Source organism: Mus musculus, chromosome 15, assembly GCF_000001635.26.
Source record: "Mus musculus strain C57BL/6J chromosome 15, GRCm38.p6 C57BL/6J".
In the NCBI taxonomy this organism is placed as follows: Eukaryota; Metazoa; Chordata; class Mammalia; order Rodentia; family Muridae; genus Mus; species Mus musculus.
In genome coordinates, this window is record NC_000081.6 from 19722607 (window position 1) to 19794695 (window position 72089).

The following is a 72089-nucleotide window of genomic DNA, read 5'->3' on the forward strand; positions in this document are numbered from 1 at the left end:
AGGAAGCTTAGTGTCTTAAACACAATGAAAATAATGTATTTTATTTCATTCTGGGGTTAAATGTAATGCTTTTTAGCACAGAATCCATAATGAGCACAGTTTGGAAAACAAGCGCAGGGTGTCTTTAGACTATTTTAGTCTTATTAATTATAGGGCTATGTTTGAAGGAATGGCATGGACTCTCCTGTAAGGTACAACAGAATTGTGGAAGAAATGTGCTTTGGGTATCCTTATTGATCTAGTGTGCAGATTCAAATTGGTCTTTAGAAATAAAAATAAATAAATAAAAAACTGTTAGGATGATGTTTTAGTATTGATCATGTTTTTATTAACAAAAAACAACTCAGAACAACTCAGATTTCTAAAATTCCACTTAAATGTATGTCTTTGCTAGGTATATAAAGCATGAGATTATATATATATATATATATATATATATATATATATATATATATATATATACATAAATACATTAGATAAGTATATACATATAATGAAAGACTTTACAGTAGTACATAAAATAATCAGAATTTGAGATGTGTACATTGGTCTTTGAGATCTAAACTCTACGGACAATAGAATGGAGCAATAGAATTTTGTTTCATTTAAACATGGTAAAAGAATACCTAAGGAATATATTTGAGTAAATAACAACTCAAGATAGAAAATCATATCTTTGTTCAGAATCAAAATTATTTCTTCAGGGCAGAGGAAATTTCAGATATACTGGTAATCCTATTAAGCACAGTAGCCAGGACCATGAGATTAAGATTCAGAGAGAGAGAGAGAGAGAGAACAAGAGAGAAAGTCTTATTTTATTTCTGGTATAGTAATAGTAAATCTGGTCTTAAATCATATTACAATCTTAATTCAAATATACATTTTAATTCCCAGTCATATAGACGAGAAAATACACACCTCTTCATTCAAAATGAATAATAAAAATTACAAGCATTTATCTTTCAACACAGAGTTCATTTTGGGGATAAGTCTGTCAAATTAAATAACAAGTGGTAACTTAATATTTCTGAGAAGCAGAAAATTTATGAAAAGCTCTTACTGAGTCATATTTTCATTTTATTTACTTATTTATTTTATTAATTCACTTATTTAATTTATATCCTGATGGCAGCTTCCCACCTGTCCTCCTCACCCAGCCCCTCCTCCTCACCTCACCATTCCCATCTTCCCTCCCTACCCTTTCTCCTCAGAGAAGGAGAGGTCTCCTGTGGATATTAACTCTCCTAGGCATATCAAGAATCATATTTAGACATGAAATGTCATAAAATTCGACTACAGTTATAATTCCTTGTATATTGTATATATTAAATATTGAGGTGTATATTGGAAAACTTATGTGTGGGGAGCTCTTTTTAATCATTCGAAAGAAGTAACCACAAATGCATTAGAATTCAAGGCCAACTAAACTTCAGAAAGTTGAGATTAGTTACAAATAACTCCCCTGCATGTCTCAATCAAATAATAAACTGTGGGAAAGACTCCTGTGTCATAAGTGTCATCTTCTGCAATCAAGAAAGAAAAATTCTCTGATTTAATCTATACCTCTACTGAGGCACTGCTTACCTAAATACAGCTATTATTTAATCATTTTTAGCTCTGTGAAATTGCTGTACATATTTTATTAATTTTCTAAAATTTGTATTCAATTCCAGTTTATTCACTAGTTTTTTATTATTATTAATTTATTGAGTGCTTACATCTTCCTGGGTGTTCTAATTACAGCAAACAAACATGAATCGCATTGGAAGTTCTAGACAGCATTTTTGAAGTTTCTGATAAGATTAGCTTAGACAGCTATTGCAATGCTGTCTTTTCAGGTTGTTATTTTATTCCTGAATTCTAGTATCTCATAATCATTTTGTGTTTTATATAGTAATAAATCACCCTAAAACCAAAATAAGTTAACTCAACAAACAAATTTTCTTATCAGTCTAAGTATTTAATTAATGTTGGAGGAAAAGTTCATCCAATAAAGAATCAGTACTCATCCAATAAAGCATCTGAAATAACAGATTGTTCATCTCTCTTGTATTTCTGTTAGGTGGGAAGAAATCATTACAGCCTGTGCAGAGTATTGAAGTAAGCAAAGAGTAGCCATTAGCACTACATAATAACTCTGCTTATGTTTCACCTAGTAATAGACCAAGTGCTCCTTATAAAGTACAAAGTAGTGAAAAACATAAATGTTGGAAGCAAAGGTGCAGAATATACTATGATAGAATATAATGCCTTCTATATCCAGGTCTTTGACTGTATTAATTAAAAATGATATTTTTATGAGAGAAAAATTATATGCATAAAGATATGTTGATTTCATCACTAAAATTGAACTAAAAATCTGATCAAGATCTGCTATTTGTTTCAAAGTATTGATTTTTACTAAATGCAGAGAATGATGTATGTGATACTGTATATGAAATACTGATATAAATTTAAAGAAATATTGAATAATCAGTTAAAGAAAGTGGGTAGAAAGAAATTAGGGAAACAACACCCTTTACAATAGTCACAAATGATATAAAATACATTGGTGTGACTCTAACCAAGCAAGTGAAAGACCTATATGACAAGAACTTCAAGTCTCTGATGAAAGAAATCAAAGAATATCTCAGAAGATGGAAAGTTCTCCCATGCTCATGGATTGGCAGAATTAATATAGTAAAAATGGCTATCTTTCTGAAAGCAATCTACAGATACAATGCAATTCCCATCAACATTCCAACTCAATTCTTCATAGAGTTAGAAAGAGCAATTTGCAAATTCTTTTGGAATTACAAAAAAACCCAGAATAGCAAAAACGATTCCCCAAAATTAAAGAATTTCTGAGGGAATCACAATCCCTGACCTCAAGCTGTAATACAGAGGAATTGAGACAAAAACTGCTTGGTATTGTCACAGAGACAGGCAGGTTAGATCAATTGAATCGAATCAAAGACCTTAAAAGGAACCCACACACATATGGTCACACTATCTTTGACAAAAGAGATAAAATCATCTAGTGGAAGAAAGACAGCATTTTCAAGGAACAGTTTTGGTTCATCTGGCAATCAGCATGGAGAAGAATGCAAATCGATCCATTCTTATTTTCTTGTATTATTATTTCAAGTCCAAGTGGACCAATGACCTTTACGTAAAACCATATACATTGAATCTAATAGAACAGAAAGTGAGGATGAGCCTCAAACACATGGTCACAGAGAAACTTTTCCTGAACAGACATCAAGGGCTTACGCTCTAAGATCAACAATAGATGAATGGGACCTCATAAAATTGCAAATCTTCTGTAAGGCAAAGGACACTATCAATAGGACAAAATGAGAACCAACAGATTGGGAAAAGATCTTTACCAATCCTACAGAGGGACAATATCCAATAAATACAAAGAACGCAAGAAGTTAGACTCCAGAGAAATATATAACCCTATTTGAAAATGACATACAGAGCTAAACAAAGAATTCTTGACTGGGGTCACAAGTCCCTTCTGGTCCACACTAGCACCTGGGTACCTTGGGCCTGGAGTCTGAAAACACCCGCAAGGTACTCAAAGGACCTTGCAAGGGATCTTAAGACCTCTGGTGAGTGGATCAGAACTTCTGCCAGGAGGCAGGTTCGAACACCAGATATCTGGGCACCTTCCCTGCAAGAGGAGAGCTTGCCTGCAGAGAGTACTCTGAACACTGAAACTCAGGAGAGAGTTAGTCTCCCAGGTCTGCTGATAGAGGCTAACATAATCACCTGAGGAACAAGCTCTAACCAGAGACAACTACAACAACTAACTCCAGAGATTACCAGATGGTGATAGGCAAACGTAAGAATCTTACTAACAGAAACCAAAACCACTCACCTTCATCAGAACGCAGCACTCCCCCCTCGCCCAGTCCTGGGCACCCCAACACACCAGAAAAGAAACAGCCAGATTTAAAAGCATATCTCATGATGATGGTAGAGGACATCAACAAGAACTTTAATAACTCACTTAAATAAATACAAAAAAACACTGCTAAACAGGTAGAAGACCTTAAAAAGGAAGCACAAAAATCCCTTAAAGAATTGCAGAAAAACATGACCAAACAGGGGATGGAATTGAATAAAATCATCCAAGACCTAAGAAGGGAAGTAGACACAATAAAGAAAACCCAAAGCGAGGCAACGCTGGAGATAGAAAACCTAGGAAAAAATCTGGAATCATTGATGCCAGCATCAGCAACAGAATACAAGAGATGGAAGAGAGAATCTCAGGAACAGAAGATTCCATAGAGAACATTGGACAACAATCAGAGAAATTACAAAACACAAAAAGATCCTAACTCAAAACATCCAGGAAATCCAGGACACAATGAGAAGACCAAACCTAGGAATAATAGGAATAGATGAGAATGAAGATTTTCAACTTAAGGGCCAGCAAATATCTTCAACAAAATTATAGAAGAAAACTTTCCAAACCTAAAGAAAGAGATGCCCATGAACATACAAGAAGTCTACAGAACTCCAAATAGACTGGACCAGAAAAGAAATTCCTCCCGACACATAATAATCAGAACAACAAATGCACTAAATAAAGATGGAATACTAAAAGCAGTAAGGGAAAAAGGTCAAGTAACATATACAGGAAGGCCTATCAGAATTACACCAGACTTTTCAACAGAGACTATAAAAGCCAGAAGAGCCTGGACAGATGTTATACAGACACTAAGAGAACACAAATTCCAGCCCAGGCTACTATACCCAGCCAAACTCTCAATTACCATAGATGGAGAAACCAAAGTATTCCACAACAAAACCAAATTCACCCATTATCTCTCCACGAATCCAGCCCTTCAAAGGATAATAACAGAAAAAAATAATACAAGGATGGAAACCATGCCTTAGAAAAAGAAAGAAAGCAATCCCTCAACAAACCCAAAGGAAGACAGCCACAAGAACAGAATGCCAACTCAAACAACAAAAATAATAGGAAGCAACAATTAGTTTCCTTAATATCTCTTAATATCAATGGACTCAATTCCTCGATAAAAAGACATAGACTAACAGATTAGATACACAAACAGGACCCAACATTCTGCTGCTTACCGGAAACCCATCTCAGGGAAAAATACAGACACTACCACAGAGTGAAAGGCTGGAAAACAATTTTCTAAGCAAATGGTCTGAAGAAATAAGCTGGAGTAGCTGTTCTAATATCGAATAAAATCAACTTCCAACCTAAAGTATCAAAAAAGACGAGGAGGGACACTTCATACTCATCAAAGGTAAAATCCTCCAAAAGGAACGCTCAATTCTGAATATCTATGCTCCAAATGCAAGGGCAGCCACATTCATTAGAGAAACTTTAGTAAAGCTCAAAGCACACATTGCATCTCAAACAATAATAGTAGGAGACTTCAACACACCAATTTCATCAATGCACAGATCATGGAAACAGAAACTAAACAGGGACACAGTGAAACTAAGAGAAGTTATGAAACAAATGGATCTAACAGACATCTACAGAATATTTTATCCTAAAACAAAAGGATATAACTTCTTCTCAGCACCTCATGGTACTTTCTCCAAAATTGACCATATAATTGGTCACAAAACAGGCCTCAACAGATACAGAAATATTGAAATTGTCACATGCATCCTATCAGACAACCATGGCCTAAGGCTGATCTTCAAAAACAACATAAATAATGGAAAGCCAAAATTCACGTGGAAAATGAGCAACACTCTTCTCAATGATACCCTGGTCAAGGAAAGAATAAAGAAAGAAATTAAAGACTTCTTAGAGTTTAATGATAATGAAGCCACAACATACCCAGACTTATGGGACACAATAAAGGCATGTCTAAGAGGGAAACTCATAGCTCTGAATGCCTCCAAAAAGAAACTAGAGAGAGCACACAGTAGCATCTTGACAACACACCTAAAATCTCAAGAAAAAAAGGAAGCAAATTCACCCAAGAGGAGTAGACAGCTGGAAATAATCAAACTCAGGGGCAAAATGAACCAAGTGAAAACAAAAACTATTTAAAGAATCAACCAAAGGAGGAGCTGATTCTTTGAGAAAATCATCAAGACAGATAAACCCTTAGCCAAACACATGACAGGGCACAGGGACAGCATCCTAATTAACAAAATCAGAAATGAAAGGGGAGACATAACAACAGATCCTGAAGAAATCCAAAACACCATCAGATCCTCCTACAAAAGGCTATACTCAACAAAACTGGAAAACTTTGATGAAATGGACAAATTTCGAGACAGATACCAGGGACAAAAGTTAATTCAGGATCAAGTTAACGATCTAAACAGTCCCATATACCCTAAAGAAATAGAAGCAGACTTTAATAGTCTCCCAACCAAAAAAAAGCCCAATACAAGATGGGTTTAATTCAGAGTTCTATCAGACCTTCAAAGAAGATCTAATTCCAGTTCTGCACAAACTATTCCACAAAATAGAAGTAGAAGGTACTCTACCCAACTCATTCTGTGAAGCCACAATTACTCTGATACCTAAACCACAGAAAGATCCAAAAAAGATAGAGAACTTCAGACCAATTTCCCTTATGAATGTAGATGCAAAAATACTCAATGAAATTCTCGATACCTGAATCCAAGAACACATCAAAGCAATCATCCATCCTGACCAAGTATGTTTTACTCCAGGGATGCAGTGATGGTTTAATATACGGAAATCCATCAACGTAATCCAGTTTATAAACAAACTCAAAGACAAAAAAGACATGATCATCTCCTTAAATGCAGAAAATTCATTTGACAAAATCCAACACATATTCATGATAAAAGTCTTGGAAAGATCAGGAATTCAAGGCACATACTTAAACATGATAAAAGCAATCTACAGCAAACCAGTAGCCAACATCAAAGTAAATGGTGAGAAGCTGGAAGCAATCCCACTAAAATCAGGGACTAGACAAGGCTGCCCACTTTCTCCCTACCTATTCAACATTGTACTTGAAGTCCTAGCCAGAGCAGTTCAACAACAACAAAAAAAAAAGGAGATCAAGGGGAAACAAATTGGAAAATATGAAGTCAAAATATCTCTTTTTGCGGTTGATATGATAGTATATATAAGTGACCCTAAAAATTCCACCAGAGAACTCCTAAACCTGATAAACAGCTTCAATCAAGTAGCTGGATATAAAATTAACTCAAACAAGTCAATGGCCTTTCTGTACACAAAGAATAAACAGGCTGAGAAAGAAATTATGGAAACAACAACCTTCTCAATAGTCACAAATAATATAAAATACCTTGGCATGACTCTTACTAAGGAAGTGAAAGATCTGTACAATAAGAACTTCATGTCTCTGAAGAAAGAAATTAAAGAAGATCTCAGAAGATGGAAAGATCTCCCATGCTCATGGATTGGCAGGATCAACATTGTAAAAATGGCTATCTTGACAAAAACAATCTACAAATTCAATGCAATCCCCATCAAAATTCCAACTCAATTCTTCAACGAATTAGAAAGAGCAATCTGCAAATTCATCTGAATAACAAAAAAGGATAGCAAAATCTCTTCTCAAGGATAAAAGAACCTCTGGTGGAATCACCATGCCTGACCTAAAGATTTACTACAGAGCAGTTGTGATAAAAACTGCATGGTACTGATATAGCGACAGACAAGTAGACCAATAGAATAGAATTGAAGACCCAGAAATGAACCCACACACCTATGGTCATTTGATCTTTGACAAGGGAGCTAAAACCATCCAGTGGAAAAAGACAGCATTTTCAATAAATGATGCTGGCACAACTGGGGGTTATCATGTAGAAGAATGCGAATTGATCCATACTTATCTCCTTGTACTAAGGTCAAATCTAAGTGGATCAAGGAACTCCACATAAAACCAGAGACACTGAAAGTTATAGAGGAGGAAGTGGGGAAAAGCCTGGAAGATATGGACACAGGGGAAAAAATTCCTGAATAGAACATCAATGGCTTGTGCTGTAAGATCAAAAATTGACAAATGGGACCTCATGAAACTCCAGTTTCTGTACACCATCAATTAGACAAAAAGGCCACCAACAGATTGGGAAAGGATCTTTACCTATCCTAAATCCAATAGGGGACTAATATCCAATATATATAAGGAACTCAAGAAGGTGGACTCCAGAAAATCGAATAACCCCATTAAAATGGGGCTCAGAGCTAAACAAAGAATTCTCACCTGAGGAATATCTAATGGCTGAGAAACACCTGAAAAAATGTTCAGCATCCTTAATTATCAGGGAAATGCAAATCAAAACAACCCTGAGATTCCATCTCACACCAGTCAGAATGGCTAAGATCAAAAATTCAGGTGACAGCAGATCCTGGCGAGGATGTGGAGAAAGAGGAACACTCCTCCATTGTTGGTGGGATTGCAAGCTTGTACAACCACTCTGGAAATCAGTCTAGCGGTTCCTCAGAAATTTGGACATAATACTACCGGAAGGTCCCTCAATACATTTCCTGGGCATATATCCAGAAGATGTTCCAACTAGTAAGAAAGACACATGCTCTACTATGTTCATAGCAACCTTATTTATAATAACCAGAAGCTGGAAAGTACCCAGATGCCCCTCAACAGAGGAATGGATACAGAAAATGTGGTACATTTACAAAATGGACTACTGCTTAGCTATTAAAAAGAATGAACTTATGAAATTCCTAGACAAATGGTTGGACTTGGAGGGCATTATCCTGAGTAAGGTAACCCAATCACAAAGGAAATCAAATTATATGTACTCACTGATAAGTGGATATTAGCCCAGAAAATTAGAATACCCAAGATATAAGTTACAATTTGCAAAACACCTGAAACTCAATAAGAATGAAGACCAAAGTTTGGACACTTTGCCCCTTCTTAGAATTGGGAAGAAAATACCCATGGAAGGAGTTACAGAGACAAATTTGGAGCTGAGACAAAAGGATGGACCATCTAGAGACTGTCATACCCGGGAATCCATCCCATAATCAGCCTCCAAATGCTGACACCATTGAATATATTAGCAAGATTTTGGGGAAAGACCCTGATTTAGCTGTCTCTTGTGAGACTGTGACGGGGCCTAGCAAACACATAAGTGGATGCTCACAGTCAGCTATTGGATGGATCACAGGGCCCCCAATGGAGGAGCCATAGAAAGTACCCAAGGAGCTAAAGGGATCTGCAACCCTATAGGTGGAACAACATTATGAACTAACCAGTACCCCGGAGCTCTTGACTCTAGCTGCATGTGTATCAAAAGATGGCCTAGTCGGCCATCATTGGAAAGTGAGGCCCATCGGATATGCAAACTTTATATGCCCCAGTACAGGGGTACGCCAGGGTCAAAAAGTGTGAGTGGGTGGGTAGGGGAGTGGGGGGGGGAATGGTATGGGGGACTTTTGGGATAGCATTGGAAATGTAAATGAGGAAAATACCTAATTACAAAATATATAAATATAAAAAAGAATTCTCAGCTGAGGAATACTGAAGGCCTGAGAAGCACCTAAACAAATGTTCAACAACCTTAGTCATCAGCAAAGTATATATCAAAACAAACCTGAGATTCTACCTCATACCAGTCAAAATGGCTAAGATCAAAAGCTCAGGTGAGAGTAGATGTTGCCAAGGATGTGGAGAAAGAGGAACTCTCCACCATTGTTGGTGGGATTGAAAACTGTTACAACCACTCTGGAAATCAGTCCAGTGGTTCCTCAGAAAATTGGACATAGAAGTACCTAAGGACCCAGCTATACCATTCCTGGGCATATAACCAGAAGATGGTCCAACATGAAATAAGAACACATGCTCCACTATGTTTATAGCAACCTTACTTATAATACCAGGAACCTGGAAAGAACCCAGATGTCCTTCAATACAGGAATGGATACAGAAAATGTTGTACATTTATACAATGGAGTAGTATTCAGCTATTAAAAACAATGAATTCATGAAATTCTTAGGCAAATGGATGTAACTAGAAAATATCAACCTGCTTAATGTAACCGAGTCACAAAAATCACATATGGTATGCACTCAGTAATAAGTAGATATTAGCCTAAAACCTTGGGAAACTTAAGATACAATTCATAGACCACATGAAGCTCAAGAAGAAGGAAGACCAAAGTGTGGATGCTTTAGTCCTTCTTAGAAGGGGGAACAAAATACTTATGAGAGGAAATCAGAGACACAGTGTGGAAGAGCAACTGAAGGAAAGGCCATCCAGGGACTGCCCCACCTGAGGATCCATCCCCTAACAGTTACCAAACCCAGTAATTACTGTGGATGCCAAGAAGTGCTTCCTGACAGAAGGCTGATATATCTGTCTCCTGAGAGACTCTGCCAGTGCCTGACAAATAAAGAGGCCAACCATTGGACTGAGCATGGGGCTCCCGATGGAGCAGTTAGAAAAAGGACTGAGGAACTGAGGGAGTTTGAAACCCTATAGGAAGAACAACTATAGCAACCAACCAGACCCCTCACTGCTCCCAGGGAGCAACCCACCATCCCAAAAGTACACATAGACGGACCCATGGCTCTAGCTTCATATGTAGCAGAGGATAGCCTTATAGGGCATCAGTGGGAGGAGAGGCCTTTGGTTTTGTGAAGACTTGATGCCCCAGTATAGGGCATCCAGCCAGGGCAGAGAGAAGGGTGTTGGTGGGTACATGGGGGGGCACCCTTATAGAAGCAGGGGGTTGTTGTATAGGGAACTTCTAGAGGGGAAACTAGGAAAGGGGATAACATTGGAAATGTAAATAAAGAAAATATCCAATAAAAGAAAAGAAAAAAAAAGAAGAATTGGCTCATTGATAAAAGAAATGTATTGTTCTTTCAGAGTATTAGAATTTGGTTTTCAGCACTCACCAGCTTATGGCTGCCCGAAACTGCAGTTTCAGGTTATCTATTAATATATTCCAACTTCTAGGTAATCTGCACTCATATGCACATGCATACAGGCAGACACACACTAGTGTACATAATTAAAATTAACAAAATAATAATTTAAAAATGTGTTCAACTTTTCACCTAGTGGTTCCAGGTCAGAATTACCATGGTTCACGGTCTCCTGCTCTTTTGATATTTAGTTGATGTAATGTTTCAAGAATGCATTACATCTACTTTCAGCCACACAGCATAAGCATTGCAATTTATAATTTTGATATAACTTCTGTCCATTGACTCAATATTATAGTTAGCCCCTAAGATTCAAATTGTCTATAAAATTCTCTGGGCTTTTAAGGAAAAGTTAGGAACCTGATCATGCTCTTGAACTTTAAGATCAGGTTGCTCAGGAGAGCTGCAGGGCTCAATCCATTTCCTTCCATTTTGAGGCTGGAAGTACTCATAGGAGAATAGTGAGTGAAGGCTCTCAGCTGGAAATTGAGACAAGAGATTATTTCATCCTCTGTATAACCAAAGTTATGCACACTTGAAGTCATTAGGGATGCACTTTAGAGATTGGTGATATCCTGTCTGGAAAAAAAGAAAACATGAACAAATAAGATAGGCTGACAGCTCTCAATCATGCTCCTATCAGTTGAATTCATATTAAACTGTAGATCCAAATAAAGCAATCAATGTCACATGGAAAGCTTAAAAAGAAACATACAGGTGGCGCATGCCTTTAATCCCAGCACTTGGGAGGCAGAGGCAGGTGGATTTCTGAGTTCGAAGCCATCATGGTCTACAAAGTGAGTTCCAGAACAGCCAGGATTATACAGAGAAACCCTGTCTCAAAAAATAAATTAATTAATTAATTAATTTAAAAAAATTTAAAACATTAAAAAAAGAGAATGGCAAGAATCCTTCCCAAATTTAAGGCAAGACACTGTACATCTGTATCTTACTAATGTCATGCATATATTATGATGCATCACACTGCTTACTTTTTAGATTTAGATGTGATACCAACATGCATTTTTTGGTATAGAAAAATATATATTGTTTTATTTCAATCTTTATTGCAGATTTATTTATTAGATTAAAATATTTCAACTAACACTCTCCTAACTTATTTTTCAAAGATACAAACAGCAGTGCAGAAAATTATCTTGACATGTTACTTGTAAATTATTTTATATACTTTATGGCTATTTGAAGTTTGTCATATAAAATTTTTGCTTTGTGTGCACCATAAGTATGAAGATGATTGATAAAAGTTTTTGCTTGCCATCAGAATTTATCATTCAGTAACTCAATCACCATTCAACGTCTAGTTATTTTAAGTCTTATCAGTCCCAAACTGTGTAAGACAATTATATTAGAATTGTTCTTCCCATTTCTAAGAAATGAGAATGTATCCAAATTAATCTACTTCAACCCCTTTGCCAATACATTTGTTTTTGTTTTTAATTTGTTTTTGTTTGTATTTTTATACCCACAAGAAATGCTATACTTTCATGACTAAGGACTATATTTGATCTTCACTATTGGGAATGTCTTAGATATTTAGCATAACATAACTTTAATAAAAGCGATTGCTTTCACAGTGTAGAATAATGAGTCCAGACACTTTCTTATTTTGAGGTCACATTTGCTTGTGTTATCACATATCTTGTGTGGGAGGATGCAGACTCTAGAGCCTAACAGAAAATAAGCTGGCAGCTCAGAAATTCTTCCCACCTTTCCCTAATATATTATTTTCTTTCTTATATTCAAGCCAGTTGTCCTTTTCAAATGACTCAGAACATGACAAAGTCTAGAAAAGCCAGATGGAGAATATAACAGAATTATTTTGAAGGCATACATGATGTAGAAATTAAACCTCCAAACGGGTGGGACGCACAACTGAAGCCTCTATGTCCAATTACCCAGCAACAACCCAAAAGCACTTCCCAGAATACCACCTTGACCCATTCCCATGTATGCTTTACTGTTCTATTAAACAAGAAAGTGATTCACAGTGTTTTAATTGTCCCCGGCTGACTTTGCAGTGAACAGTTTATCCAGGTGGAATTTCTGCTTATAACTCAGTAACTCAGAAGTGCATTTTTTGGATTCTAAAATGCTCAGGCTACTACTTGTGGTATCAACATACCTGATATTCATTTTAGACATTTCCTGCCCAGATTTCCCATAGAGTTCTTCAGAGTAAGCAGTGTCCTCAGAAATCACTGTGGGTTCTCTCATTTCACTGGATGTTTGGCTAATAGGCAACAAACACTCACTGAGTATTTAAATCCATATTTTCAGAAAAATGTTTTGTCTATCAAACTGAACTATACATGAGTCATATAATTAGCAAGATGTATTAACTTATCAAAGTAACACTAAAATAAAGGAAGGTAAAACAGGTATAGGAAAGGGAATTTATGAAGAAGTGATAAAAATGATCCAGCTCAGGAGAATAAATCTTGACATAGGCTCTGAAACTGCTGTCTTCCTCACATAGGAAAGGATGGATAACCCTGGGAGACCAATTCCACTTCCTGCTCAGATAGTTCATCATTTATACCAAGTAGGAGAAATAACGCAATCACCTCCAAGCAGTGCTAGAAGTGCCTCACAGAAACCTGCATGGTAAATTAGCACTGATTATTATTCATGTTTTTGTCTCTGACTTTAATATTTTTATAATTTTAGAACAGGAATTATAAGGCCCATTTCTCATGGCTGTTGAAGATGTAATGATTCATATTTTAATGCTTTGCAATGTAGAAAAGGAAATAATGTACTCAGGCTAGGCAACTGGCATTGTTACTATGGAAACTATTCAAACAAACATTTTAAGAGATGACACTAATTTAATAATTCATTATTACTATTTCCACTTATAAAATATTGAAATGCATATTATATGTAGAAATTTTTTCATAAATTACAGAACTACCAAAAAAGGAAGGATGAAAGTCTTAAATATTTTGAGGCTAATGAACCCCTATAGTATTCCAGAATCAATTTATCTGTGGTATTATATATATATTTAAATGATATTTTTTAATTTTCAAATCAAATACACTCAATTGAACACAGGTAATTTTTATTAATGAATATAAGACCACTATCATCTCATAATATAAATATCCAAGAAAAACAATTAAATTTTTTCAAAAAATATTAGTTTAGAATGAAATAATTAAATATCATTTTAATTAACACACACACACACTTCAGGATTATTGTTTAAAATTCATTTCTTTATTTTATTACACTCCATATTTTATTCCTTCCCTCTACCTTCCACCCTCTGACTGCTTCACATCCCATACTTCATCCCCATCCCCTGTCTCCAAATGGATGTCCCCAAGCCCCACCCAATCTGACCTCTAAAGTAACTAGGGCCTCCAGTCTCTTGAGGGTTAGGTGCATAATCTCTGAATGAACACAGACCTGGAAGTCCTCTGCTGTATGTGTGTTGGGGGCCTCATATTAGCTGGTGTATGGTGCCTGTTTGGTGGTCAAGTGTTTAAGATATCTCAGGTTTCCAGATTAATTGAGACTGCTGGTCCTCCTACAGGGTCGCCCTTCTCCTCAGCTTCTTTCAGCCTTCCCTAATTCAACAACTGCTCTCTGTACATTGGTTGGGTGCAAATATCTGCAACTGACTTTGTCAACTGCTTGTTGGGTCTTCCAGAGTACAGTCATGCTAGGTCCCTTTTTGTGAGCACTCCATAGCCTCAGTTATAATATCAGGTCTTGGGACCTACCTTTGAGCTGGATCCCACTTTGGTCCTGTCACTGGACCTTCTTTTTCTCAGGCTCTTCTCCACTTCCATCTCTGTAATTCTTTCGGAAAGAAACAATTATGGGTCAGAGTTGTGACTGTGGGATGGCAACCTCATCCCTCACTGCATGCTCTGTCTTTCTTCTGGAGGTGGGCTTTAAAAGTTCCCTCTCCCCACTGTATGGCATTTCATCAAAGGTCCCTCCTTTTGAGTCCTGGGAGTCTCTCAACTCCCATGTCTCTTGTGCATTCTGGAGGGTTCCCCAACCTCCTATTTCCCGAGGTTGCCTATTTCCATTCTTTCTGCTGGGTCTCAGGGCTTCACTCCTTTTCCCTCACCCAATACCTGATTAGGTTGCCCTATCCCACCACTATCTTTCCCCCCCCACCAGTTCACTTTTCCTCCCAAGTCCCTCCCTCCCTGTCTCCCCACTTGTGATTGTTTTCTTCTCCCTCCCAAGTGGGAAAGGCATCATATCTTGGGCAATTCAGCTTTTTTGAATTTTTTGAGTTCTGCAGACGGTATCTTGGGTATGCTCTAATATCCACTTATTAGTGAGTACATACCATGTATGTCCTTTTGAGTCTGAGTTACCTCATTCAGGATGAAATTTTCTAGTCCCATTCATTTGCCTGCAAAACTCAGGATTTCATTGTACTTATATAGCTGAGTAGTATTCCATTGTGTAAATGAACCACATTTTCTGTATCCATTCTTCTGTCATGGAACATCTAGATTGTTTCAAGCTTCTGGCTATCACAAATAAGGCTACTATGTACATAGTGGAACATGTGCTCTGTGGCATGGAGAGGCATCTTTTGCCTAGATTGCCAAGAGTGGTATACATGGGTCTTCAGGTATATCTATTTCCAATTTTCTGAGGAACCTCCAGATTGATTTCCAGAATGGTTGTACCAGTTTCAATCACACCTGCAATGGAGGAGGGTTCCTCTTTCTCCATATCCTTGTTAACATGTGCTGTCACCTGAGGTTTTGATCTTAACTTGAGTTTTTCTGATCACTAAGAACTTTGAACATTTCTTTAGGTGCTTCTCAGCCATTCAATATTCCTCAATTTTAAAATCTCAGTTTAGATGTATCCCCCATTTTTTGATTGGGTTGTTTGTTTGTTTTTTTGTTTGTTTGTTTGTTTTGTTTTTTTTTCATTTTTTATTAGGTATTTAGCTCATTTACATTTCCAATGCTATATCAAAAGTCCCCCATACCCACCCACCCCCACTCCCTTACCCACCCACTCCCCCTTTATGGCCCTGGCGTTCCCCTGTACTGGGGCATATAAAGTTTGCTTGTCCAATGGGCCTCTCTTTCCAGTGATGGCCGACTAGGCCATCTTTTGATACATATGCAGCTAGAGTTAAGAACTCCGGGGTACTGGTTAGTTCATAATGTTGTTCCACCTATAGGGTTGCAGATCCCTTTAGCTCCTTGGGTAGTTTCTCTAGCTCCTCCATTGGGAGCCCTGTGATCCATCCATTAGCTGACTGTGAGCATCCACTTCTGTGTTTGCTAGGCCCCTGCATAGTCTCACTAGAGACAGCTACATCTGGGTCCTTTCGATAAAATCTTGCTAGTGTATGCAATGGTGTCAGCATTTGGATGCTGATTATGGGGTGGATCCCTGGGTATGGCAGTCTCTACATGGTCCATACTTTCATCTCAGCTCCAAACTTTGTTTCTGTAACTCCTTCCAAGGGTGTTTTGTTCCCACTTCTAAGGAGGGGCATAGTGTCCACACTTCAGTCTTCATTTTTCTTGAGTTTCGTGTGTTTAGGAAATTGTATCTTATATCTTGGGTATCCTAGGTTTTGGGCTAATATCCACTTATCAGTGAGTACATACTGTGTGAGTTCCTTTGTGATTGGGTTACCTCACTCAGGATGATGCCCTCCAGGTCCATCCATTTGGCTAGGAATTTCATAAATTCATTCTTTTTAATAGCTGAGTAGTACTCCATTGTGTACATGTACCACATTTTCTGTATCCATTCCTCTGTTGAGTGGCATCTGGGTTCTTTCCAGCTTCTGGCTATTATAAATAAGGCTGCTATGAACATAGTGGAGCATGTGTCCTTCTTACCAGTTGGGGCATCTTCTGGATATATGCCCAGGAGAGGTATTGCCGGATCCTCCAGTAGTAATATGACCAATTTTCTGAGGAACCACCAGACTGATTTCCAGAGTGGTTGTACAAGCCTGCAATCCCACCAGCAATGGAAGAGTGTTCTTCTTTCTCCACATCCATGCCAGCATCTGCTGTCACCTAAATTTTTGATCTTAGCCATTCTGAATGGTGTGAGGTGGAATCTTAGTGTTATTTTGATTTGCATTTCCCTGATGATTAAGGATGTTGAACATTTTTTCAGGGGCTTCTCTGCCATTCAGTATTCCTCAGGTGAGAATTCTTTGTTCAGTTCTGAGCCCCATTTTTTAAGGGGGTTATTTGATTTTCTGAAGTCCACCTTCTTGAGTTCTTTATATATGTTGGATATTAGTCCCCTATCTGATTTAGGATAGGTAAAGATCCTTTCCCAATCTATTGGTGGTCCTTTTGTCTTATTGGCGGTGTCTTTTGCCTTGCAGAAACTTTGGAGTTTCATTAGGTCCCATTTGTCAATTCTCGATCTTACAGCACAAGCCATTGCTGTTCTGTTCAGGAATTTTTCCCCTTTGCCCATATCTTCAAGGCTTTTCCCCACTTTCTCCTCTATAAGTTTCAGTGTCTCTGGTTTTATGTGAAGTTCCTTGATCCACTTAGATTTGACCTTAGTACAAGGAGATAAGTATGGATCGATTCGCATTCTTCTACATGATAACAACCACTTGTGCCAGCACCATTTGTTGAAAATGCTGTCTTTCTTCCACTGGATGGTTTTAGCTCCCTTGTCGAAGATCAAGTGACCATAGGTGTGTGGGTTCATTTCTGGGTCTTCAATTCTATTCCATTGGTCTACGTGTCTGTCTCTATACCAGTACCATGCAGTTTTTATCACAATTGCTCTGTAGTAAAGCTTTAGGTCAGGCATAGTGATTCCACCAGAGGTTCTTTTATCCTTGAGAAGACTTTTTGCTATCCTAGGTTTTTTGTTATTCCAGATGAATTTGCAAATTGCTCTTTCTAATTCGTTGAAGAATTGAGTTGGAATTTTGATGGGGATTGCATTGAATCTGTAGATTGCTTTTGGCAAGATAGCCATTTTTACAATGTTGATCCTGCCAATCCATGAGCATGGGAGATCTTTCCATCTTCTGAGATCTTCTTTAATTTCTTTCTTCAGAGACTTGAAGTTTTTATCATACAGATCTTTCACTTCCTTAGTTAGAGTCACGCCAAGATATTTTATATTATTTGTGACTATTGAGAAGGGTGTTGTTTCCCTAATTTCTTTCTCAGCCTGTTTATTCTTTGTGTAGAGAAAGGCCATTGACTTGTTTGAGTTAATTTTATATCCAGCTACTTCACCGAAGCTGTTTATCAGGTTTAGGAGTTCTCTGGTGGAATTTTTAGGGTCACTTATATATACTATCATATCATCTGCAAAAAGTGATATTTTGACTTCCTCTTTTCCAATTTGTATCCCCTTGATCTCTTTTTGTTGTCGAATTGCTCTGGCTAATACTTCAAGTACTATGTTGAAAAGGTAGGGAGAAAGTGGGCAGTCTTGTCTAGTCCCTGATTTTAGTGGGATTGCTTCCAGCTTCTCTCCATTTACTTTGATGTTGGCTACTGGTTTGCTTTAGATTGCTTTTATCATGTTTAGGTATGGGCCTTGAATTCCTGATCTTTCCAGAACTTTTATCATGAATGGGTGTTGGATCTTGTCAAATGCTTTTTCTGCATCTAACGAGATGATCATGTGGTTTTTGTCTTTGAGTTTGTTTATATAATGGATTACATTGATGGATTTTCGTATATTAAACCATCCCTGCATCCCTGGAATAAAACCTACTTGGTCAGGATGAATGATTGCTTTAATGTGTTCTTGGATTCGGTTAGCGAGAATTTTATTGAGGATTTTTGCTCGATATTCATAAGAGAAATTGGTCTGAAGTTCTCTATCTTTGTTGGATCTTTCTGTGGTTTAGGTATCAGAGTAATAGTGGCTTCATAAAATGAGTTGGGTAGAGTACCTTCTACTTCTATCTTGTGAAAAAGTTTGTGCAGAACTGGAATTAGATCTTCTTTGAAGGTCTGATAGAACTCTGCACTAATCCCATCTGGTCCTGGGCTTTTTTTTGGCTGGAAGACTATTAATAACTGCTTCTATTTCTTTAGGGGATATGGGACTGTTTAGAAGGTCAACTTGATCCTGATTCAACTTTGGTACCTGGTATCTGTCCAGAAATTTGTCCATTTCGTCCAGGTTTTTCAGTTTTGTTGAGTATAGCCTTTTGTAGAAGGATCTGATGGTGTTTTGGATTTCTTCAGGATCTGTTGTTATGTCTCCCTTTTCAGTTCTGATTTTGTTAATTAGGATTTTGTCCCTGTGCCCTCTAGTGAGTCTAGATAAGGGTTTATCTATCTTGTTGATTTTCTCAAAGAACCAACTCCTCGTTTGGTTAATTCTTTGAATAGTTCTTCTTGTTTTCACTTGGTTGATTTCACCCCTGAGTTTGATTATTTCCTGCTGTCTACTCCTCTTGGGTGAATTTGCTTCCTTTTTTTCTAGAGCTTTTAGATGTGTTGTCAAGCTGCTAGTATGTGCTCTCTCCCGTTTCTTCTTGGATGCACTCAGAGCTATGAGTTTCCCTTTTAGAAATGCTTTCATTGTGTCCCAAAGGTTTGGGTACGTTGTGGCTTCATTTTCATTAAATTCTAAAAAGTCTTTAATTTCTTTCTTAATTCCTTCCTTGACCAAGGTATCACTGAGAAGAGTGTTGTTCAGTTTCCACGTGAATGTTGGCTTTCTGTTATTTATTTTGTTATTGAAGATTAGCCTTAGTGCATGGTGATCTGATAAGATACATGGGACAATTTCAATATTTTTGTATATGTTGAGGCCTGTTTTGTGACCTATTATGTAGTCAATTTTGGAGAAGGTACCATGAGGTGCTGAGAAGAAGGTATATCCTTTTGTTTTAGGATAAAATGTTCTGTAGATATCTGTCAGATCCATTTGTTTCATCACTTCTGTTAGTTTCACTGTTTCCCTGTTTAGTTTCTATTTCCATGATCTGTCCATTGGTGAAAGTGGTGTGTTGAAGTCTCCCACTATTATTGTGTGAGGTGCAATGTGTGCTTTGAGCTTTACTAAAGTTTCTTTAATGAATGTGGCTGCCCCTGTATTTGGAGCATAGATATTCAGAATTGAGAGTTCCTCTTGGAGGATTTTACCTTTGATGAGAATGAAGTGCCCCTCCTTGTCTTTTTTGATGACTTTGGGTTGGAAGTCAATCTTATCAGATATTAGGATGGCTACTCCATCTTGTTTCTTCATACCATTTACTTGGAAAATTGTTTTCCAGCCTTTCATTCTGAGGTAGTGTCTATCTTTTTCTCTGAGATGTGTTTCCTGTAAGCAGCAAAATGTTGGGTCTTGTTTGTGTAGCCAATTTGTTTGTCTATGTCTTTTTATTGGGGAGTTGAGACCATTGATGTAAAGAGATATTAAGGAAAAGTAATTGTTGCTTCCTGTTATTTTTGTTGTTAAAGTTGGTATTCTGTTCTTGTGGCTGTCTTCTTTTAGGTTTGTTGAGGGATTACCTTCTTGTTTTTTCTGGGGCGTTGTTCCCGTTCTTGTATTGGTTTTTTTTCTGTTATTATCCTTTGAAGGGCTGGATTCGTGGAGAGATAATGTGTGAATTTGGTTTTGTCGTGGAATACTTTGGTTTCTCCATCTATGGTAATTGAGAGTTTGGCTGGGTATAGTAGCCTGGGCTGGAATTTGTGTTCTCTTAGTGTCTGTATAACATCTGTCCAGGCTCTTCTGGCTTTCATAGTCTCTGGTGAAAAATCTGGTGTAATTCTGATAGGCTTGCCTTTATATGTTACTTGACCTTTTTCCCTTACTGCTTTTAGTATTCTATCTTTATTTAGTGCATTTGATGTTCTGATTATTATGTGTCGGGAGGAATTTCTTTTCTGGTCCAGTCTATTTGGAGTTCGGTAGGCTTCTTGTATGTTCATAGGCATCTCTTTCTTTAGATTTGGGAAGTTTTCTTCAATAATTTTGTTGAAAATGTTTGCTGGTCCTTTGAGTTGAAAATCTTCATTCTCATCCACTCCTATTATCCGTAGGTTTGGTCTTCTCATTGTGTCCTGGATTTCCTGGATATTTTGAGTTAGGATCTTTTTGCATTTTCCATTTTCTTTGATTGTTGTGCCGATGTTCTCTATGGAATCTTCTGCACCTGAGATTCTCTCTTCCATCTCTTGTATTCTGTTGCTGATGCTCAAATCTATGGTTCCATATTTCTTTCCTAGGGTTTCTATCTCCAGTGTTGCCCCACTTTGAGTTTTCTTTATTGTGTCTACTTCCCTTTTATGGTCTAGTATGGTTTTGTTCATTTCCATCACCTGTTTGTATGTTTTCCTCTTTTTCTGAAAGGACATCTACCTGTTTGATTGTGTTTTCCTGTTTTTCTTTAAGGACTTGTAACTCTTTAGCAGTGTTCTCCTGTATTTCTTTAAGTGAGTTATTAAAGTCCTTCTTGATGTCCTCTACCATCATCATGAGATATGCTTTTAAATCTAGGTCTAGGTTCTCAGGTGTGTTGGGGTGCCCTGGACTAGGCGAAGTGGGAGTGCTGGGTTCTGATGATGGTGAGTGGTCTTGGTTCCTGTTAGTAAGATTCCTAAGTTTACCTTTCGCCATCTGGTAATCTCTGGAGTTAGTAGTTATAGTTGACTCTGTTTAGAGATTGTTCTTCTGGTGATTCTGTTACCGTCTATCAGCAGACCTGGGAGACAGATTCTCTCCTCTGAGTTTCAGTGGTTAGAGCACTCTCTGCTGGCAAGCTCTCTTACAGGGAAGGTGCGCAGATATCTTGTGTTTGGACCTCCTCCTGGCCGAAGAAGAAGGCCCAAAACAGGGCCTCTCTCAGAAGCTCTGTTGCTTTGGCAGTTCCCAGAAGCTGTCAGCCTCTGTGGTGCAGACTCTCACCTGGGCAGACTAAATTCTTAAGTTTCGCGGAGTCCTGGAACCAAGATGGCGACCGCTGCTACTGAGGATGAGGCAGTCTCCCGAGCCAGCCGGACACCTGTCCTCTGGTCCAGACGGTGGCCGGCTGTCTGCAGTCTGCAAAGGGTACTGCCTCAGCGGCTCTGAGCTTCCACCTGTTCCAGAAGCTGTCTGGTTCTCTGGCGCACCCTCTCACCTGTTCAGACTAATTTCCGGGTTGATTGTTTTTTGTTGTTGTTGTTGGTTTTTTTTTTTATTAGCTTCTTGAGTTCTTTATATATTTTGTATATTAGCCCTCTATCTGATGTGTGGTTAGTGGAGATTTTTCCCAATCTGTAGGTTGCTGATTAGTCTTATTGACTATGTCCTTTGCCTTACATAAACTTTCCAGTTTCATGAAGTCCCATTTTTACATTTTTGATCTTAGGGAAACAACTCCCTTCAAATACCCACAAATAATATAAAATATCTTGGGATTGCTGTAAGTAAACAAGTGAAAGACCTGTATGACAATAACTTTAAGTCTCTCAAGAAAGAAATCGAGGATCTCAGAAAATGGAGAGATCTCCCATGCTCATGGATTGGTAGAATTAACAGAGTAAAAATGGAAATCTTACCAAAGGCAGTCTATAGAATCAATCACAACACAATTCTTCACAGACTTAGAAAGAACAATTCTTAAATTCACCTGGAAAGGCAAAAAACCCAGACTAGGGAAAAAGAATCTTTTTTTTTAATTACATATTTTCCTCAATTACATTTCCAATGCTATCCAAAAGTCCCCCATACGCTACCCCCCACTTCCCTACCCACTCATTCCCATTTTTTTGGCCCTGGTGTTCCCCTGTACTGGGGCATATACAGTTTGCATGTCCAATGGGCCTCTCTTTCCAGTGATGGCCGACTAGGCCATCTTTTGATACATATGCAGCTAGATTCAAGAGCTCCGTCAAATCTAAGTGGATCAAGCAACTTCACATAAAACCAGAGACACTGAAACTTATAGAGGAGAAAGTGTGGAAAAGCCTTGAAGATATGGGCACAGGGGAAAAATTCCTGAATAGAACAGCAATGGCTTGTGCTGTAAGATCGAGAAATGACAAATGGGATCTCATGAAACTCCAAAGCTTCTGCAAGACAAAAGACACCGTCAATAAGACAAAAAGACCACCAACAGATTGGGAAAGGATCTTTACCTATCCTAAATCAGATAGGGGACTAATATCCAACATATATAAAGAACTCAAGAAGGTGGACTTCAGAAAATCAAATAACCCCATTAAAAAATGGGGCTCAGAACTGAACAAAGAATTCTCACCTGAGGAATACTGAATGGCAGAGAAGCACCTGAAAAAATGTTCAACATCCTTAATCATCAGGGAAATGCAAATCAAAATAACACTGAGATTCCACCTCACACCAGTCAGAATGGCTAAGATCAAAAATTCAGGTGACAGCAGATTTTGGCGAGGATGTGGAGAAAGAGGAACACTCCTCCATTGTTGGTGGGATTGAAGGCTTGTACAACCACTCTGGAAATCAGTCTGGCGGTTCCTCAGAAAATTGGACATAGTACTACCGGAGGATCCAGCAATACCTCTCCTGGGCATATATCCAGAAGATGTCCCACCCGGACATCTATGTTCTTATCAGCCTTATTTATAATAGCCAGAAGCTGGAAATAACCCAGATGCCCCTCAACAGAGGAATGGATACAGAAAATGTGGTACATTTACACAAAACCTAGGATACCCAAGATATAAGATACAATTTGCTAAACACATGAAACTCAAGAAGAATGAAGACTGAAGTGTGGACACTGTGCCCCTCCTTAGAAGTGGGAACAAAACACCCATGGAAGGAGTTACAGAGACAAAGTTTGGAGCTGAGATGAAAGTATGGACCATGTAGAGACTGCCATATCCAGGGATCCTCCCCATAATCAGCTTCCAAATGCTGACACCATTGCATACACTAGCAAGATTTTATCGAAAGGACCCAGATGTAGCTGTCTCTTGTGAGAGTATGCCGGGGCCTAGCAAAAACAGAAGTGGATGCTCACAGTCAGCTATTGGATGGATCACAGGGCTCCCAATGGAGGAGCTAGAGAAGGTACCCAAGGAGCTAAAGGGATCTACAACCCTATAGGGGAAAAAAGACTCTTAACAATGAAAGAAAATCTGGGGGAATCATCATGCCTGACCTCAAGCTTTACTACAGAACAAGAGTGATAAAAACTGTGTAGTAGTGGTACAGAGACAGACATGTTAATCAATGGAATAGAACTGAAGACTCAGAATTAAATCACATCCTTACAGACACTTGATCTTTGACCAAAAATCCAGAAATATACAATGGGGAAAAAAGAAAGCACCTTCAATAAATAGTTCTGGTCTAACTGGTTGTCTGTGTGTAGAAAAATGAAAATAGGCCCATATTTGTCACCTTGCACAAAGCTCATGTCCAAGTGGATCAAGGACCTCAACATAAAGCCAGATACACTGAATCTAATAGAAAAGAAAGTGGGGAAGAGCCTTGAATTCATTGGCACAGGGGGAATTTCTTAAACAGACGGCCAGTGGCTCAGGCTCTAAGATCAACAATTGATAAAAGTACCTCATGAAACTCTAACACCTCAGGATCATTACCCTGTGCAGGAAATATCACCTCTCTCTTTCTTTGTACAAAGACACAAATTTTTGATAAAGAAGAAAAGCATTCACATTTGAATTATTACTGCCTCAGCAGAACCAAATCTGTCTTTAGGTTCAATCCTATCGCAGAAATATTTCATTTCTACTTTTGGAAAAGACAGAAAACAATTCAATGATATTATCAATTTTAATAAAATATACTTTTTAAATAAATTTAGAATGAGAGGTCTCAACTAGCCCAGTCCCCAAGGAGCTTCCATAAGGTGATCCCCCAACCAGGAACATACAGGGGTTGCTCCAAGGCCCCTGGTACACTTGTCACAGAGGTCTGCCTGGTCAGGGCTCAGGGAGAGAAGATGCACTGAATGCTTGCGGAAGGAGAAACTGTGAAAGGATGCTGGGGTTGGGAGGGGGGTGAGGGAGAACAACTTGGATAAAAATAAACAAAATAATTAAATTTAAAAAATAGATATAGAAGTGTTGCTAATAAATGGTAATCAAGCAATTCTTCTCACCAGACCCATGCCTTTAAAAATGATTTTCAATGGTGTTAGGTCAACTTGTTACTATGAGGAATGAATAGTCTGTAATGAAGGAGAAATACCACAAATCTATTTATTTAAGTAAGAAAAGTACTAGCTGAGTTGTAGATACTGGCTTTTTTGCATTTTTTCTATTGTATTTTTATAGGAATATTTTAGAATCTGATACTGTCTATGATTTTTCTGGCATTAGGATTCCTCTATCCTACAATATGAGCTTAAAATTAGGTTGTCATGCTGTAAAGGTTCTAATTTTTAAAAGGGTTCTAATTTTTAAAAATTATATCACTGCTTGTTGATATAATTTTTACTTATATGTCTGCATGTAAAAATTTAGTTCCTATTTAATCCTATGTGCATGGTAATTTTTTAGAATAAAATGCTTCTGCTTACTTTAGTCACTTGGCTTTCCCTCAGGTAGTAGCATGTGTGTGGGAGGATTCTTGGTATGTAGAAGGAATACAATCAGCCATTTTGCCTTCCCCAGCCTCCTAATCACTAGGGAGGGGCCAATGCAAAGGGAGGAGGGATATCAAGATGGGGAAAATACTAACTTTAAGTTGTTCTGATGGTGCAGAGTTTTGTTGAATTCTTTTGAAATTACTTTATATTATTGAAGTTTTCAAAAACAAATAACAATAGTGTGTCAGTAATGTCAGAGGCTCGGGTCCTGAGATTTGTGTACTTTTAGACTACATTATATTTATTCTAATTACATTAATTTGCTTGTTTATTCATTTACTAACACATCTGTTGCTATTGACTAGGACACACTGAGAGACCTGCCAGATTCTGAGAACCCAAAGGTGAAAAAACAAAGTTTTTTCCTGTCTTTGGGATTTGATATTCACTTCAAATTAATCTTCTAATGAAAAGCTATCCTATCAAATTGTACATCATTTACTAGAGACAAGGACAAGGCTTGTGAAATAACAATAACACAAAATCCATGTTTGACTTTACTTAGCCAAAGTATGGGTGTTATAATGAAGGCATAAGCATGGAGAAGTTTAGTAAAACTTCATATAGTGTTAACTGAACTTAATATCAGAGACTAAGTCATAGATGTAGACAATGCTTCATCTCCTGAAGATTATGTCAGACTGTGTGGCCTCTGCCTGTGTGATCCATTTATTGAGCATTGTCCTTAGAACTGGTTAGACTGGCATCATTATGATATTGTGGTGGAAACAGTCAAAATTAATTGTGCAGGAAACCACTCTTTCCTCTTCCATGTATATTATATAACCCCTCTCTTTCCCACATTGCTTTGTGATATTTTTCTACAAATATCTCCATTCAGTCACTTCACTTTGCTTTAATTAGATTTGATCAAAGAGAAGCCCTGGGAGGAAAAGCCTGGAGGGTAAATAGAAATTAATATCAAGGTCTTCATTGCTACAACCCTAGACATAGACATTTCTGTAACATATGGTGTTTTAGTTGAAAGCTACCTGCTCCTTTGAGAGGCACGACAACTACAATTGCCTGAGCCGCCCAACCTCAGGTTCATTTTAACAGTCAAAGTCCCTTTTTGACTCTCTCTTTTCGCCTGCTCTCACTTATTTGCCAGCAACTCTGTTGGAGCTTAGAAGACCAGCTGAAATAACTAGCCTCATGGGACTGAACAAGTAACAGATTCTTGGACTGCCCATTCACAGTTGACCATTGTTGGGTTCGTTGGACTACAGAGGAGGAATGGAACTGGAAGAAGATTCACTCCAGAAACAAAATAGCTTCCCTTTCCTGTTGTAGCTGTTTCCTCTGGGACTATAAACTTTCTGCTTTCAGGTTCTGAAGCACTGCAGATCATGAACACCAAATTGGAATGGGAAAAAAGACTTTGTGTGTCATTGCACCCAAGTTGGCAGCAAGCTGCTGTGCGGTCAAGAAGCCCACATTATCTGGAAGTGGAACACACACAGTCATGGGAACCAGTCCACAACTGTTCCTGACTCAAATTCAGGATCACTTCACAACCACCAGCCTGTGGACAGCAGCAGTGGTCAGGAAAATGTATCTGAATTAACTCTGAGACCTGGAAACTCTCCTATTACATGAATGAACATCTGGAGCCCTGAGCCCTCTCCCCTGGCCCAATGGAACTGCCAATGCCATGAAGAACCTGGTGATGGCTGCAGAGATGTGTTGCTACAGCTTTGATGTACTCTTCTGTCACCTGTATTGTTTTCCACAGCCATGACTTCCTAGATTTACCAATGACCCCTATCCTCTCCTTGTGACATGGAAAACAGGGAGAGACAAGCTACTTCTTGGCTGCACTGGGACCTTCTCAGATATGAATCTTCATTCAGGACTCAGGGAATACTCATTAACCAGCGCACTTAAGGACAGCCGATTCTCCCCTGCTCCACCTGCCCCCAATCTGGTGAAGCTGCTCAAACTTTTCTGTTCTGTCTCCCTCCTTACTAACTTTGAAGACATCAGTGATTACCTGGACTAGGAAGTAGAGGCCCATGGGATTCGGATTGAATTCATCAATGAAAAAGGCACTAAACACACAGCCACATACTTACCTGAGGTTGCTAAGGTACAAGAAGTCTGGTTTTAAAAAGAATACTTGAAACACAGTCATTGTTGGTTGTGAACCTGAAATAGAGAAAAATATCCAGAGTGAGATCAGATCCAGACAATAGACTCCTTGCTCAGGAAAAGTGGTTTTAGGGCTCCAGTTACCAGTGAACTCAGACAATCAATCAAACTCACTAGGTATTGAAGTGAGAAGGTAACACCCAGTTATGCTGAGTATATTGCTTCTGGACAGCACTGCTTCCAGAATGTCACTTTCCATGACCCACCTTTCTACAATCATTACTCCTGAGACATGGCTACCTGACCAGTCTGACTCCTCTGTGGCCACCAATGGCTATGACATCATTGAAGCAGATGTGTCTTCTTCCTGTTCTGGTTACTTCTATTACTGCACCATTTTATGATGCTAGCTTTCATTGCCAAGTCTGCCTCCTGCTGACTGGAGGGTGGGAGTGGGGGATACATTGAATGCAACAGAACATGAGGTGCTCAAGACTTATATCAGCCTTTCCTCAATCTGGGGTTCTGTTGGATCAGGGCTCCCCTATAACCAGTGAGAATGGCTATGTGGGTTCAGAAGACCATTGTTTGGTGATGTCCCACATGTCTTGACCACACACTGAAAACTGGAATTAATGGTGATCCATGAAGGGTTCTTCTCCAATCCCCTACAACCCACCACATCAGTTAGGTATACTTCCTGGCAGTCTGGGCAATGGAGACCAACATGAATCATTGTTAGGTTGTTTTAAATTCTTTTTTTTTAAACTTCCAGTTTATTGTGTACCAAGAGTTGATCTACAACCTCCATGCTTCATAAGTGAACACCATGTTAGGGTTGAACGTGAGTACCATGAGCCCTTGTGAGTCCTGGACAAGATTCTCGTACCAAGATTATAAGTCCTGTGGAAGACATTATTTTTAAGCAAAGTTCAAAGAGAACTCATGAGGCAGATGTGACCTCCATTTGGGTGAACAGATGTTTTGATTTCTTCCTTAGGATCAATGTGGTGATGGTGTGGCTTTCAAAAATGGGCAAATATTCAAGTCATAAGAACATCTGAGTTTCTTGTACCGTTAATGGAGGGAGGGAAGTAGGGCTACTTCCAATGTGCTATTCTAGGCATCACCTCAAAGTTCCTGGGGAGTTTGTTTGTTTGTTCGTTTGTTTGTTTAAAATGGACAGAGAGTTTGTACCAAGAGTGATCATGGACTTGGAAAGGATAAGGGAAGTGCTGATGACATTGAAATGCACAGGATATATTACCCATACTGCCAGGTTGGGGTCCCTCACATACCTAGGATGAAGGGGTCTCATGCTGCTGAGGGCAATGAAGGGTATGTTATTGACATGTAACAACAGGTGCGCTCAGGTGCCACGGATTGATGTAGGGTACTCAGCTCTGGACCAAGGCACCCACTTCCAATTTGTAAAACAGTATTGATACATAGGGCTATACTCATTACTGTTCAAATGTTCTATGTTAAGAGTTGTTTAATATGTAAAGATTTAAAGCAAAATGAAAAAAAATTGGTGCTAAACTTCAGCACTGAGCACTCTCAGTGAGACTGGTCAAGCAAGCATCTACAATGCCATGTTCCTCAGGTCTGTTTTTCCTGTAGTAAGGTTGCCCTATCTTGTCTCCCACAATGTATAGTATGTATTTTATTTTATTAAGGGTGGGCTAGAATACTTGCCACTTAAGAAAATGAACAGAAAGACCCTAAAAGATGGGGGCATCAGTAAACAAGAATCCAGCTGGCAAAGCCTGGCAGCACACTGAAATGGTATCAGTAGTTTCAGAGTGAAGAGGCCTTATCCCTGTACATTCCTTCATGTTCCCATAGCAGTCCAGAAGTACAAATGCTCAAGTTCCTCTTGCCTTGTCAAGAAGCCTTGGAAATCATGCAAGGAAAATTATTTGACCCAAAAGAAATGGGCTCTATTGGTGTCAGTCCTGACTGTGAGCATAGTCATTCACAAGTTGAAGTACATATACAGTCGGTCACCTAATGGGAACATGTGGCAGATAGCTCCCAGGAAGAAGCAATTGTGGATTGTCCACATGGGGGTCTGTGGAAGGACTTTGGAACTTTGGGCTTGAAGATCCATTTGTTGTTAGGAGTTCTGTAAGATGATGTGTAGGAGCTTGGAAGATAATGTTGTGAACAGTGCAGACGATGGAGGTCTGGCTTATGAAATTTTAGAGCGAAAATTAAAAACACTTTTCAGTGCCATTGCTATTTTAATTGGGAAGATTCTGTGATTCTGGTTAGCTGGGGCTGAAGAACCAGCTGTGATTAACTAGATACTAGAACTACTACTAAAGTGAAACTTTTGCATTACTGGGACTATTGATGCTGGTTAGCTGGAGCTAAGAAATTAGTGGTAATTAAGAAGAGACCAGCATCTTTGAGGTGATATCTTCTGGGAAGTGTTTTCTGAAAGCACAAAGAGGCTGTGTTTCATAGATAGACAAGGCTGTATTCCTGCTGCAGTGGGACTTGGTAATGTGTAAGGGTCACCCAGGTGGTACTGGTTTTGAAAGCATGAAGGGGTCACTGAGGCTCAGCACTGTGAGAGGCCATGGAAGGCCATTGGTGAAGGTGCAGCCTCAGTTGCAATTAATGGCCCAGGACTGAAGGGGTCATGCAGTGTTTTGGAGATGCCAGTACCATGAGATGACCACCGACAGCAGCAGCAGTGGAGTACAGGCATCTGGAGCCTAGAAGACGACGCGTGTGCTACAAAGGGCATGGCTGAAGAAGTGACCCAAGCCCTTGGAGGAGCCCAGAAGATTGTGAGTTGGATCCCAGACATTGGATGGTTAAAGACTGATTTTTGCTTTTGATTGTGACTGTGCCCTGATATTTTCCCTCTTGAAAGAAGAAACTATTTTAGTGAAGCCCACAGTTAAGAGACTTTTAATTGTAAAAAGACTTTGGATTTTAAAGAGATGGATATTTTAAAGAGATTGAAATTTTAAGAATATGTAAAGACTATGGGATGCTTAAAGTTATTTAGACCTTGGGGATGAATAAGAATGTAAGGGTTGAGGCTTACTAGTGATGTGTTTGTGTGTCAAGTTGACAAGGGGTCAATTGTACTGGCTGGTTTTATGTGTCAACTTGACACAGCTAGAGTTATCATAGAGAAAGGAGCTTCAGTTGAGGAAATGCCTCCATGAGGTCCAACTGTAAGGCATTTTCTCAATTAGTGATCAAGGGGGAAAGGCCTCTTGTGGGTGGGACCATCTCTGGGATGGTAGTCTTGGTTCTATAAGAGAGCAGGCTGAGCAAGCCAGGAGAAGCAAGCCAGCAAGGAACATCCCTTCATGCCCTCTGCATCAGCTCCTGCTTTATGACCTGCTTGAGTTCCAGTCCTGACTTCCTTTAGTGATGAACAGCAATGTGGAAGTGTAACCTGAATAAACCCTTTCCTCCCCAACTTGCTTCTAGGTCATGATGTTTTGTCCAGGAATTGAAACCCTGACTAAGACAGGGGCTTTACATAGGGAGGTAATGTTCTGACTTAGAACTGAGCTGCCTTCTACACTTTGACTAAAGCAGTGATAACGGTGGCCAGTATGGGGTCAGTTAGTGGTGGTAGTGGAGAGGGATTGTTTCCTGCTCTCGGTTTCCTTTAGCGATAGGCTGTGAGGTCTCCACTGCTCTGGGAGAACCAGCCAAAGTGCTGGCTTGCTTTGGAATTTATTTCATCCTTAGATGTGAGTACCTTTTGGTCTAGAAAGTTGGCTTGTCTCGTCATACCCACAGCTAGGACATATACTCTGTAGTTATGAATTGTCCTTATTTTCCTGAGCTAAAAGCAAATGTCTTTGACCATTAGAGTTTTTCAGTGTTGGGTTGTTTCCACTGTGAGGTTCTTAAAAAGTTTTTGCTTCATAATGTTAAAATAACTAATGTTAGAAACCCTTTACACAAGAAGAAGGGTTTGTAGTTGAGCCATTACATATATTTTACTGGTTATAATAAGTCATCTACACAAAAGTCTTGGGTGTTAATTTTAACATTTTGAGCAAAATCTGTTTTCCATGCGATGTTAACATCTACAGTTTCACTAATGGTGCTACTTTTCACAAAACTATGTTCTTTGTGTGTTTATTTTTTTGTTTTCCCAAAGAGATTGTACAGTCTTCAGTCCACAGTCTTCAGACCAATTATTTGTATTACACTTGGTTGCCTCTTGGCTATATAACCTCTGAGTACAAGCCATCAGAATCCTAAATTAAGTATTTTAGAGTATAAATCATAATGGATAAAAACTGTCTTCTGCCTCTTTGTGACCAGGTGACTTGAGTTATTGGAAACAGATTTTCAGTTATTTTGTTTCTTGATCCTCATAAGAGTTCTGTCTGCCTCTGCCTCACAAGTGTTTGGAATAAAGGGGCAGGAAATAAACCAATTCCAGTGAGATTATTTGTTAAAAAGATCCCTAAGAGCTAGGTGTGATAGAGTCATCCTTCAATCCCAACCCAGGAGGGCTACACAGTGTGAGACTCTGTTTCTTCAAAAGCAAAACAACAAAAGCTATAGATGAGATGGCCCAATTGCCACCAAATGACCTGAATTTTAGTTTTGGGACATAGTACAGTTGAAGGAGAGAACCAAGCTGTCCCCTGCCTCCTCTATACATGTGTAACACATACACTCACACAAAAGAAATGGTATGGTAAAACGTTAAAGATCCCTATCATTTGGGATTAGAGGAGCTTAAATATGTGGTATAAAGTTGCACTTTATTCTCTCGGTGAGATTAATGGTGCTAAATCTTGGTGAGAGCAGGGGTGATTAGATACTATTAAAACTCCTTCCCAAACTAGGCCTGGTAGCTCATGCCTGTAACCCCATGATTTGGGTGACAGGAAGACGAATAAGAGTTCAAAGTCAGGATGAAATGCAGAATGAAATCTTATGCCCATCCCCCACGTAAAAAAACTTGATTAGTGGCACATGCCTATAATCTCAGGCAGAATGATTGCTGGGAATTTGGCTACAGAGTAAAACAATAACAAATAATCATGTAGACTGGAGAAATGGCTCAATGGGTAAGAGCATTTGGTCTTCCTGTGGATCTGTATTTGGTTTTTAGCACCCATATAACCATCTGTAATTCCAGTTTCAGGAGATCTGACACACTCTTGTAGTTTTCTTAGAGATTACATACAAACAATATATTGATATACATGCAGGATAACGTCAGGACAGGTGTCCCATGCCTGTAATCCCACCACTTAGAAGAGGCAGAGACAGGAAGAACTTTGAAAGCTCAAGGCCAGCCTGGTTTGCAAATTTGTAGGAGTGCCAGCTAGGGCTACAGAGTGAGACCATATCACAAAAACAAGTTTCCACTCCAGAGTCCTGGCATGTTAAATGGAATTCAAACTCTTATGATTGTGTAGTAAGGGTTCTTAACTATGGAGCCATGTCTTTAGCACTAGCCTGTTGGAAGTTCTCTAGGCAAGGTCCAGTATATGGATGGCTCTCTAGCCGTCTGGATTGTCATAGTGTTGTGTATAAAGTGGGGTTATGGGAAAATGGCAAAACCATTTTGAACAGTAGCTCTCAATCTTCCTAATCGGTGACCCTTTAATACCTCATGCTGTGATGACTCCAACCATAAAATTATTTTCAGTGCTACTTCATAACTAATTTTGCAGTTATGGGTCTGTAGTGGCTGTTCCTGATTGTCAACTTGCCTACATCTGGAGTAAACTACAATCCAGAATCAGCAGGCTCACCTGTGATCCAGATCTTGCGGCTGGAAGGCACAAGTTTCTGACCTGGATCTTGACATGGAGATCTTGAGGCATGGTAGCCATGAAAAGCTTAGGCAAAGTAATACAGGAGATGCCTTTAATCCCAGATGACTGAGCCATGGAGACCTCTGAGTTCAAGGTCTGCCAGCGACAAAGCAAGTCCCAGATCCAGTTGTGGTGGTACACACCTTTAATCTGGGCCACACCTTCTGCTGGAGACCTACATAAGGACACTGGAAGAAGGAAGATTTGCTCTCTTCTTCACCTGCTTGCCTTGTGGGACTAAGCAACTGCTAGATCCTTGGACTTCCATTCACAGCTGCTGCAGACCATGGTTGGAGAGCTGGACAACAGACCATTCACTTGGCCCCACCTCTGAGCTGGATTGGTTCTTTTCCTTGGAGGAGCCCACCCTTCTCCAGCAGAGTGGGTGTGGCTGTGGCGGCAAATCCTAAAGCAGTGGGTGAAGGTGGAAGTTGTCCTCTGGCTGGTGACATAGAAGAAGATGCTTCACAGCTCATCTTTCCCAAAGAGTTTGAAATAACTGAAGCACTCCTAAACTCTGAAGTTCACAGGCTTCTGGAGCATCGAAAGCAGCAGAATGAGAACTAGGAAGACAAGCGGAAGCTTCCAGAGGTATTCATGAAAACCCTGAACTATACAGTCCGTTTCAGGCGATTCAAAAACAAGAGACCATTGCCAGTGTCCGTAGCTTGCTTCTCCAGAAAAAGCTACATAAGTTTGAGTTAGCCTGCTTACCCAGTCTTTGCTGGGAGTCTGCTGAAGAGTCCAAAGCTCTGATTCCAAGCCTGAAAGGGCGTTTTGAAGGTGAGGAACTACAGCAGATTCTCAATGATATCCAGACGAAGCACAGCTTCCAGTACTAATCGCCAGACATCACTGGTGAGTTAGACTAATTTTAAAACATTCCTTGACTACCTCGTACCATAGTTTTTTTTGGACAATATGCTTTTTTTGTTCCTGACATTTCAATTTTTAATGTCAATATATTTTGTAGTTTTTGAAGCTAAAATAATATATAAAAATCTTTTATAGGGAAAAAAGTCCCCTTTTGAGAGAACAAATTGACAGATTTTCTGATAGCAAATAGAGTTGTTGTTTTTCTTCAGAATTGGAATGATTTGATCAAAACGGTTAAATACTACAATTTTCAGGAATGAAAACAGAAATCATTTCACAGGGATTAGGTCAATAATACATCTAATAGCAATGCCCTCTTTCCTTTTTCCAACAAGATTTTTATTCTCCACTAGAACTCAATGAAATTGATATCTTACACTACAGTGTCTGATTGGCAGCAATTCGCCACGAATTCCCACTATCTTGGTAGTCAGGGTCAGGCAAACACAGGTCCTTTTATTTCTATATTAAGTATTAATACTCAATAATGCATGTGTATCTATTTTTGTCTGTCTTTCTGCCTATCCATCCATCTGTTTATCTTTTTATGATCTATCTATACATTTTCTCTCTCATATATATATATATATATATATATATCGATATTTATACCTATATGTACCTCTATGTCTACCTGTATCTCTATATCATCTGCCAATTGTCATATATATGCATATCATCTATCTCAATATCTATCTATTTGATATTGGCAACTAATATCTATATTTATATAATCATCTATATCTATATTTGTCTATAAAAGATGAAAATGTCTTTGAGAGCTTTCAAAGTTTGTAAAAGGAGTTTTGAAATACTAAACTACATAAATTCTAGGAAAGTACATGAGAGTATCTGAATTGATAAAACTATGAGCCAAGCAATGGTCTGCTGGAGAAACTGTTGACAATGTAAGGTCAGGCTTATAATTCAATTTTAGTAGCTCTTAGAGGTGAGTCTAGGTGGAGAGGTAAAATGTGAGACTATAGGAGAGAAGAAAGAACTGGATTTCTTCCTGTCTCAATAGCTTTATCTTGATTTGATATCTACAGTTGATATGGCCAACTCAGATCTGTCATTTTTCCATTCTACATCATACCTAGTTGAACCTGCTATTCATTCATTCACAGAGATTGTGTCCTGTTCTTGAAAAGTTAAGACATATAATAATGCCAGCAACTTGATAATGGAGTATATAGCATAAAAAGTAACTAAGGAAAAGAATGAGCTCAAAGATGAAACTCTGCATGCTCAGATGTACATAAACAATTTAAAAGCTTCTACGAGTTTTCTCATTGACAACCTTCTTTCTAGCCTTCACAAGGGTGAAATTGCCAAGAACCAAATTAAAGATTTGATCATACAGCTAGGTGACTATGGTGCATATGAAATCCCACATTGAATATTGTTAGCTGTTAAAATGTTTCTACCCATGATTTATGGGAATTAGACCTGTAATAAGAAACTAACACTGGCCTTTCCTGAAGGACATGGGAAGCTAGACAATGTTGGTACCCTTCATTCCAATTTTCATTAATAAATTTTGCCTAAAACTTAAACTTACACTCAGGAAATAGATGCCCCTTAAAGATGAGGTAGAGAATATAACCAATGAGGAACTGTTCAGCTCCATCAACAAAATCTTTTTAAAAATGTATTATGGTTGAACAAGTGTCTTTGTGGGATATTGAAGCATCTTTTGGATATATGCCCAGAGGTGGTAGAGCTGGGCATATATTCAAAAGATGCTTCAAAGCAGTTATTTAAGTTTGCACTCCCATAAGCAATGAAAAAATGAATATAAGCCATAAAATACAGGTACCATTCTACAGCCCATGGAACCAAAGAAGCCATACAAGAAAGAAGACCAAGATTGGAAGCTTGGATGCCACTTAGAAGGGGGAATAAAATAGTCATAGTCGGCAGATGGAGAGAGATAATTGGGAGGGAAGGGGGATGGAGAATAGAATGGGGGATTTAGGATCAGGTATGAGGAAGGACAGGAGAGATGTCCAGATGGCGATGGAAATAAATGGAAATTGGCTACTGATGGTGGTGAGGAGGTGGGGATATATCTCTAGGAGGAGACAGAGACCTGGGATAAGGGAGGCACGTAAGAATCAATGGGGTGACCTGAATTATGATTCTGGATATGGAACCTAAAGAGACCACTTTCTATAGTCAGGGAGGAACCACAGAGGAGTGATAGAGATCCTAACCCACCCACAAAACCAAAAAAATTATCCGGTCTACAAAAAATACAGGCATTGGGTCTGGAGCAGAGACTGGGGGAATGGTCAAACAATAACTGGCCCAATTTGAGACCAATACCATGGGCAACCACCAATCTCTGACACTATTAATTATACTCTATTATGATTGCAGACAGGAGTATGTTGTCCCATGAGAGGCCCCACTCACCAGCTAAGACAAATATAGACAACCCCAGCCAGACAATGGATAGAACTTGGGGACTCTTATGGAAGAAAAAAGGAAGGATTGTGGACCCCAAATATGATAGAAATTCCACAGGAAGATCAACAGAGTCAGCCAACCTGGACACTTGGAGCTTTCAGCACGTGAAACACCAACCATAGACACATACACAAACATGCACAGCTAAACCTAGGCCTCCCTGCACATATGTAGTAGATGTGCAGCTTGGTCTTCATGTAGATCCTGAATAACTGGAGCAGGGGGCTATACCAAAAGCTTTTGCCTGTATGGGGGTTATATTCTTCTAGCTGGGCTGTCTTGTCTGGCCTCAGTAGGAGAGGAAGCACCTACCCTGGCAGAGACTTGAAGTGCCAGTGTGGGTGAATACATTGGGTGGGTGGGGGAACCTGCTTTGAGAAGGGGAGGGGAAAGGAGGCAGGACTAGGAGAAGTAGTACCTGGGAGAGTGGCAATGAGTGAGATGTAAAGTAAATAAGTAAAAATATAAAATTAAATTTTAAAATGCGTTATAATTTATGTGATTAAAATTCTCGAATATCTAGCAATGAATATTCAGTGTGTGGGTTAATCGTGGAGGACCATGAACTTGATGATAAGGCTGAGTTTACTGCAATGAGTCGAACAAGCACAAGTTCTTGAATTAATATTGTTTCTCACACAGATAAAATTGGTGTCACTAGTTTATGCCGTTATTTGTATGTTCAAGAAAGGGCTGCTGTGAATAAGGTGGAAATGCAGTTCTTTCTTTGTCTCTATTCTAGTAAAGTAATTCAAAGATACAGAACAAGTTTAATGACAAGGGTAGATTTTTGTCTTATAAAACCTAGTATGTCTTAATGATAGAGACTAGCAAATGTGTATTCCACTAATACTATAAGAAACATTTTCATGAGGGAAGTACAATCATACTCTCTGTCATTGTACTTCCCTGTGTTTCAGGTAATATTTTGGAATCCACTGCTGCTTAATTGGATACCTTAAATGCAATGGGTATAATTGGACCCTGGAGAGACAATGCTCTAGCAGCCCCACTGAATTTACAAAGGGAAGGTGTCGTTACTTAATGGGCAGAATAGACAAAACAATGTTTATAATGATCTGACTTGTATAGACCTTTGCCACTGGTTAATGAATCATTGTATTCCCCGACACAAAACAAATAGGAAGTCCACTAAGTTCCTGCTAGATTTGTTTAAGTGGGGAAAAAAAAAAGAAAAGAAATTAGCAAATCTGACTTTCAATCATAGAGACAGAAAACTCTGGTCTTTTAATCAGTTTTTGAATGATTCATTTTATACATCCTTAGCCTGACAAACAAAGGGGAAGGCCAAGTCCCAGTGAAGAAGGATTTAACTATTTTGTTTTAATTATTATTTTATCCTTCCCAAATGTCATCTCCAGTCACATCCAAGACTATTGGAATAAAGTATATAATAAGATCTTTCAGCACCTCATAGAGACTAGCTGCATACCTCATCAATTCTCAGAGATCACAATCAACATTTTGGCCCTCCAGGAAAGAAAATCCTTGTAAGGGTCAGGGGACCATGAAGTTTTAGTCAAAAACTTCTCACTAAGGTGCTTCCACTCAGTCTCAGACTCATATTGTGTTTATTTCCCTTTTGTGAGCATTTATTTAGTTAGATTGATGTAATTAGCAGTTCACAGAATCCTCACTTTGTTACACTGACCTGTGGAATGGAGGTTATTTTTGTTGGAAGTCCAAATAGAATCCATTAGAGCTGCTACTATTGAGAACATTAGGGAACCAAAAATACTATTACATACATACATGGAAAGATTTCAGAAATTACTGCCACAGCCTAGGACTTGAAAGATGTAAGAGTTGCGCTTCATTTAACTCTCTATTTGCACATGTGTGTGCAGGAAACAGATGGATCCTAGAGAACACTAGTAGCTGTGCCAGATGTGACTTCTTCACTTGAGCTGATTAACCTGTCTCCTGATATCTGGTTCCTAGTTTTTTCTCACAAATGCTTTTTCCCCTTATACTTTCCACACAAGGACTCTGAAGCCATATAGTTTCAGTTGGATTAGCCAGTAGTATAGATTAACTAACATATATTATTTCTCCAGCCTTGGGTACAACTCAATTTGCAAAGACCTTGATCACCATCAGTTCTACAAGGTATTATTTTGCTCAATTATATTGAACACAGGGTTATTGGACAAAGTGAGTAAGAGACTCTAACCCACTCCAAACTTGGCAAACTATCTGTGTCTTGGGAGGTTAAGTAAATTGAATGAAGTAACCTGTACTTTAATAAATTATCGGCAACATAATATACATGATCTATATTGATATTCTTTTATATTGAAAATACTTTTTTACAACAAATGACTAGTCTTTTTTTTTCTTCATTTTTTATTAGATATATTCTCATTTACATTTCAAATGCTATCCCGAAAGTCCCCTATATCCATAAAAATCTATACACTGTTTGCTTTCTTTTCTTAAAAAATAAGCAAGCATATAAAGAAAAAGAAAACAAATAAACTACATATAATTAAAAAGAAAATTAGGACTAAAATTTAATAGAATTTTTAAAAGCAAAAGAAAAAAACTACATATAGACACAGAGATATACACATTCACAAATATTCAAACACATACAAATGGACACATACACACAGAGACACAGAGACAGAGAGAAAGATACTGAATAAAAACTTATAATCAGAAACCTTAATGTGAATGCAAAAGACCAAGATAGTAAACGTAAAGAAAAATGCACGTAAAGAATTCTGAAACAAGAAAGAATCCTTCCAAAGATACCATTGCAATGGTTTCAGCATTTGGAGGCTGATTATGGGATGGATCCTCGGGTATGGCAGTCTTTACATGGTCTATCCTTTCATCTCAGCTCCAAACTTTGTCTCTGTAACTCCTTCCATGGGTGTTTTGTTCCCAATTCTAAGAGGGGCAAAGTGTCCACACTTTTGTCTTCATTCTTCTTGAGTTTCATGTGTTTTGCACATTGTATCGTGTATCTTGGGTATTCTAAGTTTCTGGGCTAATATCCACTTATCAGTGAGTATATATCATGTGAGTTCTTTTGTGATTGGGTTACCTCACTCAGGATGATGCCCTCCAGGTTCATCCATTTTCCTAGGAATTTCATAAATTCATTCTTTTTAATACTTGAGTAGTACCCCATTGTGTAAATGTACCACATTTTCTGTATCCATTCTTCTGTGGAGGGATATCTGGTTTCTGTCCAGCTTCTGGCTATTATAAATAAGGCTGCTATGAACATAATGAAGCATGTGTCCTTCTTACCGGTTGGAAGATCTTCTGGATATATGCCCAGGAGAGGTATTGCTGGATCCTCCGGTAGTATTATGTCCAATTTTCTGAGGAACCGCCAGACTCATTTCCAGAGTGGTTGTATAAGCTTGCAATCCCACCAACAATGGAGGTTTGTTCCTATTTCTTCACATCCTTGCCAGCATCTGCTGTCACATGTGGTTTTTATCTTAGCCATTCTGACTGGTGTGAGATAAAATCTCAGGGTTTTTTTGATATGCATTTCCCTGATGATTAAAGATGAAAGGATGGACCATCTAGAGACTTCCAAACCCAGGGATCCATCCCATAATCAGCCTCCAAATGCTGACACCATTGCATATACCAGCAGGATTTTGCTGAAAGGACCATGATATAGCTGTCTCTTGTGAGGCTATTCTGGGGCCTGGCAAACACAGAAGTGGATGCTCACAGTCAGCTATTGGATGGAACACAGGGCCCCCAGTGGAGGAGCTAGAGAAAGTACCCAAGGAGCTAAAGGGGTCTGCAACCCTAAGGGTAAAACAATAGGAACTAACCAGTACCCCTGGAGCTCGTGTCTCTAGCTGCATATGTATCAGAAGATCATTGGGAAGAGAGGCCCCTTGGTCTTGCAAACTTTATATGCCTCAGGACAGTGGAATGACAGGTCCAAGAAGTGGGAGTGGGGGAGTAAGGAAGTGTGGGGGGAGGGTCTGGGGGACTTTTTGGATAGCATTTGAAATGTAAATGAAGAAAATACTTAATTAAAAAAATAAATTAAAAAAAAAGATACGATTGGGTTCATTTTACATTGGTCACCTTCTACAGGCCATTGAATCGTCCCTTAAGTGGGGTTTGTATACTTAGTGAAATTCTGTAGGAAAAATAAATTTTCCTCTACAAGTAGTAATCACTTGGAGAAAGCTTTTTGATTAGGGCTGAGAACTTGTGTCCACTTTTCCTATCAGAGTTAGATCTGATATGTCATTGACCTATGCAGGCTGTGCACAGGCTGATGCAGTCTATGGGAGTTCATATGTCTACTAGCTCTTTTGTTTGTAGAGGACTGTACTGGCTGGTTTTGTGTGTCAACTTGACACAGGCTAGAGTTATCACAGAGAAAGGAGTTTCAGTTGGGGAAGTGCCTCCATGAGACTCAGGGCAGAAAATGTGGGGCATTTTCTCAATTAGTGATCAAGCAGGGAGGGCCCCTTGTAGATGGTAACACTTCTGTGCTGGTAGTCTTGGGTTCTATAAGAGAGCAGGCTGAGCAAGCAAGGGGAAGCAAGCCAGTAAAGAACATCCCTCCATGGCTCTGCATCAGCTCCTGCTTCCTGACCTGCTTGAGTTCCAGTCCTGACTTCCTTTGGTGATGAACAGCGAACTGGAAGTGAAAGCTGAATAAACCCTTTCCTCCCCAACTTGCTTCTTGGTCATGATGTTTGTGCAGGACTAGAAAGCATGACTAATACAAGGGCCTTGTTTCTTTGGTGTCTTCTATCTCCATTGTATCTTACAGTATTTCTTCCTTCTCTTCCACAGAGGTTTCTAAATACCTAGGGAGGGATTTGATGGAAATGTGTCATTTCAAACTGTTTAAGAACTCTTTCTTTCTGAACTTTTTCTAGTTGTGGTGAACTGTGCAGGTGAAAACTTTTCTAATAATAGCTGAGCAAGTTACTGATATTTAATATAGAAGATTATCATCAGGAATCATTTTATTGCTACATCCCTTTAACACTAAAGTAGCAATTATCTTTGCCTCAGGTCCATGGTTAATCTAGTGTCAAGCCTTTAGCCAGTGGGTTCCATCTCCCAGGTGTAGGTCCTTAATCCAATCAGAAAATAGTTTGTTATACTGGTCTGGCAGGTACAAAGTCACATTAGAGTGAGGATTATAGAAAAGAAGACTCAAAGAAAAAAGTTAGAAATCTGGAGGGCTCTGCAGTCAATACTCATGGCATCCCAGAGTTTAATTCTCTTAGGTTTTATATACTTAACAACATCGTGGGAAACAAAGTCACAAGCCAGCAGAAAAAATGACTGGCATAGTCCAATATCTCTATCCATCTGGAGACCTTTCTATTCCCCCCTGTTCCTTCCTCTAAGATTAACAGAACACCCAACCCCTTGCCTTGAGCTTCAAGTATATCCCGTCTTATCACAAATGAGTAAACTCTGGCCTGACTTGACTCTGCCTGACAGGCAAGCTTTCACAGAAGCAGGCAAAATGACTCCCAACAGTTAGTTACCTCACAAATCTAGTTCTACTGCTGCATCAACATACCTTTCAGATTACCATTGTAGATTGAAGGGTTGGTATTGAATTTTCTGAATCAGGTATCACTCTTTCATGGTATGAGAACTTTACTTTAATAGGCATATCTAGTTGCAGCTTTTTATCTCCGTTTTTTTTTTTTTGTAAATCTTTTCATATTTCTTAGGGGTGTGTGTGTGTGTGTGTAATTTAGGAAGCTTCAACTGAAGTAGGTTTCCATATGACCTCTCAATGAATCATAGTTCTAGCTTTCCCTCATGTATTTCCCCCTTACCATCCTCTTCTCTCTTTTTCCTTACTTAATACAAGTGTTCTGCCATACCCATTGTGCTAGCTTATGTATGTTTGTTCCAGGGAGTGTCACTATTAGATGGTATAGCTCTGTTGGAGTAGGTGTATTACTGTGGATGTGGGCTTTCAGACCATCCTACTAGCTGCCAGGAAGTCAGTATTCTGCTAGAAGTCTTGAGATGCAGATGCAGAACTCTCAGCTCAGCCTGTATCGTGCCTCCCTTGATGGTACTGGACTGAATCTCTGAACCTGTAAGCCAGCCCCAATTAAGTGTTGCCATTATAAGAGTTGACTTAGTCATGATGTCTGTTCACAGCAGGAAAACCCTAACCAAGTCACACATCAATAACACTTTATCCTATTTCTTCTTCCGAACCTCTGTGGTTGTACAGACTACTGTAACCTGCTTACCAGAAACTTAATCGCTACCATCAACACATAAGAAAATATATGCCAGAATTTATTATTTTTGTCTGGATTACCTCAGTTCTGTTGATTTTTTTTTCTAACTCCAACCTTTTACCTGCAAATTTCATTATTTCATTGTCTTAAGCAGTAATTAATATCCCATTATGTAAATGTACCAATTTTCTTTGTCCATTCATGTTTTGATGGTTTTCAAAGCTGTTTCTAATTCCTGGCTATGATGATTACAGCATCTATGAACAGGAATGAGCAAGTTCTCCCGAGTAAGATGTGTCCGTGGAGTATATGCCCAAGAGTGATAGAGCTGGATGTTGTGATGAATGTATTCTCAGTGTCACGAAGAACTGCCTCATTGATTTCTATAGTGACTGTACAAGTTTGCAATCCCACTTACAATAGGTAAGTGTTTTCTTTACTTCATATACTCGCCAGAATGAGCTATTTGTTTTACTAATCTTAGCCATTTTGGTGGATGTAAAATGAAGTTTTAAAGTAGTTTTATTTTGCATTTTCTTGGAAACTAAGGATGTTGGACGTTGTCTAAAGTGTTTCTCAACCACTTTTGTTAACTCTTTTGGTAATTGTCTGGTTAAATCTATATTCCATAATTAAGTTGAATTATTTGTTTCTTTGGTGTTAAGTGATTTGAAATCTTTATATATTTTAGGTATTTGCCCTCTATCTAAGGAAAAACGAATCCTCTCATCAGCAACAAAGATTCACAAAACGAATTGGGGCAGTTAGGTTTTAGAGACAGTGCAACCTGGGGTGACTACCACTATTCATACACTGGTCAGCTCACCAAGTTAATGGTTTTAAATCAGACCTCGGATAGATGAGGTATGGGCAACAGATACAGGATTCTAAGGAAGTATCCTACATAGCAACTTAGGTAATATTGTCCACTCTACTAAAGTGGTACTGAAATACCCAGTGGCAAGAAGAGATGCTCTTTGGGGCTTTAGCAGACGCATATGGCAATCATAACTAAAGTCATGGGTAATTCCGAATTATGACTCAGCATCATTTAAAGACAATTATTGTCCCTTTGGAACAGTGTTTGTTTGTGCATGTGTGTGTGTGTGTGTGTGTGTGTGCATGCCATGAACTGTATGCAGTTAGAGGACACTTCCTAGGAGTGTCTCTTTCCATTTTATTAGGTCTATATGTGAAATTCAGCTTGTCACTCTGGGAAGCAAGTGCCATAAGTCATGCCTCAGACCTTGAAATGAATTTTAAATAATAATATTCATAAAATTGAGGTTATTAATTCCATTTTCATTTGATTTTATTTTCATTAAATAGCAAGAATTATTTACCATATTTTATGTATACAGTTGAAATTTGTGAAAGCTAAATTTTGAAAAATAGTTTACTTGGATATAGATTATAATTATAATTTAAAGCAGTTTCCATTATGTCAACTCCTTCTTTGTGATTGATTTTCTGAAAACACAATAAGAATTACATTGACTTTCATCTGTTCACAAACACATGGTATATAAAATGTAGGATATAACCATACATTTAAAAAAACTATCATATAATGATTATCTTGTACTTATTTCTTAGCTTAGTCATACTGTCTTTTCTAAGATAGGATGGTAGCATTAGCCAGCCATTGGTGGGACTGTGCTTTGAGCTGTTTCTCCTGGTAATTAGTAAGGTGATCGAATATCCACTAAGTAAAGTTAGGGGATTTAAAAAGACCACAAGGGAGAGTATGTGCATTAAACAAGCATAGTCTTTCCATAATCACTACATTTTAAACCTAATTAAACTCACTAGAATCCAATTAAGTGACGGGAAGCAGTAAGGCAATAAAATGATTTGAGAATGAGCCTGATACTTGTAATCCAAAAATCTTTAAAAATAAGCCCCATGTTTAAAGTTTTAGGAAAAGGTAAATGGACTATTTGTAAAGTCCAAGATGAATTTCAAATTGTATGATGAATTCTATCTCCTAGATGAGTGAATTTGGTTTAAAAAAGAACACAGGTTTATCGACATAGCTCAGTAGTAAACTCTATGGTTATTCTGGAATCCCAAGGACTGGTGTCGATCATAAGTGCAACAAAAAGTATATCAGTATAAGCACAACATAATTGGCACTGATATTAGGTTAAACATTAGACTAGCATTGCTTTATCCAACATATTTTATTATAGTCTTAACTTCATTTCTTTGAATTTAAAAATACAACATACTGATGTAATAACATATATTTTCCAATTATATTAAAGTATGCAAAAAATAAATAAAAGCACACAAAATGCTTAAATACACAGAGTTTCCATGTGATAGTATGTGTATTTATATATGTATATGTGTGTATGTGTGTGTAAAATATCAAATATCATTCTAGTTATTAATCAAATTAATATGCATACATCAAATATAAAATGCAAGGATAATCATAGTGACAAATCTCATTTCAACACTTTTGATGCTGACACAGGAAAAATGAAAAGCTAGCCTGGATTGTCTATGGAGACTTTTTCTTCATAAAATAATTATATATTTCCTAAAGTTTTATTATGAGAAATTCTGTTAAAGTCATTTAAAAATAACATATCCTCCTTTGTTCTAGGCTTATAGATGGCTAAATAAGAGGGTATCAAATTGTTAAGGAAATTTTTCCTGTATGTCAGGGGCATGCAGAGAGTACTCGATTTTTATTTATTTTTTTAATTTGTGTCAAATTTGAGCTTTTAGACCATCTTTGACCACAGGTGACCAATAAGGGAAAGTTAATCTGTGATTCAAGGTAAACTATGTGAGCTTCAAAAAATATACCCTGAAGACTTTAATAAGGTCACTGACTGTATCTTTGAGATAGACTAAATGGTATCTAAAACTGACAATTTCCAAAAGAAGTATCCAGATCAATTGATATCTCACTGTCAACCAGTAGAAAGCATCCTACTCCATTCTTTTTAAGAATAAAGATGGCTGGAAAAAAGTCCTGAGATTATAAAATGTATAGGCATCTAAAAAAGAAGGATCAGATCCAAGCAACGGAAAGAGCAGTAAACAGAGTTTGCTTGTTGAAACCAGTAAAGGAGTCACAGAGATTGGTATTATTTCATTTTTACATATATATACATACACACACACACATATATATATATATATATATATATATATATATATATAATATGCACTTATATTCAATATATAATGCATATGATGTATACAATGTATAAAAATGTGATATTCTTAATATATTGTAGTATTTATAAAGTACTCAAATTTATTTTTAGTCCACTGCTCCATTTGTCTCTGTCTATATGCACATGTCTCTTTATCTCTATATAAATACATATACATTTGTCTCTATCCCTCTGATCCATACATATTACATTGGCCTGGCTTGGTATATATGCTTGCTATATTAATACATGCATGGAAAGGGGAATACAGATTATTCATTTTAATCATTTGCATACTTCTATGTGCAGGTAAAACAATTTTGTATCTAAAAGGCATATTGTTTCTTACTGCCAAGTCCATCTCTGCTACAGCATAGGGAATAATCAGTTCTGCATGGAAGATGCAGAAAAGTACTACTGAAGTGACATCTGAGCTGGATCTTGAAGCTAAGCATATCTTCGTTCAACTCAATATGTATTGCTGGCTTATTAAATGCAAGGTATTCTGCCAAGGTGCTACGAAGCATAGAGAAGTGAATAAAAGATAGTTTCTCCAATTCAAGGATTTACAATCTAATGAAGGAGTCTGACATATACACAGAAGCCCCTGTGGAAGTTCTCCAGACATCATTAAGTTTGATCCTGAGACATTCTGAGATGTCTGGCATTCTTAAAAGGATTATCCATTACAATATCCTCTGCAATGACTTGGGACAAGTTGGCTGGATAGGAATTAGTCTATGGAGAATGAGCTTAGCTCTAAAGTAGCAATGTATTCACCCAATAAGAAGGTACTTATTTTTTCACTACTATACCATGTACAGGCATGTAGGCACTTGTTTACTTTCCTCCAAGGGTTTGTGGTCTGCTGCAACAGGCCAACTAAGCTAAGCCCACATTTCCCCATAATGTGGCTTCTAGCACACGCTAACACCCAGAAAATCTAATAAAAGTGGGTTTTCACCACCTATATCAATTTGCCTTTTAATTTCTTACAATGATTTCTTTTTACCAGCAGTAATTATTATTTGCAGATGATGATGTCAACATGCAGAGACTGTCAGTAAGTTCTTCACACTTTAGAAAAACCTTAAAGTGTGAACTAAGGGCTGTTTTTTTTGTTTGTTTGTTTGTTTGTTTGTTTTGTTTTGTTTTTGTTTTTTGGGTTTTTTTTTTGTTTGTTTGTTTTTTTGTTTTTTTTTTTGTTTTGGTTTTTCGAGACAGGGTTTCTCCGTGTAGCCCTGGCTGTCCTGGAACTCACTTTGTAGACCAGGCTGGCCTCGAACTCAGAAATCAGTATGCCTCTGCCTCCCGAATGCTGGGATTAAAGGCGTGTACCACCACACCCTGCTTCTTCTTCTTTTTTTTTTTTTTAATTAGGTGTTTTCCTCATTTACATTTCCAATGTTATCCCAAAAGTCCCCCATACCCTCCCACTCCCCTACCCACCCACTCGCACTTTTTGGCCCTGGCGTTCCCCTGTACTGGAGCATATAAAGTTTGCATGTCCAATGGGCCTCTCTTTCCAGTGATGGCCGACTAGGCCATCTTTTGATACATATGCAGCTAGAGTCAAGAGCTCCGGGGTACTGGTTAGTTCATAATGTTACACCTACAGGGTTGCAGATCTCTTTAGCTCCTTGGTTACTTTCTCTAGCTCCTCCATTGGGGGCCCTGTGCTCCATCCAATAGCTGACTGTGAGCATCCACTTCTGTGTTTGCTAGGCCCCGGCATAGTCTCACAAGAAACTGCTATATCAGGGTCCTTTCAGCAAAATCTTGTTAGTGTATGCAATCACACCCTGCTTCTAAGGGCTGTTCTTATGAAGTCCAAATTCTGAAGAGCAGAGAGGAAAATGTGCATTCTTACAAAAATTCCAAAAGTCCGGAAATGGAATTTACCTCAAAGTTCACAAATATCTTTGATGTAAAAAACAATGCAGTTCAGCACAAGAATAAACTGGAAATAGCTATACATAATTGCTGGTTTGGAATCTTTTTGAACCTCAGATGATAAAGCTACTTATTTAGCTTTGAAGTTTGGTGGTTGGACATGTGTAATCTAATTAGCATTTTGTTCTTAGTAATTATACTTAAGAAAGATGACTGCATAGTTGATTGGGAAATTTTCTAGACCATAATCTGAATTAACACCATTCCTTTATTTTTAAACTATTACTGTTAGCAGAGGATCTGTAACCTAAAAACATCATTACATCTTTTTCCCATCTCCCTTCTGCTCTGCTGGATAGCATCCCATTTTTCTGTACCATTTGCTCCTATGTTGGGAGCAACCAATAATATATTTATCTTCAATGATTAAATTGAACTTCAGGTGTCTTTCTGATCTCAAACCAATTTTAATTATTTCAAATCATTGAACTAAGATTGTTTCCCAGTAGTTTTCACAGAATATGCGTTATAGGTTTGGGATTATTCAAGTAAAGTCTCGGTCATCAAAATTCGTCACAAGGTTCTCTATGACCCTCCTCATGACCTTCAGTCTTGCTCAGGCACTCTGCATTGCTCACTAATCCCACTAACACTTTGTCCTCCTCTGATTAAATTTACTCTGCACTTTCAGAATTTTGTACAATTTTTTGACCTACTCAAATTGTTTTATTTACCACTACAAAATTTAACATGAAGACCATTCTCATGCAGTATGTCTTTCCACCTTCTACTGAACCTGAACTCCAACAGCTTCTGTGATTACTGTCCTGTTGTCATGAAATTCTTGACTTTGGTCATTATTTATGTTCTATACTTGTAATTGGTTTCTGTTTACTATGTATTATTTTTGTGTGTTTATTGATTTGTGACACTTCATCTGATATGCTTCTTCATTTGCTTATGCTACCCTACTGTGCAAAATAATGCCCCTTAAATATGATTGTCAATTTAGTTGGGTTTATAATTTAAAAAGTGATTGTGGAATAGCTCTAAGTGTGTTTGAGAGAACATTACCAGAGAGGATTAGCCAGGAAAAGACCTATTAGATATATGGTGGCATGATGTTATGGGTGGAGTCCAAAAAACAGAAAAATATAGCAGGAAGTAAACAGTGAGCTTGATTCTACATTTTTTTTTGAGCCACATTTGACCTGTTATAAATTGTTTATTCTCCACACTGCTATGGACTGGCACGATGGAAATTGCAAGGCAAATAAATATCCCTGCCTCTGGTGTTTTATTAAATATTTTGCACAATATGAGAAAGTTGACTAATACAACATTGTTCTGAATTTTTCTCTTGTACATTTTCTGCCCTGTTTACATAAAGTATTCAAAGATACATCCATCCCTGAATGTATTTATCAAAGCACTATAAATATAGATGTTGATGTTCTATATGAAGAGCAAGAGTTTATCCTGTTTCTTTGGAGAATACTAATATTTTATTTATTTATTTATTTATTTATCTTTTTTATTGGATATTTTCTTTATATTCACATTTCAAATGTTATCCCCTTTACCGGTTTCCCTCCCTCCCAGAAACACACTATCATATTCTCCCTCTTGCTGCTTCTATGAGGGCATTCCCCCACCCACCTACCCCCTCCTCCTTGCTCTTGATTCAGCGGCATCTATTGAGCCTTTAAAGGATCAAGGACCTTTCCTTCCATTGATGCATGACAAGGCCACCCTCTGCTACAATCCATTACATAAACAAACTCAAAAGAACAAAAAAACCACATGATCATTTCATTAGATGCTGAAAAAGCATTTGACAAAATTCAGCATCCATTCATGTTAAAAGTCTTGGAAAGGTCAGAAATTCAAGGCCCATACCTAAACATACTAAAGCAATATAGTAATATACAACAAACCAGTAGCCAACATCAAACTGAAGAGAGAGGAACTTGAAGCAATCCCACTAAAATCGTGGATTAGGCAAGGCTGCCCACTCTCTCCCTATCTATTCAACATTGTACTTGAAGTTCTAGCTAGAGCAATTAGACAACAAAAAGAGGTCGAAGGGATACAAATTGGAAAGAAAGAAGTCAAAATATCACTATTTGCAGATAATATTTTATAAAGTAATCTTGATGCACAAACAACATACGTATAGAGACATAAATTTTCAATAGATAGTTTCCTTGTCTGTTAGCCGTTCCGTTTATCATTCAAAGTGCATTTTCATATAAATCTTGTCTTACATTTTTCCAGTTTCTCTTTTTCTGAATTATTTTTGTTTATTTGATAAGTTTCTCAAGATTATATCCATTCATCCTGTGAACATGTGTCCTGAAATATAAGTTGTCCCAAAATCAATTGTAATTTTCTTTCTCCTGTTGTAACTTATATACTATATCACAATTTATATTTAGAGAGTTGCGCTTCCTTAAAGCTTTTCACATCAATATATTGCAAGATAGTGTTTTTGGTATGAAGTTTACTCTTTTTCCTTACAGTGCACATGAGACTCCTTAACAGGTGTGCGTTCATTATATGTCTCACATCCCTCATAGCCAAAGAACTTGTTCAAAAACCCTTATAGAACTTACATCTTATAATTACACATAGAAAATAAGAAAACAACCAATCTTTCTTTCTTTCTCTCTCTCTTTCTTTCTTTCTTTCTTTCTTTCTTTCTTTCTTTCTTTCTTTCTTTCTTTCTTTCTTTCTTTCTTCCTCCCCTTTTTGTGACAGGGTTTCTCTGTGTAGCCTGGAACTCTGTAGACCAGGCTGGCCTCGAACTCAGAAATCTGCCTACCTCTGCCTCCCGAGTGCTGGGATTAAAGGCGTGTGCCACCATGCCCATCTGAGAAATGTTTCTTACACTTTATTTTTAGTTCACATTGTTGTTCCTCCTATGGTGCTGCAAACTCCTTTAGCTCCTTGGGTACTTTCTCTAACTCCTTTATTGGGGACCCTGTGCTCTGTCCAATGGATGGTTGTGAGCATCCACTTCTGTATTTGTCAGGCACTGGCAGAGCCTCTCAGCACCCCCAGAGCTCCCTGGGACTAAATCACCAATCAAAGAAAACACATGGTGGGACTCATGGATCTAGCTGCATATATAGCAGAAGATGGCCTAGTCAGTCATCAATGAGAGGAGAGGCCCTTGGTCCTGTGAAAGTTCTATGCCCCAGTATAGGGGAATGCCAGGGCCAGAAAGTGGGAGTAGGTTGGTTGGTGAGCAGGGGGAGGGGGGATGGGACAGGGTCTTGTCAGTGGGGAAATTAGGAAAGGGGATAACATTTGAAATATAAAAAAAAAATATCTAATAAAAAATAAAAAAGAAACAAGTTATTTTTAAACTAATAATATTTTTTAATTTGAAAATAATGTTTATTTAAGCTCTGGGAGATATCATGTTTATTTATCTTCATCTGAGTTGAGATTTACTTTAAGTCCAGTATTCAAATAAATGTTGATTCTTTTACTTTTTCTTCTTCTTTTTTTTTTAATATTAATCCTGACTGTAGTGAATCTCAGCTTCCTAATTCTTTCATTAATAATCTTCATCTATAGGGGAAACCTTCCCCTTACTTCTGGGATGAAAAGAAGAAAAGTTCTTTAAAGGAAAGATGAGCTTTCATATATGTATATGTATGTGCACATGTACGTGTACATGTACGTGTACGTGTACGTGTACGTGTACGTGTACGTGTACGTGTACGTGTACGTGTACGTGTACGTGTACGTGTACATGTATATGTATATGTATATGTATATGTATATGCATATGCATATGCATATGCATATGTATATGTATATGTATATTCTTGGAAATATATGTATTTCTTTTTTCACACAGAACTCTCATTACAGAAACAAAAGGATTTGAATTTCAGAGTGAATAATTTTATTCTCTCTTTCTACTTATTTCAATTGTTATTTTCTGTTGAGCCTGTTGAAGTTTCATGAACAAAACTTTAACTCCAAGTCCTTCAAATACAGTAAACAGTTCATGAGATTGCAAGTAAGCATCTAAAGAGGACTGTGCTGTTCAGGGCAGGCATCTGCAGTTGGAATATGGTCCTTGATTGTACACTGCATCCTAAGATTCTCTCATTTAGTACTCATAAAATTCAGTTTTCTTCCCCAAATCTTATTTTTCATCTTATTGTTTTCTAATAATGTTTTTAAAGCCTTTTGAATATTTTGAGACTCTTCGTGTATTTATTGGATTTGCCTAATACTACCATTTTAATCAGATAATTTTTGAGTGTCTTTCTTTTCTGTGTTTAATTATTCATTGTGTATAACTTGCTGAGACTATTATTCTTTTAACTATCGATGAAGAAGCAATCATAGAACAAGCACTGGAAAGCCAGTGAGTTAATATTGTTGTCATTTTTGACATACAGGTAGCAAATCCATTGTAATGTAGCACATTTTATGTCCAAATGAAAATGATCTACACTAACAAAAATTGAATGAGAAAAAATTGACATATATACAACCTTTGTTTATCAATCCAATTTATTAAAGGTCATCAGCGGTAACAGTCTTTGATATGTATCAAAAATTCTCTCGAAGTAACATACATCTTTATATGTACATGTTGAAATGCTTAAAATTAAAAGTTTTATTCATGATAGCCATAATTTTGTCTTTTATCTTAATAAAATGAAGCTGTGACTTTGCAGGCTTCTCAATAGAGAAGTGTGATTAATAAGTAAATCAATATGTGATAACTTACTTTGAAAATGAACTTCTGTAAATATAAATGTCATTCCACAAAATTATTTGACAATGCATTATGATTTATCCTTTCAAGACTTACTTAGTCCCTGGAATTAATATGTGTAAAACAATGCACACACACACACACACACACGCTTTTGTGTTTACCTCAGAAGTGTAGAAAATATTAAGTGGCAGTAATATAATAGTAAAGAATACTAATATTACTTACTATATCATTAGACTATACCATGCTAATTAGTATAGAATTATAAAAGTGCTTGTAAATTTAATTACCATGGGTAAAATTGGATGATCTGTATATAATATAAAGAAATAATATACACGTCACTAATTCCAATGCACAGTTGAAGAATTCGGCCATGTCTTAAGTTGCTTTCGACTATTGAGATAATATAGAACCTACACACATTTTAATTATTTGTTCAGTAATTAACACAATGACTATTTCTTGGTACATACCATATCTATTAGTTCAAGTAAGTAAAAATATAAACATTCTATAATTCTTAACTTTTTCACAGTTTCTTAGACTAGTTTTTCTGTAGTAAATTGTGCGATTGTAGAATGGATAATAAATAGAATTAAAAAGGAGAGAGTATTTTGCTATATTATACTCTATTACTGCTGAGACAGAGGAGAGAGGGAGACTCACCTTACTTAGTCACTTAGGTTTGGTGTATTTATTACCTTGATTGCCTAGTGTATGTTGTCATTAAATAATGCTCCTATTAGAGATCTCTCTTTTATGTTTATTATATGTTCTGTCATGGTCCATGTGTCTACCATTTTAGAACAGTATTCAATAGTCTTACTAATGTAACTTCTCCTCCTTAAGTCACTTGGATACCTAGAAAGCTTTTATTATTTTTACTATATCCAGTGTCACATAATTGGAACAATATAATCTATCATTTTTACAAACTGCCTTCATTCCCTTAATAAAGCACACACATGACATTTCTGTGTATCTTATGGATTAATAGATCAATTTTATTTTGAAATTGCATTTGTTTTGTGGACATTTCCACAATTTCTTTATCAAATCACCTACTAAAACCTTATACATTCTTGGCTGTGGGTCTGGATATACAGCTTTTTGGTCGTGTACTTGCCTAGCATGTGTAACAACTCAGGTATGGTCCACAGCACCAGAAAGCATTCTTGTAAATTCTTGGATGTATTTTCAGACTTTCATTTAGTGCTTTTGAAACTTCTTTTATTGATACAAAATTGTTTGTGTTATACCGCCAACTACTTAAAAATAGTTTCACTAGGGTCTACTCTTTCTTAATAGCTCCAGAAACTAATTAAAATATGTCCATCTGACCCAAGTGTCTACTTCCTGCCAAAGATCATTTATCATTTTCATATTGCTGGCAGTATGCATCTTCAAATACATGTTTCAACTCATTCATATATATATATATATATATATATATATATATATATATATATATACACATACATATGTGTGTGTGTGTGTGTGTGTGTGTGTGTGTATGAGAGTTTGAAATTATATAAAAGTAACTGTAGGGAAAAATCATATTGAGATCCTCTTTAGACACTTAAAGAATTGTTTGTTAAGTTTTATATTTTATTTCTTCATTGACTTCAATACCTCTCATTGGCTTTGTACATATGCCTAGTATCCATGACATTTCAGTGAATTAATGTCACAATCCAGGTCTAAGGACTTCAATTTTTTCTTCTGCTTATTTAATAAGCTAAAAAAAAATCAGTTTTTTATACAACTCAAAGTTTCTCAGAAGCAAAGTCCATAATCACATTAAAATTTCAAGCACAAAAGTACACATTGAGCATGTTTTTGATTGACATAAAATTACTGTCCAAACATTAGTTTTGTCATAGCACTTTAGTAACTGCCACAATAAAATATCTATTTGAGCTTTGTTAAGTTTTAATTTTATTTTCAGTGATTCTATTAATGTTACTTAAGAGTTTTCAGTTAAGTTTGCTCAGAAATTCCCTGTTAGCCAGTTGTTTAATACAAATAAGAAATTAATAGAGATTATATTTTTAATGAGAGACAGAAAAACATTATTTCAGAGTAGGATTTTTTATTGGATATTATATTTATTTACATTTCAAATGTTACCCCCTTTCCCGATTTCCCAACCCCACCCTGAAACCCCTATCCCATCCCCCTCCTCATTCTTCTATGAGAGCATTTCCCCACCCACCCACCCACTCCTGCCTCCCTGCCCTCTTATTCTCCTACACAGGGGCATAGAGCCTTCCTTCACGGGACCAAGGACTTCTTCTTTCATTGATGCACGACAAGGCCATCCTTTGCTACATATAAAGCTGAGGTCATGGTTTCCTCCATGTGTACTCCTTGGTTGGTGGTTTAGACCCTGGGACCTCTGGTTAGCTGATATTGTTGTTCTTCCTATGGGGTTGCAGAGTATTATTTGATAGCAGCTCTCTCACAAATCCTCTAGAACAACAATTATTAACACACAAAACATTCAATATCTAAAGAAACTAGATGGGAAAACATAGCATGTATTTTTAATTATAATATAACTTGATGTTTTAATTTTATTTCCAATGATTATATTGCAGTATCTATGAGATTTTATTGAAGCTTATTTACAAATTCCTTTCTAGCTAGTCATTTAACTTTCAAATAAAATGCACTTCCTATCTGAGAAACAGAAAGAATTAAATTTAGGCCATATGCTTTAAATTTGTAACTGGGCAGCTAGGGTAAAACTATGTGCCAAGCAAACTCTACAACTCCCATTTGTGAGCAGATAGTTATAGACTAACATACTACGATAGCATTACTCATGAAGCACAGACTGACTTTGTAACTTTTCCCCCAACTTCAGCCACATGAAGAGGAAGAAAACAGTATTTAGTGAAACTTGAATCTTTATAAATCTATAATAAGATATGCTTTTCTTATAACTTACTAACACATTTAGCAGGTGGGAACCAAAAGCTCTTTGTAAAAACACTACTTGGAGACAGTCTATAGGCTGTGTCCTCAGCAGATGGGAACTGATATGGGTAGAGTGAGTTTTCCTGTGTATTTAGTTTTAGCATGATTTTTAGTCCACCTTTGATATAATAAAAACTTTTCTAGTTTATTATACACTGGTCAACTACTGCCAAATATGAGGCCTGGTATGGAGTTTTTGATATACCCAGTGTCATCCCAATGGAGAAAACAGACTTTTCCTCTATCTGAGGGAGGAGGAATATAAATAACCTAAAAATCCATTTTTTGTTCCTGTTGTTCCAGACTGAGTTTCACTTCGAAGCTGTCTTATGGTTTCTCTTGCTGTGACAAGACAATGTGACCACAACAACTCTTATCAGATATTTAATTGGGGCTGATTCACAGTTCAGAGATTTAGCCCATTATCATCATGGCAGGAAGCATGGCAGACACAGGGCTAGAAATGGAGCACAGTGTTCTATTTTGAGATCTTCAGAAAGCAGGAAGAAGAGTAAAGCCATTTGGCCTGGCTTGAGCTTGTGAAACCACAAAGCCCACTTACAGACACACACTTCCTCCAATAAGACTTCAAAATGCTAACAAGGCCAAAAGTCCCAATCCTTTCAAATAATGCCATTCCCTTTGATACTGTGGGGGTAATTTTTTTTCAAACTACCACAGTATCCCTGGCTCTCCTTGAATTTGCAGAATTCCTCCTTCCTCTGCTTTCATAGACTTGGGATTAAAGACTTGCTGCACTTTTTGATTACAGGGAGTTTTAGTTCTTTGCTTGAATTTGTAGATATTTTGTTTGTTTTCTTTTGTTTTCTTCTTCTGGGGTCATCATTGTTTAATTTTTGGTGGACTGTTGTTCTGAGTTTTGTTTGTTTTTGGAGAAGGAACTTAAATTAAGATGGGTAGGGAGGTTGAAAGGATATGGAAGTATTTGGGGGAGACTAATACTATGATCAAATTGTATTTAATTTTATTTTAAAATATTTTTCCTCAAAAGCTAAAAATTCATTTTAGTTGAGAAATTTCATCACATTAAATGGTCAGCATACTATTCCAATCACAGGCAACATTGAGGAGTATAAGTCCATATTTGCCAGTGGCAAGATTATGAATTTTCCCTATAATTTGAGTCAGTCATGTGAAACCCGAGTCAAATCTAATGTGCTCTGTACCAAGGTCTGTGTATGGGGACATCCTCTGCAATGGTCCTGGTGTCAGGGAAGGACATGTGTTTATAATCTGTTGCATATCTATTTTGTCCACAATTGCCTACAGCTTTTGGCAATGGTCTTAGAACATGGGTCTACTTCAAAAGTGGCATTTTTATGTTAGGGTTGGCTTATTCACATCATCCCAGGATTGGACATTTTCACACACATTCCCAGAATCTATAGCAGGTTGGTCTTATTCATGACAGTGTATTGACATGCAGGTCAACAGGCATGATAGTAATCTATAATGATGCTTAATACACATCTACTGCTAGCCATCAGTTGGATCAAAAATAAGAAAGGTTTCTTTACCTTTGTAGACATAAAGAGAGGCTCATAGAAAACCCATACCAGTAGAAGTATTTGGTTTATTTATTGATAATAAATATTAATTGTGGATTTAGGGCAAAAGGGAATATATAGCACTCTCTTATGGCAAAACAATAATAGCAGAACTATGAATTGACAGCAAATCTAGACAGGTCTATTCTAAGATATAAAGTTGGGGAAGTGATTATACATGTCTAGAAAAACAGAAATCTATTTAGATATACAAAAACAAGCTTCAAAGTAAAACTGATATGTACCCTAGTCTTTCTGAGCTATGATATTCTAAGTGAATTATGATACATAAAATAATTAATTTTACAACACTTACATCTAGATTTTAATGACAATCAATTCCTCAACCATTTTCTCAGTTTTCTGTTACTAAAAAAGTACTTAAACTAATATACTTAAGAAAAAATTGAAGATGTAGGTATTTCTGAAAAGAAAACATACAAATGACCAAAAGACACATGCAAACATCTTCAACTTCACCATTTGTTAACAAAATTGAAAGTCAAACCCATCATGAGTTGTTACTTCACACTGTTTCAAATGGTAATTATCAAAATGGCATAATGTTTGTGAAGAAATAGAGCAAAGGGAAACATGGATACCGCCTCAAGGAGAGAAAAACTGAAGCATTCATCATGAACACAATATTTAGTTTCTTGAAACAATTTTATAAATCAAGAAAAATAGAGAAATACAAGTGTAAAGTGCTGAAAATTTGGAGAAAAAAATTGCTTAATTCACCCAAATTCCAATGAACACTAAAAATTTACAGAATTCTAAATACTGCAGATAAGAACATGGATACACAGCTCATTCTGATTTAAATTCTACAAGTACATACCAGCATTACATTTGAATGGTTTATCAAATATTACCTTATTCTAACTTTTAAGCAAAAAAAGAGAGTTGAGAAAACAGAAACGAGTTTGTCCGTATTATAAAATTTGGCACATGAGATTTAATTTATGTCAAATTTATTTCAGCACAATGGTGCCAAGAATAATTATTAGTCTAAATTATTGGCCTGCCAGACTAATCAAGAAACGTCTGTCATTTTCCATGTCTGAGGTTTCTTGCTTGTCCTAAAGCAGACCATTAGTTTGAGATTGGCACTTTTAGAGCAATCTTGTTAGTCTTCATATTCTTGTGGGAGTATATATGGCCATGCAAATCCTTAATCATTGTATACCATAGGAGAAAATTCATGTTTGCCACTAAGATTTACATAAGTGCTGCATCCAAAATATGACTGCTTAGTTGTTTTCTTTTCAATCTAACAGTGTAAGATTATTTCAAAGCATCCATAATTAAAATTACATATTTTAAAATTATGGTAATTTAGTCAGTGTTGATTTGTAAAGACAAATATTTCCATGCTTATTAACTGAAAAGTTAAATTTTACTTCCCTGAAGGCTTTACCAGGAGATACAATTTATTTTTCATGTGTTCTAAAATATAAGTTCTCAAATAATCTAGATAAGGCAGAAATGATGGAATGTAAATATAAAATAAAATTATTTGTTGAGTAGATAATATGCCAAGATTCTGTGCCTTTCAAAATTGAAGGATATGTTTTACAACTATATTAGTCTAACAATGTGATAGAAAATATCAAAAAATATATAATGTGGAGTGCTGATTTAAAAGGACAGGTACTAGTAAAAGTAAATCATTTTAATAACAAAATTTGTGTATGAATGGTCTTGTGATGCTTTAATTACATTTACTTTCTCATCAATACTGCTACAGTGTACTGTTGACTTCTGGGTTCATTGACCTCCTGAAATCATAGAAAGCAAGCTTCCATCTATATTTATGTCAATTAACCATTAAATAATTTTTATTTATCTATTGCTTTAAAAAACTTTGTGGGACTAGGAGGGTTAAACTACATCTAACCCAGCCTAATACTGTTGGAGATGAAACAGTTTTGTTTCCAGGACCTTCATCTGACACCTTACAACTTCCTGGAACTCAAATTTCAGAAGGTACTAAGCCTTTGTCTGGCTTCCTGGAGAACTTCCAATCATGTGCACATATTCCTACACACACACACACACACACACACACACACACACTCACACACTCGAATTCACACAGACACACACAATCACATGATGAAAAATAAACCCATTTTAAAAAATATTAGATTAGACTTTCAAAGGAAAATGCCAATCATTTTATTTAATCTTGTTAAGTTGACCAATCCAATAAATTATATGTATTGATGAAGAAAGGAGTATACCCAAACAAAATATACATGTAATAATGAATATAGAGATGACATTGTTTTTCATTTTGCCCCCACCAACCTTTAATTTTGAAATGAATTACATGCAGTCTTACAAATTTAGACTGATCAGCTATTTATGAAGTTATGATTCAAACATCATCAGTTGTTTAAGCTATTAAAGATTGGTTAATATAATATTCCTATGTACCACATGCATCACTAAAATACAGTGATATATTCTGGAATTTGCACAGTTAGTTACTTGCCAAAGTATAGACATCAGACTGCATGGTTACACAAACATAGTTAATATAACAAGAAGTGGTGAATGAAGTCTTATTGAACCATTCATTTTATGTCTTTTATTGACTAAAGCATCACCAAATAGCATAAGCTGAATTAAGATGTACCTTTTGAGCTCTTTTCTGTGTACAATATTTATCATAATATTTATTTATAGAATAAAAATTTATAATATTCTTAATGTTTTACCATATGTTTGCTATGAAAAGTGAGACAAAGAGCCATTTTTTAAGTAGCACAAGATTAATTAAACTGACTTCAAGTCATAAATGCCTCTACCCAAACCCATTTCTGATGACTTCATAAAATGTTTAATTCATATAGATCTTATTTTGATGTTATTCTGATATATGGCATTGTAAGTTAGAATTTTAATGTTTGAAGTCCATATTATCTAACATATAGTAATATTTTCATCATTAATATACCATAATAGCACTCTGAAACAACAAGAAGTCACTACCTGATGAGCAGCTGAGCTTATCTTCCTAACAAGATTCTGGCAAAGCAATGAGATCCTGGCAAAGTGGGGGATGAGTTTACCCCCTTTATATTCAGACCTTAGAATTAAAAATTGAGCCTTGATCAGAGAAACTTTGTCTTGGCTCATTATTTTTAAAATTTTTATGAAATGTATTTAAATTTAATTTTTAGGGAAAATTGACAAATTGATTTAATCAATTAATAAGTATAACTTTTATTAAAAATCATTAAACCTAGAAACATGTCAATTATCATCTCTTTAATTGTATTCTACTTCATTCTAGGAATTCATTGTCAGAAGCCATCTAGGAAATGCTAAAGGCATGTATGCACGTGAGTGTTCTGGAGATGGCCCACTATTTTGCATGGCCTGCAATAGATGAAAGAGAGTGGTAATAGTAAGTAGAAATTGCATAATAGGAAACACCATGAAGAATTACAGAATTACATGAAGAAAAGAAGGGGGAGGAGGAGGAGGAGGAGGAGGAGGAGGAGGAAGAGAAGGAGGAGGAGAGGGAGGAGGAGAGGGAGGAGGAGGAGAAGGAGGGGGAGGGGGAAAAGGGAGGAGGCAGAAGAAGAGGAGGAGAAAGAAAGGAAGGAAAGAAGAAAGAAAGAGAGAGAGAGAGAAAGAGAGAGAGAAAGAAAGAAAGAAAGAAAGAAAGAAAGAAAGAAAGAAAGAAAGAAAGGAAAGAAAGAAAGAAAGAAAGAAAGAAAGAGAGGGTTGGAACAAATTGTGATCAAGGAAAAATATTTATTCTAGGTCAGGTCTAAGGACAAAGCCACAGGTGTGCACTATGCTAAATTGTAAATTGAGACCACGTGAAACTGTTGCTTTGAATTTATAATGCGCTAATAGAATGAAATGATGATTTGAACTTGCTAATGACATACTTCTGTAACTCCACTTTTGTGTAACATTTCATCTATGAGATAATTTACTAAAGAAGTTTTTTTTTTTTCTAAAATGTATAAAAAAGCCAGAGAGAAGAAATAAAGTGGTGGCTTAGAGGGGATCTCTGCTCCAGCCACGAAATATATATGTGTAGGTCTGTCCCAGAGATGTGCATGTGTGTGTTTCTGTTCACGTCTGTGTAAATGATTTTCTTTTCTTTTGTGTCTACTTCACAAGGAGTTAATGAGTTTCAAGCCTGTGGCCTGACCAACAAGAGGTCCTTAAGCCAGAGAGAAAAGATTCTTAGCAATTAAGTCTTCTTTCTTCTTAATACCATGCTGCTATACAACAGGACTTAATCACCCGAAGCCAGCAGTTTTTGGTTTATAATAGCAAAGAGTTAAAGACAGAAGAATTGCCAAAGATAAAGCAGCTTTGTTCCCCCATTGCTGCCTTCCCTGGGATACCATTAAATGCCAGGAAGTTCCCCAGCAATTGATTCTAAGTTGATATAAATGAAGTTCTAATTTACTAGTTAAGTAAACAACTAAGAATTAAAAATAAGATGGAAATGTTTAAAAATAAGAAACCATAATGTTTTTCTTTGTCTAGATAATTTCCTTCTTTATAACATGGAATAGACTATAGAACACATTGCAACATGAATCACTCAGTTATATTTCTCACTCTGAAAACTTTTTATGAGATGACAAAAATATATTAAGAACAAATTGATCTGATCACAAAGGAGCAATTAATTTTTGAAACATTGTTAATTCAATCAATGCATGTTATAAATAACATAAAAGTAAAATGGATATACCTTAAAATATATCATACCTCTTGATTAAAATTGGAAATATAATCTCATTGATTATGATTCTTTAAGGACCTTTTTCTCCCACATATGTTTTTTTGCTTTGAACTTGACACTCCCTGCATCTGGTAAAATTTTGTGCCTGTAACTTTGCATGCCTATAAACTTTAATTAGCTTTGGTAATTTATTTCTTATATTTGAGTAGCAATTTATGAATGGTATGATTTTAACTGGTATTTTAAATATGTAAGACAAAATCCTCACTGGAATAAAATATGCTTGGTCATTTCAACTGTATAAAACTTGGTTGAAATGGTGAGCTGTTCAGTTGTTGAATTACAGTCTTTTCATATTTCATTATATACTGCTCCAAGTTATCTGAAGGATATATCAATGTATATAAATGTCTTGGTGTGTGTTTCTTCTCAAATATATGACTTATATCTGTAAGGAAAGTGTTTGAGAATGTTAAAATGTAATCAAAGATACATGTTAAAATTATGAAAGTAAAAATTAATGCAAATCACTTGTGATACTTTAATGGACTCATTAATGTTAACAACTCTTGATTATTTCTGTGTTTAAAATATTAGCAAAAACTAGTATTTGTAGTAGGGAGCTTGAAGCAAATGCAGGACCAAGACTCATTTTCTCATTTTTCTTTCCCCAGAAATATTACAAAGTTAGTGGCAGGAATATTTGCATGCCACTAAGGTCTCAGCACATGGAATAAGAGAATAAATGGAATTGCAGAAACAAAATAGAAAATCAGTACTTTATCACAGCAGAGTATAACTTACTATTATGGATCTAATCTCCAATGGGTGTTCAAGCAGTGAGAGTGGCCAGAAGATATTATATGAGTTATAAATAAGAAAATACTGAGTGCAAGTAAAATCTTTGGCTATCATATAAAAGATTGGGTCCATGTTTATTTATTTTAGAAGTATTATTTGTATCTGGTAGTTAAAAGGATGATCAACACATGTTCCTGAGATATATCCAAATGTTATATAAACTTCACTGAGTAATATAGATTCTATATAGTAAAGGAGCAAATTCTTTGGCAACTCAGCAAGGCAGAAAGAAATGTAACAAGACCAGGGTTCATGTCACTAGAAAACTATTTTTGGAGAGAACATGGTCACTGGACCCTGCAAAACAGGGACAAAGAATCTAGAAACATGAATTTATTAACTCATCAATGAAAATGCCAGACTAAGAGGATATAAGTCAACTTTCATGCTAAAAGAATAAGAAGAAAATGAAAATATTATTCAGGAAACCAGGAAACAAAGATTAATACACACTGGCTGAATGAAATTCTTCCCAAAGAGGTAATGCCAGTCATAATAAAGTTTGAAAAAGCTTTAAAGTTAAACTTAAAAAAATCACATCACAGAGACAGCGCCATTTTCGGCTCCAGAAAACCAGCCACCTTCCTGGCCAGAGGACAGGTGTTCGCACGGCCCGGGAGGCTTCTGCCTCAGGTTCCGTGGTAGCCACCTTGGTTCCGGGACTCCGAGGCAGGCAGTCTACACAGGTGAGAGTGTGGACTACATAGGCTAGCAGCTTCTGGGACACGCGATAGCCGCAGTGCTTCTGGGGCAGCGCCGTTTTTGGGCTCCAGACATCCGGCCATCTTCCTGGCCAGAGGACAGGTGTCCAACCAGCCTGGGAGGCATTTGCCTCAAGATCCGCAGAAGCCATCTTGGTTCGAGGACTCTGGGGAAAATAGTCTACACAGGTGAGAGTGTGAACTACTGGAACAATGGCTTCTGTGACAGGCCAAAGCAACACAGCTTCTGGGAAAGATCCTGTTTTGGGCTTTCATCTTCAGCCAGGAGGAGGTCCATACACCTGATAACTGTGCACCTTCCCTGAAAGAGGAGAGCTTGCCTGCAGAGACTGCTCTGACCACTGAAACTCAGAAGAAAGACCTAGTCTCTCAGGTCTGCTGATAGAGGGTAACAAAATCACCAGAAGAGCAATCTCTAAACAGAGACAACTATAACAACTAACGCCAGAGATAACCAGATGGCGAAAGGTAAACGTAAGAATCTTACTAACAGAAACCAGGACCACTCACCATCATCAGAACCCAGAACTCCCCCTTCGCCCAGTCCAGGGCACCCCAACACACGCAAAAAGCTAGACCTGAATTTAAAAGCATATCTCATGATGATGGTAGAGGACATCAAGAAGGACTTAAATAACTCACTTAAAGAAATATAGGAGAACACTGCTAAACAGGTAGAAGACATTAAAGAGGAAGCACAAAAATCACTTAAAGAATTGCAGGAAAACACAACCAAACAAGTGATGGAATTGAATAAAACCATCCAAGACCTAAAAAGGGAATTAGACACAATAAAGAAAACCCAAAGTGAGGCAACACTGGAGATAGAAACCCTAGGAAAGAAATCTGGAACCATAGATGCAAGCATCAGCAATGGAATACAAAAGATGAAATAGGGAATCTCAGGTGCAGAAGATTCCATAGAGAATATCGGCACAACAATCAAAGAAAATGGAAAATGCAAAAAGATCCTAACTCAAAACATCCAGGAAATTCAGGACACAATAAGAAGACCAAACCTAATAGGAGTGGATGAGAATGAAGATTTTCAACTTAAAGGACCAGCAAATATCTTCAACAAAATTATAGAAGAAAACTTCCCAAATCTAAAGAAAGAGATGCCAATGAACATACAAGAAGCCTACAGAACTCCAAATAGACTGGACCAGAAAAAGAAATTCCTCCCAACACATAATAATCAGAACAACAAATGCACTAAATAAAGATAGAATACTAAAAGCAGTAAGGGAAAAAGTTCAAGTAACTTATAAAGGCAAGCCTATCAGAATTACACCAGATTTTTCTCCAGAGACTAGGAAAGACAGAAGAGCCTGGACAGATGTTATACAGACACTAAGAGAACACAAATTCCAGCCCAGGCTACTATACCCAGCAAAACTCTCAATTACCATAGATGGAGAAACCAAAGTATTCCACGACAAAAACAAATTCACACGTTACCTTTCCACAAATCCAGCCCTTCAACGGATAATAACAGAAAAAAACCAATACAAGGACGGAAACCACGCCCTAGAAAAAGCAAGAAGATAATCCCTCAACAAACCTAAAAGAAGACAGCCACAGGAACAGAATGCCAACTTTAACAACAAAAATAACGGGAAGCAACACTTACTTTTCTTTTTTTTTTCCATTTTTTATTAGGTATTTAACTCATTTACATTTCCAATGCTTACCAAAAGTCCCCCATACCCAACCACCCCCACTCCCCTACCCACCCATTCCCCCCTTTTGGCCCTGGCATTCCCCTGTACTGGGGCATATAAAGTTTGCAAGTCCAATGGGCCTCTATTTGCAGTGATGGCCGACTAGGCCAACTTTTGATACATATGCAGCTAGAGAAAAGAGCTCCGGGGTACTGCTTAGTTCATATTGTTGTTCCACCTATGGGGTTGCAGTTCCCTTTAGTCCCTTGGGTGCTTTCTTTAGTTCCTCCATTGGGGGCCCTGTGGTCCATTCAATAGCTGACTGTGAGCATCCACTTCTGTTTTTGCTAGGCCCTGGCATAGTCTCAGAAGAGACAGCTATATCTGGGTCTTTTCAGCAAAATCTTGCTAGTTTATGCAATGGTGTCAGCGTTTGGAAGCTGATCATGGGATGGATCTCTGGATATGGCAATCACTATATGGACCATCCTTTACTCACACTTCCAAATTTTGTCTCTGTAACTCCTTCCAGGGGTGTTTTGTTTCCTATTCTAAGAAGGGGCAAAGTGTCCACACTTTGGTCTTTGTTCTCTTGAGTTTAATGTGTTTAGCAAATTGTATCTTATATATTGGGTATCCTAAGTTTCTGGGCTAATATCTACTTATCAGTAAGTACATATTGTGAGAGTTCCTTTGTAATTGGGTTACCTCACTCAGGATGATGCCCTCCAGGTCGACTCATTTGGCTAGGAATTTCATAAATTCATTCTTTTTAATAGCTGAGTAGTACTCCATTGTGTAAATGTACCACATTTTCTGTATCCATTCCTCTGTTGAGGGGCATCTGGTTTCTTTCCAGCTTCTGGCTATTATAAATAAGGCTGCTATGAACATAGTGGAGCATGTGTCCTTCTTACCGGTTAGTGCATTTTCTAAATATATGCCCAGAAGAGGTATTGCTGGATATTCCAGTAGTACTATGTCCAATTTTCTGAGGAACTGCCAGACTGATTTCCAGAGTGGTTGTATAAGCTTGCAATCCCACTAACAATGGAGGAGTGTTCCTCTTTTTCCACATCCTCACCAGCATCTGCTGTCACCTGAATTTTTCATCTTAGCCATTCTGACTGGTGTGAGGTGGAATTTCAGGGTTGTTTTGATTTGCATTTCCCTGATGATTAAGGATGTTGAACATTTTTTCAGGTGCTTCTCTGCCATTCGGTATTCCTCGGGTGAGAAATCTTTGTTCAGTTCTGAGCCCCATTTTTAATGGGGTTATTTGAATTTATGGAGTCTACCTTCTTGAGTTCTTTATATATATTGGATATTATTCCCTTGTCTGATTTGGGATAGGTAAAGATCCTTTCCCAATCTGTTGGTGGTCTTTTTGACTTATTGACGGTGTCTTTTGCCTTGCAGAAGCTTTACAATTTTATGAGGTCCCATTTATCGATTCTCAATTTTACAGCACAAGCCATTGCTGTTCTATTCAGGAATTTTCCCCCTGTACCCATTTATTCGAGGATTTTCCCTACTTTTTCCTCTATAAGTTTCACTGTCTCTGGTTTAATGTGGACATCCTTAATCCACTTAGATTTGACCTTAGTACAAGGAGATAGTAATGAATCAATTCGCAATCTTCTACATGATAACAGCCTGTTGTGCCAGCACCATTTGTTGAAAATGCTGTCTTTTTTCCACTGGATGGTTTTAGCTCCCTTGTCAAAGATCAAGTGACCATAGGAGTGTGGGTTCATCTCTGGGTCTTCAATTGTGTTCCATTGGTCTGCTTGTCTGTCACTATACCAGTACCATGCAGTTTTTATAACAATTGCTCTGTAGTACAGATTTAGGTAAGGCACGGTGATTCCACCAGAGGTTCTTTTATCATTGAGAAGAGTTTTTGCTATCCTAGGTTTTTTGTTATTCCAGATGAATCTGCCGATTGCCCTTTCTAATTCGTTGAAGAATTGAGTTGGAATTTTGATGGGGATTGCATTGAATCTGTAGATTGCTTTTGGCAAGATAGCCATTTTTACAATGTTGATCCTGCCAATCCATGAGCATGGGAGATCTTTCCATCTTCTGAGATCTTCTTTAATTTCTTTCTTCAGAGACATGAAGTTCTTGTCATACAGATCTTTCACTTCCATAGTTAGAGTCACGCCTAGGTATTTTATATTATTTGTGGCTATTGAGAATGGTGTTGTTTCCCTAATTTCTTTTTCAGCCTGTTTGTCCATTGTGTAGAGAGAGGCCATTGACTTGTTTGAGCTAATTTTATATCCAGCTACTTCACTGAAGCTGTTTTTCAGGCTTAGGAGTTCTCTGGTGGAATTTTTAGGGTCACGTATATATACTATCATACCATCTGCAAAAAGTGATATTTTGACTTCTTCCTTTCCAATTTGTATCCCCTTGATCTCCTTTTGTTGTCTAATTGCTCTGGCTAGGACTTTAAGTACAATGTTGAATAGGTAGGGAGAGAGTGGACAGCCTTGTCTCGTCCATGATTTTAGTGGGATTGCTTCAAGCTTCTCACCATTTACTTTGATGATGGCTACTGATTTTCTGTAGATTGCTTCTATCATGTTCAGGTATGGGTCTTGAATTCCTGATCTTTCCAAGGCTTTTATCATGAATGGGTGTTGGATTTTGTCAAATGCTGTCTTAGCATCTAACGAGATGATCATTTGGTTTTTGTCTTTGAGTTTGTTTATATACTGGATTACATTGATGGATTTCTGTATATTGAACAATCCCTGCATACCTGGGATGAAACCTACTTGGTCAGGATGGATGATTGTTTTCATGTGTTCTTGGATTCAGTTAGCAAGAACTTTATTGAGGGTTTTTGCATCAATATGCATAAGGGATATTCGTCTGAAGTTCTCAATCTTTGTGGGGTATTTTTGTGGTTTAGGTATCAGAGTAATTGTGGCTTCATAGAATGAATTGGGTAGAGTACCTTCTGTTTTTATTTTGTGAAATAGTTTGTGAAGAACTGGGATTAGATCTTCTTTGAAGGTCTGATAGAACTCTGCACTAAACCCATCTGGTCCTGGGCTTTTTTTGGTAGGGAGAATATTAATGACTACTTCTATTTCTTTAGGGGATATAGGACTGTTTAGATTATTAACCTGATCTTGATTTAACTTTGGTACCTTGTATCTGTCGAGAAACATGTCCATTTCATCCACGTTTTCCAGTTTTGTTGAGTATAGCCTTTTGCAGAAGGATCTGATGGTGTTACGGATTTCTTCAGGATCTGTTGTTATGTCTCCCTTTTCATTTCTTATTTTGTTAATTAGGATGCTTTCCCTGTGCCCTCTAGTGAGTCTGGCTAAGGGTTTATCTATCTTGTCAATTTTCTCAAAGAACCAGCTCCTCAATTGTTTGATTCTCTGAATAGTTCTTCTTGTTTCCACTTGGTTGATTTCGCCCCTGAGTTTGATTATTTCTTGCCTTCTACTCCTCTTGGGTGAATTTACTTCCTTTTGTTCTAGAGCTTTTATGTGTGTTGTCAAGCTGCTAATGTGTGCCCTCTCTAGTTTCTTTTTGGAGGCACTCAGAGCTATGAGTTTTCCTCTTAGAAATGCTTTCATTGTGTCCCATAAGTTTGGGTATGTTGTGGCTTCATTTTCATTAAACTCCAAAAAGTCCTTAATTTCTTTTATTCTTTCCTTGACCAAGGTATCATTGAGAAGAGTGTTGTTAAGTTTCCACGTGAATGTTGGCTTTCTATTATTTATTTGGTTATTGAAGATCAGCCTTAGTCCTTGGTGATCTGATAGGATGCATGGGACAATTTCAATATTTTTGTATATGTTGAGGCTTGTTTTGTGACCAATTATGTGGTCAATTTTGGAGAAGGTACCATGAGGTGCTGAGAAGAAGGTATATCCTTTTGTTTTAGGATAAAATGTTATGTAGATATCTGTCAGATCCATTTGTTTCATCACTTCTGTTAGTTTCAGTGTGTCCCTGTTTAGTTTCTGTTTCCATGATCTGTCCATTGGTGAAAGTGGTGTGTTGAAGTCTCCCACTATTATTGTGTGAGGTGCAATGTGTGCTTTGAGATTTACTAAAGTTTCTTTAATGAATGGGTCTGCCCCTGTATTTGGAGCATAGATATTCAGAATTGAGAGTTCCTCTTGGAAGATTTTATCTTTGATGAGTATGAAGTGCCCCTCCTTGTCTTTTTTATTACTTTGGGTTGGAAGTCGATTTTGTTAGATATTAGAATGACTACTCCAGCTTGTTTCTTCACACCATTTGCTTGGAAAATTGTATTCCAGCCTTTCATTCTGAGGTAGTGTCTATCTTTTTTCTCTGAGATGAGTTTCCTGTAGACAGCAAAAGGTTGAGTCTTGTTTGTGTAGCCAGTTTGTTAGTCTATATATTTTTATTGGGGAGTTGAGTCCATTGATATTAAGATATATTAAAGAAAAGTAGGGGACTCTGCCAAACTCAGGAAATTAGTCTGAACAGGTGGGAGGGTGCACCACAGAACTGGACAGCTTCTGGGACAGGCAGAGCCACAGAGCCACTGAGGCAGCACCCTTTGCAGAACACAGACAGCCGGCCTCCGTCCCCACCAGAGGACAGGTGTCTGCCTGGCTCGGAAGGGGGCCTCAGCCTCAGGAGCAGCGGGCGCCATCTTGGTTCCGGGACTTCGCTGAACTTAGGAACTTAGTCTGCACAGGTGAGAGTCTGCACCACAGATGCTGACAGCTTCTGGGAAAGATCCTGTTTTGGGCCTTCTTCTTCGGCCAGGAGGAGGTCCAAACACAAGATATCTGCGCAACTTCCCTGTAAGAGAGCTTGCCAGCAGAGAGTGCTCTGAGCACTGAAACTCAGAGGAAAGAATCTGTCTCCCAGGTCTGCTGATAGATGGTAAAAGAATCACCAGAAGAACAATCTCTAAACAGAGTCAACTATAACAACTAACTCCAGAGATTACCAGATGGCGAAAGGTAAACGTAGGAATCTTACTAACAGGAACCAAGACCACTCACCATCATCAGAACCCAGCACTCCCACTTCGCCCAGTCCATTGCACCCCAACACACCCGAAAACCTAGACCCAGATTTAAAAGCATATCTCATGATGATGATAGAGGACATCAAGAAGGACATTAATAAGTCACTTAAAGAAATACAGGAGAACACTGCTAAAGAGTTACAAGTCCTTAAAGAAAAACAGGAAAACACAATAAAACAGGTAGAAGTCCTTACAGAAAAAGAGGAAAAAACATACAAGCAGGTGGTGGAAATGAACAAAACCATACTAGACCTAAAAAGGGAAGTAGACACAATAAAAAAAAAACTCAAAGTGAGGCAACACTGGAGTTAGAAACCCTAGGAAAGAAATCTGGAACCATATTTCGAGCATCAGCAACAGAATACAAGAGATGGAAGAAAGAATCTAAGGTGCAGAAGATTCCATAGAGAACATCGTCACAACAATCAAAGAAAATGGAAAATTCAAAAAGATCCTAACTCAAAATATCCAGGAAATCCAGGACACAATGAGAAGACCAAACCTATGGATAATAGGAGTGGATGATAAGGAAGATTTTCAACTCAAAGGACCAGCAAACATCTTCAACAAAATTATTGAAGAAAACTTCCCAAATCTAAAGAAAGAGATGCCCATGAACATACAAGAAGCCTACAGAACTCCAAATAGACTGGACCAGAAAAGAAATTCCTCCAAACACATAATAATCAGAACAAATTCTCTAAATAAAGATAGAATACTAAAAGCAGTAAGGGAAAAAAGTCAAGTAACATATAAAGGCAAGCCTATCAGAATTACACCAGATTTTTCACCAGAGACTAGGAAAGCCAGAAGTGCCTGGACAGATGTTATACAGACACTAACAGAACACAAATTCCAGCCCAGGCTACTATACCAGCCAAACTCTCAATTACCATAGATGGAGAAACCAAAGTATTCCACGACAAAACCAAATTCACACATTATCTCTCTACGAATCCAGCCCTTCAAAGGATAATAACAGAAAAAAAAAAACAATACAAGGACGGGAGCAACGCCCTAGAAAAAAGAAGAAGGTAATCCCTCAACAAACCTAAAAGAAGACAGCCACAAGAACAGAATGCCAACTTTAACAACAAAAATAACAGGAAGCAACAAATACTTTTCTTTAATATCTCTTAATATCAATAGTCTCAACTCCCCAATAAAAAGACATAGACTAACAAACTGGCTACACAAACAAGACCCAACATTTTACTGCTTACAGGAAACTCATCTCAGAGAAAAAGATAGACACAACCTCAGAATGAAAGGCTGGAAAACAATTTTCCAAGCAAATGGTATGAAGAAACAAGCTGGAGTAGCCATCCTAATATCTGATAAGATTGACTTCCAACCCAAAGTCATCAAAAAAGAAAAGAAGGGGCACTTCATCCTCATCAAGATAAAATCCTCCAAGAGGAACTATCAATTCTGAATATCTATGCTCCAAATACAAGGGCAGCCACATTCATTAAAGAAACTTTAGTAAATCTCAAAGCACACATTGCACCTCACACAATAATAGTGGGAGACTTCAACATACCACTTTCACCAATGGACAGATCATGGAAACAGAAACTAAACAGGGTCACAGTGAAACTAACAGAAGTTATGAAACAAATGGATCTGACAGATATCTACAGAACATTTTATCCTAAAACAAAAGGATATACCTTCTTCTCAGCACCTCATAGTACCTTCTCCAAAGTTGACCACATAATAGGTCACAAAACAGG

At 37.5% G+C, this 72089-nt stretch overlaps 2 pseudogenes; both read left to right on the forward strand.

The window, feature by feature from the left end:
- On the forward strand, positions 26679-27835 carry Gm18741 (predicted gene, 18741; annotated as a pseudogene).
- Polr2d-ps1 lies at positions 28853-34216 on the forward strand (annotated as a pseudogene).
- Positions 34217-72089: the final 37873 nt, after the last annotated feature.